General features: G+C 51.5%; 2 protein-coding genes and 2 long non-coding RNA genes across 5 annotated transcripts in view; all 4 read right to left on the reverse strand.

Annotated features, from left to right (window-relative positions):
• Window positions 1-242: 242 nt before the first annotated feature.
• On the reverse strand, window positions 243-38,828 carry LOC123346116 (tripartite motif-containing protein 10-like). 2 transcript variants are annotated; one of them, XM_044983341.1, is made up of 5 exons: window positions 37,807-38,827; window positions 32,847-32,942; window positions 32,052-32,282; window positions 31,730-31,752; window positions 243-578 (listed from the first exon to the last, which is right to left on the reverse strand). In XM_044983341.1, exons 1-5 carry the CDS (start codon window positions 38,221-38,223, stop codon window positions 455-457), a joined length of 891 nt encoding a protein of 296 aa, XP_044839276.1. In that variant the 5' UTR covers window positions 38,224-38,827; the 3' UTR covers window positions 243-454. The 2 variants fall into 2 exon arrangements, with proteins under 2 accessions (XP_044839276.1, XP_044839277.1); XM_044983342.1 differs by lacking the exon at window positions 243-578 and adding an exon at window positions 29,893-30,838 and having other exon boundaries at window positions 37,807-38,828.
• On the reverse strand, window positions 3,721-6,536 carry LOC123346129. Its single transcript, XR_006572933.1, has 2 exons — window positions 6,413-6,536; window positions 3,721-3,816 (listed from the first exon to the last, which is right to left on the reverse strand). It is a non-coding gene; the product is annotated as an uncharacterized LOC123346129 (long non-coding RNA).
• Window positions 38,829-63,840: 25,012 nt separating the features above from the next.
• LOC123346128 lies at window positions 63,841-67,221 on the reverse strand. Its single transcript, XR_006572932.1, has 3 exons — window positions 67,088-67,221; window positions 64,871-64,966; window positions 63,841-64,317 (listed from the first exon to the last, which is right to left on the reverse strand). It is a non-coding gene; the product is annotated as an uncharacterized LOC123346128 (long non-coding RNA).
• Window positions 67,222-69,247: 2,026 nt separating this feature from the next.
• LOC123346662 (tripartite motif-containing protein 15-like) overlaps window positions 69,248-70,338 on the reverse strand; it is a 13,481-nt gene continuing 12,390 nt past the window's right edge. Inside the window, exon 6 of the mRNA XM_044984137.1 lies at window positions 69,248-69,251. Coding sequence (XP_044840072.1) covers window positions 69,248-69,251 — 4 coding nt within the window. The remainder of the gene's footprint in view (window positions 69,252-70,338) is intronic.

Consider the following 70,338-nt stretch of genomic DNA (forward strand, 5'->3'; position numbering starts at 1 on the left):
CCTGGGAGGGGAGACCCAGAGTGTGGGGGTACTGCTGTGGGCAGAACCCCAAGGTAAGGGGCACTGGGGTCCAGGAGGGACATGGAGGGGCTTGAGGCAGGAGAGACACTGGCCAGCAGGGGGCGCTCTGGAGCAGGAAAGCTAATTCCCTGATTGACCAGCAGGAGACGCCGCACTGCTGAGTGCTCAACCAGTTACACTTGAAATTTTAAAATCATGATTGGAGGACTTAAGTAACTTGGCCAGAGGTTAGGGGTCAATTGCAGGAGTGGGTGGGTGAGATTCTGTGGCCTGCAGTGTGCAGGAGGTCAGACTGGATGATCATGATGGTCCCTTCTGGCCTTAAAGTCTTTGAGTCATTTCTTAATTTAACAGCATCATCCAAGTGTGAACCAATTGATCAGCACCATTCTCTTCTCAGAGGCTCATCCCAATTTCCATTCCTAGATCCCTTCTAAGTACCTTTGAACTTCCCCAGAATCTCCATTAGCACAATCGTTTTCTGGGAGAAACCACTGACTCGCTCTTCCAGTTCAGGAGAAATCTCCTCTGGCTGCTGGAACTTCCCCTTCTCACACCTGGAGGGAAACAATTTCACGTCATTATATTTTACTGTGTGACTCATTATAAGTTCTGGCTAGCGAGTCGCTGCTCTAATGGGCCTGGAGTTAGAATTCCTCGACTTCTCCCAGCCTCAGAGCAGATGCAACACAGCCCAGGGCCAAGCAACCTTCCCTTCAAAGGTCATTAATATTCTTCAACTCTGGTCTGGAGAGACCAGCTCTGGGGACAAAAGGGGAATTGAGTCTCCAGGGCCAATTCACTCCTTGGCCTCCATGCTCTGAGGGACAGGAGGTTCCCAGGTGAAGTGCTGTAGAAATCTGCCCTCTAGGAACTAGACTGAGACACCAACTACTCCTTCCCCAGCTCATTTCTCACAGGTCTCCAAACAGCCCTCAGATGGGGAAAGGCTCTTGAAAACTACTGCCCTGGGCTGAATAGTGACCAGTTCACTGCAGTGACACGCCCATATTCCATCCCCAAAATCCTGAGGCAGCCAGTCCCCCAGGGATGTGACATCTCTGGGAAATACTTGAGGTCAGTCTTTCCCACTGAATGGAGAATTCCAGAGTCTTCTGTGCAAGGGTGAGAACCTCTGGCTGAAGTTGATCAGAGAGATTCGTATCCAACATGTGACCTTCCCCGCACATTTTGCTGTAGAGCCCCGGGGAGATGCAGTGCTAACATCACCACCAAGCTCTTTCCCAGCATTGTGGAGTGCGACGGAGCCACATACCTGCTCAAGGTGGTTCTGACATCCTAGAGGAGAGAGAGACAAAAGAATTTCAGTCCTCTCTGACACACACACAGGGGATTCCAGGGAAGGGATTTAGGAAGTATGGAGGAAGACACCCTGCCCTGGTCCCAGGGCCATTGATTCCCTGAGCTAATGGGGCTTTTCCATCTTTCATATCTCTGTGACTCTGCTACGAATAGTACTCACTTAGATGTCAGCAATGCACATGCCGAGTTACACTGAGATCTCCGACTGCTGGACTCCAGTGCTTATGATTCAGCAGCCCACTCCTCCCTCTGTGGGGGTCTGGCATGTTTCTAATGATGAGTGCTGGTTTTCAATTGTCCCTCGGGGTGGCTCAACCCCATGCCCCACCTCCACTCCAAACCTTTCCCCAATGCCACACCCCAGCCCAACTCTTCCCATTCCCACTCAACCTCCACACTGTCTCTTCCTCGCCTCCTCTTGTGAGCTGCCATAAATATAAAGGAAAGAGTCACATAAAATACCTCCTTGCAGCTGTACTGAATCGCTTTACCTCTAAGGGGTTAAGAAGCTCAGATAACTTGGGTTGCTCCTGACCAGAAGGACCGATAAGGAAAGTAGATACTTTCAAATCTGGTGGGTTGGGGGAGGTTTTGTTTGGGCTCTGTTTGTTTGTTTCCTCTCCTGATCGAGAGATAGACCAAGCAGGGACAACATCTCCTGAAAACCTACCTGAAATGATCCATCTAAGATTACAAAAATTCTAACGAAGGCAAGGAAATGTGTTAGGTTATTTTTTTGTTTTAGCTTGTGAATTTTCCCTATGCTAAGAGGTAGTTTTATTCCTGTTTTTGTAACTGTGAAGCTGAGTCCAGAGGGGAGTCCTCTATGTTTTAAATCTTTTTATTACCCTGTAAAGTTAACTTCTATCAATGATTTTGCAGGTGTGATTCTTGTATTTTTTCTTTATAATAAATTTCTTCTTTTAAGGACGTGATTGATTTTAGTGTCCTAAAGATAAGGATCTGGTCTGTACTTACATTAAAGGCAATTGGTTGGTATATTATTCTCAAGTCTCCTCAGGAAAGGGTGTGAACGGGCGTGGGGGGATATTTTGGGGGAATAGGGATTCCAAGTGACCCATCTCTGAATTTTTGTTTAAAATCAGTTGGTGGTGGTGGCAGCAATAGCGTCCAAGGACAAGGAAAGGAATTTGTGCCTTGGGGAAGTTTTTAACCTAAGATGATGGAATATAAGATTAGGGGGTCTTTCATGTGGGTCCCCACATCTGTACCCCACAGTTCAAAGTGGGGAGGGAATCCTAACATGAGCACACTCCCTCCCCGCTCCTCCCCCTCCCTCCCAGCATCTTCTGCACACAGTGGAACAGCTGATTGCAGCAGGCAGATGGTGCTGGAAGAAGAGGGAGGAGTTGATTGGCAGGGCTGAAGGTGGGTAGCACTGACGGGGAGAGCTGGCTGTCCTGGAGCACCCACCTATGTTTCTCAATCAGTCGCACCTGTAGGAATTCACTCGCTGGCTTCTGACACTTCCCCTCCATCTCACTGATCAGCTCACTCAGACGGGAAATCTGCTTGGAGAGTTTACTGACATTTTCATTCTGGATCCTCACAATCTCCTCATCCAGCTTCTCCAGCTGGGCCAGCAGGAGTCGCTCTTGTTCCTCCAGGAACTGCTGCAGTTGCTGAAATTGAGACACAATCTTCTGCCTCTCGATTTGTGTTTGTTTCTGTATGAAAATAGGGCAAGGGCTGGTCAGGGACATGGATGGAGCCCAGGGTCCTTTCATGGAGAGCTGAGTGTGCAGGAGGGTGATTTTCTGTGAAAATCCTACAATTTCTGACATTTGACTCTACCCTTTGGGTACTAGGCAGGGGATTCTCTCACACCTTCCCCTTTGGCCCCGGTAAATTTCTCTGTTGACTCATATTTCTGACATTTGACTCTACACTGTGTGTACTAAGCAGAGGATTCTCTCACACCTTCCCCTTTGGCCCCTGTATCCCTCTGAAATGGATGTTTCCATGCCTGTCATGGTCAGCATCTTCTGTTATTTATGGTCTGTGGAAATTCAGACCCAGAACAGCAGGAGGCAGGACTCAGCACTACACTAACAGAGACATCAGGGGTGTTAAAAGAAACAAACGTTTTAAAAATGCACAAAATGTCTAGACCCAGTGGGCAGCACTTCACAGGGACATTCAGTTCACTTGTGGGGATTTCTGGGTAAGCCACAAAGGCTACTCATCAATTGAAAGGGAAGCTTAGGGCTTGTCTACACGTGAATCAAACCCAACAATCCATGGTCATGGAGAAACACACACATAAGCCCATGTTCACCAAGGCCACACAGGAGTTTGCCTCCAAACAGACCTCCCACTACCAATCTCTGCTGGTTCATAACAACAGGCACCTACCAGATACTCCTGGCTATTCCCCTCTCCAGTCGCTTTCAATCCCAGGAGCTTTTCTCTCTCTTCCCTCAGAGTCTTCAAATGGGCCTGGATTCTTTCCTGAAGAAACAGAAATGATTTGGGCAGTTTCATCTGGATAGTTGAGAGGTGCTAGGAAGTGGGTGTTTTTCCACCCAAAACCCAAGATGACTGTTGTTCTAATCGCTTTGTGACATCAGGGCCACCAAGGAGATCAAACCTCACTAATAGAGATTGGGAGCGTGTCACATTCAGACTCATTACCAATTCCGGTTCAGTGTTTTTAGTAATTAGGGATTTCAATTATACCCAAGCTTTACTGGTCTTTGTGAACTGATTAGTGGTACAGAGCATAACAGGGCACTGGAGTTACATGGGGGTGAATCAATAAACCTGTTTTGTAGAAGGTTTAAAGAACCAAGTGATACAAATCCTTGAAGCCACCCGGGTTTCACCCTTGAAGCCCTGGGGACTGCACTGGTTGGGCAGAGCTGGTTTAAGCACCAGGGCAAACCCCATGAGACGTCGGGAGGCCATTTGTCTGGTTTGGAGCTGCGCAATCCCAGTTTTGTGGAGCACTGTCCCTGTCCGGTAGGGACCCGCCACTGAACATGGCTTTGTCTGGTGCAAAAGGGAGAGGAGGAGACGGAGGATGCAGGAGGACACCTATGAGGATGGGAGTGGCACCTTCATGCAGAATGATGCAGGCAGGTGGCACAGTGAAAAAAGCGGTGGTGGGGCCCACACAGGGTGAGTGATACTAGTGAGGACAGGCCCATGCAGGCAGGCATGGGTATATCCGATGTTCTGGAGATGCCTCAGTGACCTCCCTAATTAGACATGATGAAGATTTCTGTAAAGAATGGCTTTGGGTTTGCCCTACGACTGTCCTAAAGCCTTTCCGTGGCGATGCCCCCTGGGCAGATGCCCCACTATCCCATTCCCTGGTAAAGATCCTGGAAGCAGTGCATTCTGGGAGATTTCAAAAGGCTGCCTGGTGGGACTCATGCAGGGGTTTCAAACTCAAATGACCACGAGGGCCACATGAGGACTAGTACATTGGCCTGAGGGCCGCATTACTGACACCTCCCCACGTCGCCCTCGGCCCCGCCCTCACTCCACCCCTTCCCTGCTCCCATTCCAACCCCTTCCCCGAAATCCCCACCCCAACTCCGCCCCCTCCCTGCCCCCAGGGGGTGCAGGAGGGGTGTGGGGTGAGGCAGGGGCTCAGGGCAGGGAGTTGGGGTGTGGGGTGCAGGAGGGATGAAGGGTGCAGCAGGGGGTCAGGGCAGGGAGTTAGGGTGCAGGAGGGTTGTGGCAGGGGGCTCAGGGCAATGGGTTGGGGTGCAAGGTGCAGCAGGGGGTTCAGGGCAGGAGGTCGGGTGCAGAGTGTGGCAGGCAGCTCAGGGAAGGGGGTTGGGGTGCAGGAGGGGTGCAGCAAGGGGCTCAGGGCAGGGGGCCAGGGTACGGCAGGGGGTCAGGGTGCAGCAGGAGGTTCAGGGCAGTGAGTTGAGGTGCAGGAGGGGTGTGGCAGGGGGTCAGGGTGCAGGAGGGATGCGGCAGGGGGCTCAGGGCAATGGGTTGGGGTGTGGGGTGCAGCAGGGGCTCAGGGCAGGGAGTTGGGGTGCAGGAGGGGTGTGGCAGGGGGTCGGGGTGCAGGATGTGGCAAGGGGCTCAGGGCAGGAGGTTCGACTGCAGGAGCAGTTCGGGGGGCAGGCTCTGTCCCAGCGTGCACCGGGGGAAGGGCAGGCTCTGCCTGCCCTGCCCCTGCGCCACTCCGGGAAGCCACTGGAACGTGCGGGAGCAGGGGCATGGGGTGTGTGTGTCTCTGTTGCTTCAGGCACTGCCCCCAACATCTCCCATTGGCTGGAAACGGGGAACCGCAGCCAATGGGATCTGCTGGGGGCGGTGCCTGAACCAACAGCAACACACACACCCCTGCGCCTCTGCTCCCCCAGGTTCCATCCGCTTCCCGGAGCGGCGCGAGGGCGGAGCTGGCCGACAGGAAGGGAACCTGCCCTGCCCCTGGTGCGTGTGGGGCCGGAGCCGCTCTAGATAAACGCTACGGGTAGGCCGTGAGGAGCTCGCGGGCCACAGAAAATAACCTCGCAGGCGCGTGTTTGAGACCCTGGACTAATGGAACCACTTTGGCTGGTCCTTGCCCACGTACACAACAGAACAGGTCAGACTGACACCGGTCAGCTCCAGCCTGGGGTTGGTTTTGCTACAACCCACCCAGTGTAATCCCAGTGGTACATGGCATGGACCTGAGCTGTCTGGAGCCCTTTTGTGTGCGGACTGAAGGTGCTCGGGGTCCCACACACTCTTTAGCCCAGTGATCTCCTCTAGTGCAGGCCGGCAGCATCTGAGTTAAATCCCCCGTGGAGCAGCACAGGAGTTCAGAATCCCAGTGAGAAACCTCCTCTCCCTGGTGGGCCTGGGACCTTTATCAAGGCGTCTCTCCCTCCTAACGGAGACACTTCATAACTGGGTAGGGCTGATGCTAAGATGGCAGCATGGCAAAGTGGTTTGGGCCTTGGCCAGGTTCTAAGGACATCTGGGTTCTATGCTAAGCTCTGTCACTGACATGCTGGATGATTGTGTGCAACTCACTGCCCCAGTTTGTGCCTCAGTTTCCCTTCCCACCTTTTGTCTAGCTAGACCAGTGGTAACCTACCAGTCAATTGCAATTGACTAGTAGATCCTGGAGATTCTCCCAGTCGATCACGATCTCCGGCAGCGCAGGCAGGCTCCCTGCCTGCCCCAGCCGTTCCGCACTCCCAGAAGGGGCCAGCATGTCCCCACAGCCTGGGGTGAGGGCAGCGTTCTCTTCACGTGGCTCTCGCCTGCAAGGACCATCCCCACAGCTCCCATTGGCCAGAAATGGGGAACTGTGGCCAATGGGAGCTGCGGGAGTGGCTCCTGCAGAGAGGGGCAGCGTGTGTAGCCACATGCTCCCCTCCAGGGGCCACAGGGGGCACATTGGCCCCTTCCAGGAGTGGCACAGGGCTGAGACAGGCAGGGAGCCTGCGTTAGCCCAGCTGCTCTACTGACCGGGAGCAACGGGAGGTAAGTCAGTGCTGCCCAGCTGGAGCCAGCTTCCCATACCCCCTCCTGCACCCCAACCCCCTACTCCAGCCCTGACCTTCCTCCCAGAGCCAGCACCCTGTGCCCTCACCTGCACCCCAACCCCAGCCTGGAGCCCCCTCCTGCACCCCAACCCCTGCCCCAGGCTCAGCCCAGAGCCCCCTCCCAGACTGCAAACCCCTCGGCCCCAGCCCAGAGCCCGCACCCCCACCTGAATCCCAACCTCCTGCCACAGACTGGTGACCATGAGTGAGGGTGGGGGAGAGCAAGCAATGGAGGCTGGGGTATGGAGTGAGCGATGCTTCTGAAGGGGGGTGGGGTGTAGATCCTGTTTTCAAGATTTGATATTTTGCCTCTGTTGCTATAACAAAATTAATGGTCAGGCAGTGTGGCATCTCCCCACATAATGAAGACTTTACAGGCTGAATGATGAGTCACACCCGTGACAGGGAACTCTCAGTGAAATTAGCCTGTCATTAAACCCCCAAAGTTAACCCATTAAATTTCACAGCAGTTCCCTACCTTGTACTCCTGGGCAGCCTCCTCGATGGGGACCACCCTGTGAGCGCGGTGAGCCCGGGACTCTCTGCAGATCACACAGATGGGAGTTTGATCCTCTTCACAGAACAGTTTCAGAGCCTCCTGGTGCCTCTCACACACCCCGTCCCCTCCTGCTCCTTTTGCTGCCTGTAAGCTCAACCGCTTGACGAGTTCTAGGATATTTGCCAGCTGCCTGTTGGGCCTGAGGTTTCCCTGTTGCACAGTTTCTCTGCACTGAGGGCAGGAGGCGGCTGTAGCGGATCCCTCCCAGCACTGGCTGATGCAGGCTCTGCAGAAATTGTGCCCACACTCCAGAGTGACAGGTTCTGTGAAATACTCCAGACAGACGGGACATGTCGCTTCCTCCTGGAGACTTTCCATGGTGTTCTCTGCAGCCATGGCTCCCTCTGGACAGTTTGTAACAGTCTTTGTTTCAAATTCCTGAATTCAAACTATGCCCCGCCTGCAGCAGCAAGGGGGTGTTTCCTTGCCTGAAAATGACTCAGGCTGTTTGCAGAGCAGGAAGGACCCAAACAATTTCACCCCTGGAGGCTTTAGTGTAAAAATGTACAATCACACCAGTGACAGGTAACTTTCAGTGAAATCAGCCTGTAATTAAAACCCCAAAGGGCTCTCGGCCTGCAATCAGCCCCTGAGCTGGTGGGGAGGGTCACTGGGGCATCCCCCTGTGAGGCTGAACCTGGAGGAGCAGGATCTGGGTGTCTAAGGAGTGATATAATATCTCATTGAAAGGTGACACAGGGCCAGAAAGAGTTAATTAACTCAAAAAAAACAGGAGTACATGCTACAATAAATTTGTTAGTCTTTAAGGTGCCACAAGTACTCCTGTTTTTTTTGCGGATACAGACTAACACGGCTGCTACTCTGAAACCTTAATTAACTCACAGACTGACCTGACCTGTGGCTGAACTTTAAAGACTGGTTAGGAAGATATGTAAATGAATAGAGCTTTGCAATGCAAGCCTGCATTGATAGAAGAGTAGATGTTTGTTCAGGTCTTGTGACGTAAGCAAACATGTCTATAGCTATAGCTTTGATTCAAAGATCAAAAAGGGAGTATTTAGGAGAAGGAAAATTAAGCCTATTGTTTTCTCAGGCCAAAAGTCTGCTGGAAATGTATAAAAACCTTGGGACGTGATCCTTCTTCATTTCAGATCTGCTTTGGGTTTCAAGTGGGGGAAACCTTAAGCTACAAGGATTGAGATCCCCAGTCATTGACTGAAGCCACACTGAACATGGACATTGGACTATAACCTAAGGACTATTTCTAAAAGGACTTTTGGCAATTGAATTCAAGTCTGTATGTATATTGATCTTTTAACCAACACTTTCTCTTTTTTAATAAAATTTAGTTTAGTTAACAAGAATTGACTATAATCGTTTATTTTGGGTAAAATCTAAGTTATAATTGGACCTCTCTGTGTGGCTGGTCCTTTGGGATCAGAAGAACTTTTCCTTTTATATGATGAGATAAGATTTTCAGTAATCATCATATTTGACGTGTGTCTCTGGATGGAGGCCTTAGGCTGGGCACTTTAAGGGAACTGCATTGTTTGGACTTCTGGGTAAGCAGAGAGGTAATACAGAAGCTGTTTTGTGCTGGCATGGTAAATCTAAGTATTGGAATATCCACCAGTTCTGTCTGCAGTTCACCTTAATAGAGTAACCTCAGCTGGCTCCCACAGGCAGCATCATCACAAACTTTAACTCTGGATTTCTGAGTTTTCTCATATTTGCTTAGTAGTTACCTTTGACTGTTTGTTTCAATAACTGAGGGCTCAGTGAAACTACCCACTGCAACTGTAAAGTTAACTGTGAAGGAGACAGCTTTCTTAAGAGTTAGTCCAAGGCTGTTGGTTGAACTTCTGCCATTCTGAGAACCAAGAAAGTAATAATTATTAATAACAAAAAAATATTATTTTGTCTTTCAAGTGCAAGCTGCGTGGCTTGGACCTGTCTCTGCTAATAACCATACAATGCAGAGGAATAATTAATTTAAAAAGAAATATCCCTGAGTAATTTTTCCTCTGGTAAGTGGGGAATAAAGTAGAAATGTACCACACATACAGATAGTAGCCGTGGCACTCAACGCGGGGCCTTTCTTCTATGTAGCAGTCTGTATTAGGATAGAGAGTCTGCACTAAAATAAATTTTGAGAGATCATTTCATGACAAACCCTACATTTTGTTTATTAGAACATTTTTAATATCAACTTTTGGTGTTCAGTTCCTGGGGTTTAGTCCTGTACGCAACTTTTTTTAAAAGTTAATTGAAAACTCAAAACAAGAACAAAACCAAACCAAACCTCTCCTTTAATAGGCTCCAACTTCATACAAAAGTTTTCTATTCAGAAATGGGATAATGAAACTGACCAATATCCATATCTCACTCGCCTAAAAAATAAATAAATAAATAAACCATAGTATTAGATGCTTCCCATTCTCAGATACTATTTCGCTGTATTATGAATACAAATATTAAGACTGAGAGATTATTTTTATCCACACCTCTTTTAACTATTGTTTATCAGCTGGTGAAATGTATCCAAATTAGTCTTATCCCACGTATTTTAAAGTTAGAGTAACCTCCCCTTGCTGCTAAAAAAAGAGGGAAAACTACAATTGTGTCAGCGTATTTGTGAAAGTGGGGGAAAGTGAAATTTACCCAGGTCTGCAGTAAGTTTCTCAAAAACATTTACACAGATAAATATTAATGATTATTCACAGCTGCTTTCTCCATCAGTTTCCAGTTAAATTATTGTATTCTTTTCGGCCAGGGAAAATGCGGATTTATTTTAAAATGCTTTTGAAGTGAGTTGTGAATTGAACAGGGTGGGACATGAGGCCATGTTACAGTGTCTCCATTGCTGACAGCGAAGACCTTGGATCCATTCACCCATATGGCCAGTGAGGACAATAGAAATTATGTGCTCCAGTGTCTTTCCAAGTATCAAAGTTTAGGCTGACTGGTCTATAATTCCCTGAGTCCCCTTTTTAAGAATGGTTCTACAAGAGATCAAAATGCATGAGCTGAACCCTCCCAAAAATCATGAGATTGGCCCAATAAATCATTACATTTAAAAAAATTTTTAGGTCAGTCTCTTGATGTTTGATGGACTCCTCCGCCCCAGCCCATCTTCAGAGTGTGACAATTGTTAATTTTTTTGGAATTGGATAGGATTGCATTTGGGCAAGTTGCGAAACTTTTCTTCAAATTCATCATTTTGAAATTCCAAGTAACATTCCACGAGATGCTGATCATCATGCCTTCCCTACTCGTCTGCTGACAAAATCTTTTTATTATGGCGAGGGACCTCAAAAGCTGGAAGTGGCCCGGGCCTCTCTGGACCTCCTCTCCCTGCGTCGCATGCACATACATAATTGAAAAAAAAATCACAATTGGGTCAAAAAAGAAGTGATTGACTTAAAATCAATATTTAAAAAAATACATTTTGAGTTTCTATTTTTTTGCCATTTGGTTTCTGACCCCTGAGTGTGCACTCGGGTCAGAATCTTAAACTCTCCCCTGCAACCATAAAAGCTAGAAATTTATTTTTACTTTAAATGAAATCTGAGATTCTCACAAACTCATAACTAGAGCATTAGGGCTTACAGAAAATTACGGAATACTGTGAGACTTAAAATAAAACCCACAATAACTTATGAGAGTTGACAACAATGCAGCTGGTCAAAAATGTTTAAACAAAAATGATTTTTTCAATAGAAAATGGTTTTTAGACATTTTTTGGAAAAAATGATTTTTTCCTATTTTAATGTTTCTAATTTTTCAATGAAATGATGCTAAATGAAAAAAACATTTCAAATTGATTCAAAATGAGAACCCTTAATCAAATGGAATCAAAACATTTTATTCGCCCATCTCTTATCCTGTCTCAAAGGAGAAAAGGGAGCAAAAATGAAAACTGAAAGAAAAACTAAAATCTCATTGTTTGTTCAATAATGTAATTAAAATGTGAAAAATAAGCAAATTGTTGTATACAAAACAAAAAAACAATTCCACAACACTACTGCCATTTTTAAATAGCTGCACTCTGATTGGTTTCCTCATGATATTGCCCCTTAAATGGCTTTTCACACAGGAGGAGATAATCTGTTACACAATGTATAAATTTCCTTTTTTAGTATGGCCTGAAGTCCCTACTCAATGACACTCTTGAACACAGGATCAACTTCAGGCACATGCTTAATTCCCACTGAGGTCAGAAGGAGAAAAGGAGGCAGGTTTCTGTTTCAATTGATTCTAGCATAATTTTATTTTTTTTACAAGAAAAAAGGGGTTCACCACCCCCCCCACACACACACACAGATGAAAAACTGCAATAACAGCACAGACAGAAAATTACACTGGTTGCTGGGTTTGGTGCAGTAAATGTCCTGTATTGACAATATAGGAAGTTATTTGCTACAAATCTCCCCCAAGAGGAGTATTGGGCCCACTGTTCTTGAATAAAATTCAGCAAAACAAAGAGATGACTAATTCCAGAAGCTGTAAAAGTCTCATGTTACATTGCTATGAAAACAATCTGTGATGTATTTGACGGCAAATCACTTTGAATGTAGATATACTGTAAAGTTTCCATAAAGACAGAAACAAATATCACAGGATTATTTACTCCTTGTGTTTTTAATAATCTGTCCAAGCAATAAGTATAGTGTATTAGATGTAATAAACAGTCCTTCCAAAACATCAGGTTCATCAGAAGTGATTGGCTGTGTTGTTGCAGCCATGTTGGCCCCGGTATATTACAGAGACAAGGTGGATGATGTGAGATCTTTTATTGGATCAACTTCTTTTGGGGACAGTGATGAGCTTTCCAGTAACACACAGCCCTAAAGAAGAGCTTGGTGCAGCTCCAAAGCTCGTCTCTCTCAACAACAGGAGTTAGAATCTTTTATGTGACCATCTCCCCCACCTGGTTTAAGTTCCTCAAAACTCAAACTTCTGAAAACCAAGAAATACAGAGTTAAGGTACTGGCCAGTGCAACGTTAACCCTGCCTTCATGGGGCTGTCACTAGTCACTGGGAAATTATCTGTATGCACCTCAGCTGTATTCCTGGTGTGAGGTGTAGCTAGACCAGGGGTCGGCAACCTATGGCACGTGTGCCACCTTTGGCACGCGAGCCTATTTTTCCTGGCACATGGCTGCCAGCCAGGGATCTGGCCACCGGCCCCACTCATCACACAGCTGGCTGAGTTAACGGCACCCCAGGCCGGCAGAGGCTGAGCGGGGCCAGCGGACGGGACCCCAGACTGGCGGCAGGCACACCCCCTGGCTCCTCCCTCACCACACTCAGGTTCTGCGGTTCCCAGGAGCGTGAGTTGCCAGGGCGCAGGGCACTGAGCCTGCTGCGGGAGGGGCGGGGGCAGCGACTCACATTCCCGGGAGCTTCAGAGCCCGAACACGGTGAAGGGTGAGCCAGGGGGCGCGCGGGGCCCACCGCCCGCATGCATCTGCTGCAGGAGCCCCCCGGGGGGGCACCAGGCCACAGTCCAGGCAGACGACCCCCAGGCCAGTGGTGAGCTGGAGCTGGTTCCCACCGGTTCACAAGAACCAGTTGTTAAATTTAGAAGCCGGTGTAGAACCAGCTGTTAAAGGGGCGGGCAAACAACTCCAGTCCGTAGGCCACATCCGGCCCGCAGGAACGTCCTGTCTCCGGCCCGCCTGAGCTCCCAGCTGAGGAGGCTCCCCTGGCCCCTCCCCCGCTTCCTGTCCCACTGCAGAGCCGCAGCGTGTCGACCCCGCTGGCACCAGCGCTCTGGGAAGCTCTGCAGCTCTTGCCGCTTTGAGTGGCATGGTAAGGAGGGGAGGGCTGCGAGCTCTAGCGGGCCGCACGGCATCGTTACACGCTGCCCTGAGCAGCATGGTGAGGGAGTTGGCCGGGGCTGGGACTCGGAGGAGGGTTGGATAAGGCAGGGGCCAGGCAAGGAGCGGTTGGAGGGGGCGGTCAGGGGACGGGGAACAGGGGGTCGGGTAGACATGAGTTCCGGGGATCTGTTGGGGTGGTGGTTCTGGGGATCTGTCGGGGGATCTGATGGGGTTGGGGGAGTCAGGGGACAGGGAGTGGGGCGAGTTGGGTAGGGAGTGGGGAGGGGTTCTGGGGGGCAGTTAGGGAGGGGGTCTCAGAGGGGGTAGTCAGGGAACAAGGAGCAGGGGGGATTGATGGGTTGCTTGTGGCCCTTGCGGGTTCTGAGGGGGGCAGTCGGGGGCAGGACATAGGTGGGGGTCAGAGGAGGGGGACAGGCTGTTTTGGGAGGCACAGCCTTCCCTACCCGGCCCCCAATACAATTTTGCAACCCCGATGTGCAGGGCCGACTTTAGGAAGTGCAAGGCCCGATTCGAACAGTTTTGACAGGGTCCCGGCAGGGATAAGTAAAAACAACACATGGGGCTTCTTCTCACCGGGCAGCGCTCAGAGTCTTTGGCAGCACTTTGGCGGTGGGTCCTTCACTCGCTCCGGATCTTCAGCGGCACTGAAGGACCCGCCGACGAAGTGCCACCAAAGACCCAGTAGGGAACCGGTTGTTAAGATTTTGGCAGCTTATCACTGCCCCCGGCTCCCCGCGCTCAGGTTCTGCGGCTCCTGGAAGTGTGAGCTGCCGCCGCCACCCCTCCCACAGCTCCCTGCTCCTGCTGCCTCAGCACGCCACGTGGAGCCAGTGTCTGACCGGCAGGGCCTGGTAAGGGGAGTCCCGGGGGTCTGTCTGGGAGCAGGGGTGTGGATAAGTGTTGGGGCACTCAGAGGACAAGGAGCGGGGGTGGGGGTTGGGGGTTCTGACCGGGGCAATCGGGGTGGGAAGTGGGAGGGAATGGATGGGGGTGGGGCTAGGGCAGGGCTCTCCCCTCTTTTTTTGATTGTTGAAATATGGTAACCCTAGGAGAGGGGGGAGCCGGGGAGCTGGTGCCCACATACATCAACTGCAGCCTGCAGGAGCCCCCAGGGGGGCACCAGGCCGCAGCCTGGGTAGGAGGGGCAGGGGGGCACAGCTGCTCCCCGCTAGCAGCACCGCCACCTTTGCAGAGCTGCTGCCCCCCTGCACCGCGCTGGCTCCTCCATGGCTGGGGCTCGGTGCTGCTGCAAGCGGGACGCTCTGGCTCCCCGGTGCCTCCGGAAGGCGGCTCATCCCTGCCAAGCTGCTGCAGCGGCTCAAGCCTGGCAAAGCCAGTGAGTGGACTCGGGGCGGGAGCCACTGGGATGGGACAGGGAGGCATCATGGGGGGGCTGTGCACCCTCCAGGGGTGTTCAGGGGGCAGGGAGGGGGGAACCTGGTCTGGGGAGCAGCCCCTGGGCAGGCTGGCCCCTGGGGTCTATAAAGGCTCACTGGGATTTGCCCCTCAATGAACCAATGTGTGGGATGGGGGTGCGGCGCAAGGTGGAAGTTTCGCCTAGGGCGCAAAATATTCTTGCACCGGCCCTGCCCCAGGGTGTGCGCGCACCCCAGGTTAAGAACCACTGCACTAAACTGATAAGATCTGCATTTTAATTTAAATTTAAATTAAGCTTTTCAAACATTTTAAAAAACTTGTTTACTTTACATACAACTATAGCTGATAGATTTATAGAGAGAGACCTTCTAAAAACGTTAAAATGTATCACCAGCACGCGAAACCTTTAATTAGAGTGAATAAATGAAGACTTGGCCCACCACTTCTGAAAGGTTGCTGACCCCTGAGCTAGACCAAATGGTGGAGGAATTAGTTGGAGCAGCGTGGGAGAGCTGTGACTCCAAGATGAGGAAATAGGGGATTAATTTGAGGGTTTCATGCTGTCACATGGGGACTGCATCTTGCCAGAGCCCATGGCCCTCCCACAGCCCCCCAGCCACTCCTGGCTCACCAAGGCACCATTTCAGATTTCTTTTGAGGGGGAGGGTGACAACTTTAACCGTGATTCCAGGCAGGGGTGAAAGTAAGTAGAGGGACTTACCAGTACGCTGGGTCCCTTCTGGGTAAGCTGGAGGGTGGCTCTGGCCCCCCGAAGGGGCAGGGCCTTGGGTGGAAGGGGTGGGGTTGGGGACCAGACTCCCACAGCCAGCCTTTTATGGCCACCACTGCCACAGCGACTGGGAGCCCTGAGCCCTTTTAAATTGCTGGGGCCTCCCCAGGGCAGCTGCCCTTTTGCTTCCCCCTGTCGGTGGCCCTGCCTGTAGCATCCGGAAGCTGCTGGACTCTACCGGCAGCACCGCCAATGGGGGCAAGCACAACGGGCAGTGATGTTAAAAGCCCCGGAATTAAATAATTAAATAAAGCTCAAAGAATTAAATTTAAGCATAAGAGAGAAATAAAATTATGAAATGCACAGACCAGTCAAAAAAACCCCTAAAATAACAGCACTGCAATCCTTAACCAACTTCGAAAGAATAAAATGACAGAGAACATAGGCACCTTGCTCATTTCAACAGGAAGTAACAACAACAATATAAGTGTGTGTTAGGGGGAGAGTGTGTGTATTGGAGGAGTGAGAGACAGTGCATGTGTGTGCAGCTGGAACATTAAAGGGGAACAAACAAGAATTGTTTGTAATGTTTTATTTACACTAAGTAACTAAAGGTGGTAAGTAAATGGAGCTGAGAAGGAGCCTTAATAATCACAGCATGACAAGGAGATCCCCAGCTACTGAGAACAGTTTTCTTTTGGCGCTAAAATAGCACCAATGGCCAGGGATTAATATAGGGAATTAATGAGTTACAGTCTCACTTTCAGTAACATGTATTAAATCTCTGTCCCACTCGCGTTCCCTTTCCTTTCACACTGTCCTTTTGTATTTTCTAACCCTCACTTCTGATCCCTGTTTATTGTCCTGTCTCTCTCCCACTCTCCTCCCCTCCCTGTCACAGATCATCCCCCATGGCTGCTCCTTTCCTCCCCCCTCACTCCCCCGTAATTTTATCCCTTCCCCTCTTGCTGCCCCCAGGCTGGTTCCCCTGGCAGGGATATTTTCCTGTCACTCTTCTCATTCCTGTTTTCCACCATTTCTCCTGGACTCTCCCTTTATTCTTGTTTTATTTTCATTCACATTTTCCTTCTTGCTTCTTCTAATTCCCTCTGGTTAAACCCGCCCTGTCCCTGCCTCCCCCAGTGCTGCCAACCTCAGGAGTTGGAAAAAAAAATCATGAGACTGACCCAATGATGATTTTTTTAAGGTTGTATAATGGTTTTCCATCAACTGCTCCCCTTACCCATCTCCCCCCACCGCCCGTTGTGTGTGTGACCATTACAGTGTTACCAGTTGTCCTGAAGTGACTGTGGCTGGGAGACCCCAGTGAGATCTAATCCCACCGATCTGTACAAACCCCTCCCTGCTGCTGCTTCTCCCCAACCCCCCTGTGTCCCTGCCACCCCCACCTCCGCCTGTGCCGAGCCCGGCTGTTAGTTCTGCCCCCTCCCCAGCCCCAACCTCTGCTCCTCTGCCCCTCCTGCAGCTTCCAGGGACCATAGAGATGAGGAGCCAGGGGCTGGGTAGTTGGGAGTCCTCCAAGGTTATAGAGACTGGGGTATGTGAGGCTAGAGAGGCTGATTTCCGGTTCCCCCCCCCCGCCCTCATGTGTCTCAGGGACACAGTCTGAGCCGGGATCCCATCCCCACCCAGAGCCAGGGTCGGATTCTCTCTCCAGGGACGGAGCCCGGCGGGAAAGTGAAGATCGGGGCCTCGTCACCAGCATCGATAAATGTCACCTGCCCCCGGTCACAGTCCAGACAAACCTGGATCCTGCTGGGGGCCCGGCTCAGGGGGTCCCAGGGGAGGTGAGAGCTTTGAACTGACCCCCGCGCTGCCTCATAGCCCAGATCCCCCCCTCAGAGCTACGGATGATCCCTCCCTTCCTCCCAACAGATGCTTTTGCCACCCCCACAGCCCAGCATCCCCCACCCCACACCTCCACCTCCCAGCAATATCTCCCCGAGGTGACTCCCTCACAGCCCAGCACAGAGGCTTAGTGACAAATCTCTCAGGGGTCCTGTTGGGATCCAGGAAGTAGGCAGGCAGAGCCCGCCCACTGCTAAAGGACCTCCCCTCAGCCTAAGGGGAGGATCCACTGGGCCTGGAAACAAAATGATTACGGGGGACAACTAATAAAAGAATAGGGACAGGAGTGTGGACAAAGGGTCAAAGGAAGGGAACGTAACTGGGACACCGAGCAGAGAACCCTGGACAGCGCCCACTGCTCCTCAAAGACAAGGGAGCCAGTGAGAATTCTGCCCAGATGCATGAATGGACGGAGGATAGGAAATAGGCCCCACAGTCACAGAAGACCCCCATCGGCCAACCTCCTCTCCCTGGTTTTACAGATGGCCATTTTAGCCAGGGCCAGGAGAAGGCTGACTAGGAGGTCTGTGACTTTGTGGGGCCATGGATAGGGAGTGGGTAAATAAGAAGGTGAGGGGAAAAGTGCAACCAAAAGCATTAACAGGATGTCTAAGAGGAGCTGGAATAGGGCTGCAACCTGGCACACTGCAGGTAAATATGTGCCAGGGTCTCCCTCACACCACAGAAAGGGCAGGTGTCTGGGATGAGGGTAAACCGTGCAAAGTACACGCCCGTGTGCACGGCCCTGGAGAGGAGCTGCCAACTGATATCCCCGGCAGGTCTCAGGACCAGGGTAGAGCATAGGCTGGCCCACCGGGGTGCCTCACCCTCAAAAGGTGGCAGGGGGTCCTGCCACTTCATGACAGGGCAGGATCCAATGGTGAGGAACTTAAGGGTATGGAGCACAAGTGTGTATAGATGTTCTCTTGGTGCGGTCTGGAAATGAACCGTCTGCAAGTCGTGTAGCCTGATCATGGCGAAGGGGTTTCAGGGGAGGTGAGAGCCTGGAACTGATTCCCCCCCACTTATCCACAGCCCAGATCCCACCTCAGGGCTACAGGTGATTGGTCCCTTCCTCCCAACAGACTCTCTGGCCACCCCCACAGCCCAGCGTCCCCCACACTCCATCTCCCAGCAACGTCTCCCCAAGGTGAATCCCTCACAGCCCAGCACACAGGGCTCAGTGTCAAATCTCTCAGGGTTGTCGGGCAGATCCTGCTGTCTCTCTCCCCATCTCACACTTTTCTGATCCTCAGGCAGGACGAGTTGGGAATGAGCCATGTCTGGATCCAGAGTCACATTCGCTGGGGAGAGAGAATGAGAGCATTAGGGGCAGAGCTCAGCCCTGGGGGAGGGTTTGATGGTGTCAGTGACAGAATCTGCCCCAGCTGGAGAGTAAATCAGGTAAATCCTGGAGGAAAGAGATTCCCTGTCAGCTCTGAGATCTCAGCACAGTGCTGGGGAGAGCCCCAGGCCCTTTAAACTGCCACCAGTGCCCCACTTCTGGAGCCCACTTCTGGGGCTCCTGTTGCTTCTACCACCGCAGCCCTTTAATTAAATAGCCACTGGAGCCCCACCACTTCCCCAGGGCTCCTGTGGCTACTTAAAGGGCCAGGGCGGTAGAAGCAACAGGAGCCCCGGACTTTTTAAATAGCCCCCAGAACCCTGGGGTAGCAGGGGGCTCCAGGGGCTATTTAAAGGGCCAGGGCTCCAGCTGCCTCTGCCGCCCCAGCCCTTTAAATAGCCATGAGAGCCTCGCTGCTTCCCCAGGGCTAAGGCAGCTATTTAAAGGGCCGGGATGGTAGAAGCAAGGGAGCCTCTGCCCTGCCCCAGCCAACCCCTGCTGCACCCCCTGCCCGCAGCTAACCCCACATGCACTGCCCACAGCCAGCCCCACACCCACTGCCCTGCCTGCAGCTGGCCCCTGCCCGCAGCCAGCCCGTCTCCAGCCAGCCCTGCACCCCCTGTCCGCAGCCAGCCCCTGTTGCAGCCTATGCCTTGCCTCCAGCCCCACACCCCCTGCCCTGCCCACAGCCAGCCCCAGAGCCCTGACCCTGCCTCCAGCCAGACCTTACCTCCAGCAAGCCCCTGCCCTGCCTCCAGCCAGCAATGTACATAATATATAATTTTATTATTTATATAGTTATGGAAAGTAAATTATACGTGGAAGAAATGAATAGGTTTTTTACTTTTTTATTTTAAGTCACCCCTGCCAGGGCCCCTCCGAAAATGTTTGAATTAGGCCCCGTCCTTCCTAAAGCCGGCCCTGACTGTAACTGCCAGGCGAGCAGGGCAAAGGCAGGTAAATCAACGCTGCAGCTACTGCTATTCTCCTCCCCCCCCCCAACCCCTGCAACCAACAACCCCCCGCAGGGAGCCAGGCGCAGCCACGTGGGGGTGTTGGGTGCAGGAGGGGGGCAGGGGGCAGTTGATAGTTTCCCCCCCACGAGCAAGTCAAGGTTCCTGCACTCGAGCCGGGCGCCCGTAGCAGCCACGTGTCGCCGCAGGAGGAACGGGGCCAGCAGCAGCATGAGGACGGCGAAAGCAAAACCAAAACCAAAAATCGCGCAGGTGCAGTAACGAGCCTTTAGAGCTTTTTTTAAGCCGATTGGGTAACCGGGAGTCAATCAGGCTCTCGGAGGGAAATTAAAAACCAACCAACAGAAAAGGCGGAAGCCCCGCCCCCAGGGGCAGCCCCAGAACCGGCAACATTCGCTGCAGGAGAGAAGCCGCGCGAGACCAGCCGGGCTCTGCCTTGGCAGCTCCTGCAGCAGCCGCCGGGTGTTTCCCTTCCTGGGACTGACTCGGCTGCTGCTGGGCGGGGAGGAGCCCCCGGGAACATTGCAGCCTGCAGGCGTTTGTGTGACATGTGCCCCAGGGCCCTGTGGCTGGGGGGCATCCCCCTATCGCGGTGCCCCTGAAGGAGCAGAGTGTGTGTGTGTGTGTCTAAGGAGGGATTGTCAGAATTCACTGATCTCAGTGTCTATCACGGCCAGTTTTAAGCATTTTTTCCAATATTTATTGAGTTAATTTTTCACAATTTCACTGGTACCACCCCACACACCCTAGGTGCTGAGTTTTGGTTTTCCGGTGGGTGCCCCATCCCGGCTCTGCCCCCTTCCAAGGCCAAGCCCCCACTTTGCCACACTCCACCTCTTCCTGCCCCTGCTCTGCCCCCCTCCCCCTAGGTCCCTGCCCCCCCAAGTGCCTCCCGCCTACTGCTCACTCCTTTATGCCCCCTCCTTCCTCAAGGGTGAAATGTGTGTGCGGGGGGGGGGGGGGGCTCAGCATCCCCCCAAAACTGACAATTTTCAGCATATTTATACACTTCGTTCATATTGTAGCTATTGAATGTGTGTATATCATTGGTATCCTAACAATGTCGTCATTAAAATAGTAGACCTACATCATTACATTACCATGAATTACAGTGTATTACAATAATTACGCTCCGATACAAGCTGCCTTCACTAACACCCAGTGGTGAGCTGGAGCCAGTTCACACTGGTTTGCTGGAACCGGTTGTTAAATTTAGAAGCCCTTTTAGAACTGGTTGTCCTGCGCGGGATAACTGGTTCTAAAAGGGCTTTTAAATTTAACGACCAGTAAAGCTCCGGCAGTTCCCCGCCCAGCCCCAGCTCACCTCTGCTCTGCCTCCTCCCCTGAACGCTCTGCCCCACTTCTCCCTCCTCTCAGCCCACTTTCTGCAAATCAGCTGTTCGCGTGGGAAGCCTGGGAGGGCCGAGAAGCAAGCGGTGGCTTCACGCTCAGGTCCAGGGAGATGGAGCGGAGGTGAGCTGCTGCGGCGGACGTGAGGAGGGCCACAGGCCATGGCAGGTAACCCTCTGCTCCCCCACAGCTACACTACCCCACCCCTAGGAGCCAGAGGGACCTGCCAGATTCTTCCCGGGAGCCGCTCCAGGTAAGCACTGCCGGGACTCCCCACCTCATCCCCGCAGGTCCCTCTGGCTCTTTGGGGCGGGGCTGGGTGGGCACCCACTACGGTGGCCCACGAGACCCTCCTGCCCGGCCCCTGAACTCCCGGCCAGGGAGGCTAGTCCCCGGCTGTTCCCCATCCCCTGCAACTTCAGCTCGCCCCGCCGCTGGCGCATGCTCTGGGCGACGAGCTGCAAGCTCAGCCTGACCCGGTGCTCCAGGTGCTGCAAGGTGGCAGCGTGGCCCGACTGGAGCCAGGTGCTGCATGGCCTGGATCCAGCCGAGCGACGTGACTCAGCTCCAGGCGCTGCAAGGTGGCGGCCCGGCCCAGCTTCAGGTGCGCAGCCCAGCCTGGCCCGGCCCAGCTCCTGCGGTGTGGCCCGGCTCTGCCCAGCTCCAGCCATGCAGCCTGGCCTGGCTCCAGCCGAGCGGCGTGGCTGTAGCTCCACCAGCCACCTCCAGGCAGCGCAGTAAGGGGGCAGGGATCAGGGAGGGGGTGTTGGATAGAGGGCAGGGGAGTTCGGGGTGGTGGGGGGTGTGGATAGGGGTCAGGGCGGTCAGAGGACAGGGAACAGGGGGATTGAATGAGTACAAGGGTCCCAGGGGGACAGTCAGGAAGGAGCAGGGGTTGGATGGGGCAGTGGGAGGCAGTCAGGGGCAGAGGTTCCAGGGGCAGTCAGGGGTGGTTGGATGGGGCAGGGGTCCCGGGGGGCCATCAGGAATGAGAGGAGGGGTTGGATGGGGTGGCGGGGAGCAGTCAGGGGACAGGGAAGGGGGGTGGATGGTGCAAGGGTCCTGGGGGGGGGCGTCAAGGAATGCGGGGGGTTGGATGGAGCAGGAGTCCCAGGGGCAGGCCCGACCCCCTCGTGGGGTGAGGAGGGAACCGGTTGTTAAGATTTTGGCAGCTCATCACCGCTGACACCCCTGTGTAAAGACACTGTGTTCACTCTGTGCTTTACTCCTGCTTAGTGCCTGTTTGGGAGCTGAGGACCACTGATGGCTGTGGGAAGAAGGTGAATGGGACAAGCAGTGGGGAGTCTTTCCCCCGCTCCTTCCTCTTTTCTCCTCTCCTTTCCTATCGCTCTCCCTGCCCTTTCCCTCCCTCTTGTTTCTTCTCTAAGTCCTTGCTCCCCTTCCTGATGTTTGCCCCTTCTTGCTTCCCACCCGTGTCCTTTTACCCATCTCTCTCTGCTCCCCACCTCCTGGGGGCTCTGTCTAGTGCCTGCTCCCAACAACACACTCAAAGTGGCAGAGGAGATTCCCTTTCCTTGGGGAGGAAGGGTGGCCCAGTGATTCAGGAAGAGGCCTGGGGCTCAGGTGTGCTGGGTTTGCTTCTCTGCTCTGCCACTGACTCACTGCTTAGCCTTGGGAAAGTTACTTCACCTCTGTGTACCCTAGATCCCACCTGCCACATGGAGCTAATGCTGACCCTGCCTCCTAGGTTAAATCTGTTCATAGCTGTGTGGTGATGAGGGAAATAATGATACCAAGGTAAGTAGATTTGGGCTGAATTACTCCACAGCCTGACAGTGACAGCCAGCTCCGTGCAGGGGTCACGGGAAAGGAAGGGGCTCAAGCCAGCTCTGCACAGAGGGAGGTCAGGACTTCAGCTCCACATCTGCTGGGGTCATGGGCTTCTTCTCACCGCCCACCTCATCCAGTGTGGCTCCTGCTGGGGTCCGGGGCTTCTCCTTCCCCTAATCTGCCACTGCACCCATCCAGCGCGTGCACCTAGGAGCCCTGCAGCCTGCTGGGGCGATTTCAAAGGGCCTGGGGCTCCCAGCTGCTGCCACCACTACCAGGCACTGGCAGTCGCTGCGACTGGAGGCCCCGGACGTCAGGTGGTGGGTTCCTGTTTGTGGATTGCGAAGCAGAGACACACACCCCTGTGCAGCCCAGATTTAGGCACCTATCTGTGAGAGGGGTGTGGCTTAGGACACCCATTCCCCTCTTGTTGGCATCTCCCATTGGCCAGCTGACAGGGCTCCCCGCCTACTGAGGGGGGCTTTCATGTAACGCATTGTAAGGTGCCTGTGTTGCCCATAGATTGTCTAGGGAGTTTACACACCTGACTCAGCTCTGAGGGTCATAGCGCTGCTGTTCCTGTGATTTTCTAGCTGCCTAAAAATTAGGCCCTGTAACACTCAGCATTGCAACACCCGAGTCCCTTCATGGATTACACCCTGTGCAACCAGTCACCGCTCCGCAGAGCACAGCTGAGCAATTCCTGATTGACAGGGGTGTGCACAGGACAGGGACAGAGCACAGGCTGGAGAGTGACACATCACAATAGGCACCAACTTTCACGGCGCTGGTGAGTGCCTGCACCCCACCAACAACTTTCCCCGCCCCGGCCCCCCTGACTCCACCGCATCCCTGGCCCTGCCCCCTATCCAATCCCATCCCCAAAGTCCCTGCTCTAACTCCGCCCCCTCCCTGCACCTATTGGATCCCTTCCCCAAATCCCCGCCCCGGCCTCGCCTCTTCCCCCAGCGCACCACGTTCCCACTCCCTCCCTGCCCCGTGAATCAGCTGTGTCACAGCACAAGCACTGGGAGGGAGGGGGAGAAGCAGGACGTGGTGACGCGCTCGCAGAGGAGACGAAGGTAAGCTGGAGTAGGGGGGTGGGGCCATGGGGAGCTGCCGGTGGGTGCTGAGCACCCACCAATTTTTTTCCGTGGGTGCTCCAGGCCCGGAGCACACACGGAGTCAGTGCTTATGCACATCACAGCAAAACCCAAACTCTCCTTCTAGAGGTTCAATATTCCCTGCAGGGCCGGCTTTAGGCTGATTCAGCCAATTCCCCTGAATCAGGCCCTGCGCCTAAGAGGGCCCCACACCCTTGCCACCGCTGGTACGCCATAACGGGGCAGTCCGGCTTCCCCAGGGGGCAATTTAATGGGCCTGGGACTCCCAGCAGAGGCTGGAGCCCCAGACTCTTTAAATTGCCACCAGAGCCCCACTGCTGGAGCCCTGGGGTAGGGCTGTGGGGCTCTGGGGGCTATTTAAAATGTCCGGGGCTCCCGTTGCTTCTCCCCCACCCCACCCCACCCCCAGCCCTTTAAATAGCCGCTGGAGCCCCGCCACTTCTCCAGGGCTCCCTCAGCTATTTAAAGGGCCGGGGCGATAGAAGGAGAGGAGCCCGGGACCCTTTAAATAGCTGCCGGAGCCCTGGGGTAGTGGGGGGCTCTGAGGGCTATTTAAAGGGCTGAGGCTCCAGCTGCCTCTGCCGTTCTGGTCCTTTAAATAGCCATGAGAGCTCCGCTGCTTCCCCAGGGCTCTGGCAGCTATTTAAAGGGCCGGGATGGTAGAAGCAGGGGAATCCCTGCCCTGCCCACAGCCAACCCTTGCTGCACCCTCTGCCCGCATCAGCCCCGCACTCCGCACCCTCTGCCCTGCCCGCAGCCAGCCCGTCTCCAGCCAGCCCTGCACCCCCTGCCCACATCAGACCCTGCTGCACCCCCTGCCTTGCCTCCAGCCCCGCACCCCCTGCTCTGCCCGCAGCCAGCCCCATACCCCTTGCCCTGCCTCCAGCCAGACCCTACCTCCAGTCAGCCCCTGCCCTGCCTCCAGCCAGCAATGTACGTAATATATCATTTTATTATTATTTATATAGTTATGGAAAGTAAATAATACATGGAGGAAATGAAAAGGTTTTTTAAATGTGATTTTGTTTTTAGTCACCCCTGCCGGGGCCCTGCCGAAAATGTTCAAATTGGGCCCCGCACTTCCTAAAGCCGGCCCTGATTCCCTGTGGGTGCTGGGGGGACACAACCAAGTCGGGAAGCAAATCCCATGATGCTGCCCCCAGCACCTGCAGCTGGGACAGTAAAGTGGAACAAAGAAGAAGAATTGTTTGTAGTGTTTTATTTACAGTAAGTAGCTGGAAAGTAGCAAAGTAAAAGGAGCTGAGAAGGAGCCTTAATAACTGCAGCACGGCCAGGAGATCCCCAGCTACTGAGAACAGTTTTCTTTATGGCACTAAAATTGCACCAATGGCCAGGAATTAATATAGGGAATTAATGAGTTACAGTCTCACTTTCAGTAACATGTAATAAATCTCCCCGTCCCGCTCACATTTCCTTTCCTTTCGTACTGTCCTTTTCTAGTCATCATTGTTCTAGCCCCACTTTCCATCCCTCTTTATTTCCCTGTCTCTCTCCTCCCTATCACAGATCATCACCCTCGGCTGCTCTCTTCTTTCCCTGATCTTACCCCTTCCCCTCGTGCTGATCCTGGGCAGGGCCAGCTCCAGGCACCAGCCTACCAAGCACGTGCCTGGGGCGGCACTTCGGGAGGGGGTGGCAATCGGGGTTTGTTTTTGTTGTTTGTGGTTTGGCCAGGCGGCGCTGGTGGGGGGTGGGGACTTGGGCGTCCCGACGCGATGCTCGGGGGGGGGGGGCGGGGATTTGGGTGGCCCGACGTGGCGCTGGGGGCTGCGGGGACTCGGGCGGTATGACGCTCAGGGAGAGGTCGGGCGGTGCTATTTTTTTTTTGCTTGGGGCGGCAAAAATGTTAGAGCCGGCCCTGATCCTAGTGAGATCTAATCCCACAGATCTGTACAAAACGCTCCCCCCTGCTGCTGCTTCTCCCCAACCCCCCGAACCCTGATTGATTCATGCTCTGTCCCTCCCACCCCCATCCCAGCTGTTAGTTTTGCCCTCTACCCAGCCCCCCATCTCTGCCCAACCTGCAGCCCCAGAGGGGGAGGGGGAGGATCTTGCAGGGGACATAGATGAGGTGCTGAGGGCTGGGTAGATGGGAGTCCTCCAAGGTCATAGAGACTGGGGTCCCTCAGGCTAGAGAGGCTGATTTCCGGTTCCTGCCTCTGCTGTGTGTCTCAGGGACACAGGCTGAGCCGGGATCCCCGCCCCACCCAGAGCCAGGGTCGGATTCTCTCCCCAGGGACGGAGCCCGGCGGGAAAGTGAAGATCGGGGCCCCGTCACCAGCATCGATAAATGTCACCTGCCCCCGGTCACAGTCCAGACAAACCCGGATCCTGCTGGAGGCCCAGATCAGGGGCAGGCGGGTGCGAGGGGAGGTGAAAGCCTGCAACCGACCCCAGCACTGCTCCACAGCCCAGATCCCCCCCTTAGGGCTAGGGCTGATCCATCCCTTCCTCCCCACAGACTCTCTGGCCACCCCCACAGCCCAGAACTCCTCATCCCCCACTTCCACCTCCCAGCAATGTCTCCCCGAGGTGAATCCCTCACAGCCCAGCACACAGAACACAGTGTCAAATCTCTCAGGGTTGTCAGGCAGTCGCTGCCGTCTGTCTCTCCGTCTCACACTTTTCCGATCCTCAGACAGGACGAGGATGGGATGAGCCGTGTCTGGATCCAGAGTCACATGCACTGGGGAGACAGAATCAGAGCATTAGGGGCAGGGCTCAGCCCTGGGGGAGGCTGGGACCATTTTTCACACCCCCCAGCAGCCCTGTCCTGGCTGGGACAGGCCTGGATCCCAGGGAGCTGCCTCTGTCCTGGGTACCTGAGACTGAGCAGAGATGTCACTGCAGTTCCTCAGTCTATGTAATACAACCAACTTCATTAGTTTCTCTTTTGCCTGCAAAAGCTTCAGCTCCCTGCTCCCCCTCTTGGGACTGCTCCATTCCCAGTGGCAGAGGCATAGCCAGGAAGGTGTCGGAAGCTTTTATGGAGGAGTTAAAAAACTGAGCGAGAAACTCCCTCCCCTAATGCAGCCTCCACTCCCAGGCCAGGGAACATAGAGGAAGGTGCAGTGTTGCGTAAGTGCCACTTATCACCAGAGAGGAGGAGGAAGGATTGGTTGGGGTAACCCCATCCCCTGCCCAGAGAGAAGGGAGGAGCTGCCAACATCACAGGAAGAGCATCTCCCCAATCCAGGAAGCAGTGAGCAGCTCCAATGGGAGAGCCCAGCCCCGCCCAAAGGAAAGGCAGGATGTTGGAGAAGAGCAATGGGGGAGACCCCCTGCACCAGGTGAAGCTGAGGGATGTGGCAGAGAGCTCTGTTCAGGGGCGACTCTGTTAAGAATGTTTCTGGTCATCAGAATGGGCATGAACTCAGCATTAAGGGTGGTGTCAGGACTGTTTGTGTGTCCCCGCCCCCTCCATGGCCCGGACCGAGGCCGTGTCCCCTGGACAGGCTGGGAGACTTGCCCACTATGGAGAGCCCCTGACACTCCACCTGCCCTGGACATGGGTACGGGGGGCTGTGAGAGCAGCCTCCGGCCCATGTGCCCGCTCTCCAGGATGTGGCATCCTGGGGAGGTGGAGGATACAGGGCCCCCCAATGCAGCCTGGCCTACCTGGGTGGTGGCCCCGGTTCTGGCTTCAGGCCTGGCCAGGGGGCAGGGCCTCTGGGAAAGAGGAGCAGGGGTGGGGCCTTTGAGAGGGGCCAGGACTGGAAAGAGGCTGGCGCCGCGGGCAGGGGCTGCGCTACACAGGGAGGAGCTGATCAGTTGCCCTGCCCAAAGCACAGACACTGTTCATGACACTCCATGCCTGCCCGGGGCTTGCAGTGCAGTGCAGGGGGAAGGGGAACGTGGCACCCTGCCCTCAAACTATGCCCATGTCAAAAAGTGTCCTGAACATCCCACTTTTAAAAGTGTGTGTGTGGCTGGGAGTGGGGGGGTGGGGGGGACATGGGCTCCTGGATCCACTGAATCTGTTATTTTTAGGGCTGTGTGTGTCGTGATCGCTGTCAGTTTGGTTGGTAACTTTAGCTACAATCTCATGAAGATGTTTTCTCTGGAATTTTCTCATAATTTAAAGACAATCTCCACCTGCAAACTCACCCAGTCTGGGGGCTCCTAGGGGTTCCCTGCTTTTTCTCTCCGGTGCAGACGGCAGAGTGTCTGGAGGGGGAAAGGATAAGAGAGGTGAGATTTCAGACTTTCATACTTATAACAGCGTCCCCACTCTGTAACTTTTATAATTATGACAGAGAAACAGACAGAGACATTCAGTTATTTAATATAGAAAGGTCTGAAACCGTCTCTTTCCTCTCTCATTCAGGCATCTCCCAGCAATGGAACCAACATCCTTGCAGCCTCACAACCATCCCAGGACAGACAATCTGCAACTGAGATTTACTTTTCCCCTCCTCATCCCCTCCCACCCTTCAGACTCCAGTTGGTTTGTCTCATTCACTCACTGCCTTTTGTCATAACCTAGACTCAGATCATACAAAGACTTTGGCATAAAAATAACTTTACCCACTTGAGTCCCTTTGACACTACAGAGAGCAACATGAAGGGGCCCCCACCCTCCACAGGCAGATATAGGAATAATAATAAAATCATTTCATAAATGTGGAAACTGAGGCAGGGGAAGGTTGACTCTATGGGCCAGATTCACCCCAATGCTGGCAAAAGGAGAGAGGGGAGGGGCCATTTGTGACTCTGCTATTCAGTGGCTGCAGGGGCTGGTGCAGACCTTGGCACAGGCAGAGGAAGTTCTGAACCAGCCAGAGCTACATCCCTGTGACAATGGCCCCCGTGTGTCTTGCCCAGCGTGCAGAGTGTCAGAGGCCCAGCTTTACACGGCCCATGGCCCTCTGTCCCTCATCCACCTGCTCCTTCTTCCACCCGCCCTCACCACCCCCACCCCATTCCCAGCCCTCTCAGGAACACGCCTTGTGCCTGCAGCTGCTGGGGAGGAAGCACAAGGGGCTCCTTTGCTGGAGACATGGCAGGTGGGTGAATGGCTGGTTTGGGGAGGCCAGTCGTCCCCCCCGCAAGTCCTGTCCTTTCTACTGAAGCTACTTCCATGCCCACTGGAGCCCACCCAGACCCATTGTAGCCGCTAGCTCCTGCCCAGCACACTCAGCCCATGGAGTGTCGGCCAGCTCCAGCCTTCCCAGTCACAGAGCACCAGGGGGCTGGGAAGCAGGGGCCGCGCTGCCAGACCCGACCCCGGCCACTCCTCCCTCTGCAGCCGCCAGGCTCAGTGAGGGGCGAAGAGCAGCCTGCTGCACATAGCTAGGAGGGGGCCTGAGCTGGGGTGCAGTGTGTGCGGGGCCACCCATGTCTTTTTGGGGAAGCGATGCCTTCCCTTGCGTTCGATACCTGCCACCCATGGCTGGAGGATTCCTCACTGTGTGGGAGGAGCTTTCTCCTTCCCCAAAGCCCATTGGCTCAGCAAAGCTGCCATCCAGTACCAGAGCAGAGTGATGGGCTGGATCCAGCTTTAACAGACGGCCTCTCATTTCTGGTCTATATCTTGGATGGCGACTTTTAGGCCCTAGGGCCTGGTTCTCAGAGGAGTGGGGCACCTGCATTGACTCCACCTGCAGCTCTCTAGATGGGGCAGAGAAACGTAGCTGCCCCAAATTAGTCCATTTTGCTAAATTGGGGCCCGAATGTTCTGACTTTCAATAAATCATGAATTCATGTGAGCCATCCCGACTCCTGGGCCCCTGCTACATCTGCTCCATTTGTCTGCTTTCCACTGTTTGTTATGCTAAGTATTGAGAATGCTAAAAGGGTAATTTCTTATGCAGCAGTTTGGACAGACCACGATTGTGTGTTTGCACTGACTGACTCGGCTTTGGCCTGGTGAGCAGTTTTCTGGATGTAAGGGAAGTGTTGCCTTAAGTGACCTTGTTATGAAGCGATGTGTTCATAAGTTGCTCTGTAGGACAAAGATGTTTTGATCACACAAAGAGGTTAAAGACAACACCCCCAAAATGTACTGTCCAGGAGCAGTTAGCAAAGTCCAAAAACTGCGATATGGAGACAAGCTTGAAAGTGACCTGGGCATAATCAGTGGTAAGAAATAAGGATTATTATGTCATGGAGATCAGCAGGGAGCCTTGCAGCTCTCAGCTGCTGCTGGCAGCGGGCCCTCAGCAGTTCCCAGCTGCAGCAGATGCCTCGGAGCTCCCAACTGCTGTGGGGGGTGGGGAGGGGTAGGGGACCCCAGAGTCCCCAGTCACTGTGGGTGCTGGACCCTCCTTCTTCCCTATTTTGTCAGGGATATTTTTAGTAAAAATCACGGACAGGTCACAGGCTTCCGTGAAGTTTTGTTTATTGTTCGGGACCTTTCTGTGATTTTTACTAAAAAAATCTGAGCTGAAATCTGAATCTTAATAATATTTCAATCAGAAAAGAGAACAACAACATGAACATAGCTTGGACATCCAAAGACCTGCCAATTAGGAAGTTCATGTATGTGTATTGTATGAGCTATATACGCTATTTAATATTGATAACACTCAAAGATGATTGGAAAAGAACTAATACATACATCATTTGGACACGTATAATATGTCAGACATTGTAAGGGGTTCTCGGAGCTTCATAGGAGAAATTCACTGTGACCTGCCTATGGCCCAGGAGAAGATAATTGGCTAGTTCTTCTTTCTGTATGTCTGTCATTTCTTACTTTAAGAGTAACTGTAATGGCAAGGCAGGCTTTTGGTAGAAACAAAGGTTTGAATCAATCAATCAGGGTGACTTGGACCCCAAGTGTGTGACATTCTCACCCAAGAATTAAAGAGAAGCATCATCTAACTATGAACCAATTGCCAAGAGCCATTCTCCTCCCACAGCCACAAAAGCTTTTCCCAATTTCCACTCTAGATCCCTTCTAGGTACCTTTGAACTTCCTCAGAGGCTCCATGAGAGCAAGAGTTTTCTGGGACAAATCGCTGAGTCTCTTTTCCAGTTCAGGAGAAATCTCCTCTGGCTGCTGGAACTTCACCTTCTCACACCTGGAGAGAAACAGTTTCACATGGTTACATTTTACTTAGTGACACTTTATAATTTGTTGTCAGTGAAAGTTGCTGCTCTAATGGGCCTGGAGTTAGAATTCCTCTGCTTCTCCCAGCCTCAGAGCAGGTGTAGTTCACGCTCTGCCAGTCAAACCTTCACTCTGAAGATCCCATTTAACTCTGGCCTGGAGAGACCAGCTCTGGGGATAAAAGGGGAATTGAGTCTCCATGGCCAATTCGCTCCTTGGCCTCCATGCTCTGAGGGACAGGAGGTTCCCAGGTGAAGTGCTGTAGAAATCTGCCTCTAGGAACTAGACTGAGACACCAACTACCCCTTCCCCAGCTCATTCCACACAGGTCTCCAAACAGCCCTGAGATGGGGAAAGGCTCTTGAAAACTACTGCCCTGGGCTGAATAGTGACCAGGACCCAGCAGTGACAGGCCCATATTCCATCCCCACAATCCTGATGCAGCCAGTCCCCCAGGGACGTGACATCTCAAGGAAATACTTGAGGTCAGTCCTTCCCACTGAATGGAGAATTCCAGAGTCTTCTATAAAAGGGTGAAAACATCAGGATAAAGTTCATTTGAGAATTTTGTGTCCAACACATGACCTTCCCCACACATTTTGGCAGGGATGGTGTCCCTGGCCTGTTTGCCAGAAGCTGGGAATAAGCAACAGGGGATGGATCACTTGGTGATTCCCTGTTCTGTTCATTCCCTCTGGGACACCTGACACTGAGCACCATCAGAAGACAGGCTGCTGGGCTACGTGGACCTTTGATCTGACCCAGTATGGCCATTCTTATGCTGTAGATTCCTGTGGAGATGTGGTGCAAGCTCTTTCCCAGCATTGTGAAGTGTAAGGGGGAGTGAGAAAGAGACACATACCTGGACAAGGTGCTTCTGATGTCCTGGAGAGAAAGAGAGAGAATTTCAGGCCCACCTGACACACACTTCAAATTCCAGAGAAGGGATTTTGCAAGTATGGGGAAGAGAGGCTCTGTCCTGGTCCCAGAGCCAAGGTAATGAGTCTTTTCTATTTCTAGTGTCAATGTGTCTGCGACTTTACAATGAACAATAGTCATTCACATTTCAATAATGCACACATGGAGTTACTCTGTGATCTCTGACTGCTGGACACTTGTACCCATGTTTTAGGAGCTCTCCTGTCCCTGTGTTGGGATCTGGAGTATTTCTAACTCAGTCTCACCTGCAGGAATTCACTTGCTGGCTTCTGACACTTCCCCTCCAGCTCACTGATCAGGTTACTGAGATGGGAAATTTCCTCAGAGACTTTGGTGATATTTTCATCCTGTATCTTCGTTATCTCCTCCTCCAGCTTTTCCAGCTGGGCCAGCAGGAGCTGCTCTTGTTCCTCCAGGAATTGGTGCAGTTGCTGAAAATCAGCTACAATTTGCTGCCTCTTCTTTTCTATCTGTTTCTGTAAAGCAACAGGGAAAGGGCTGGTCAGGGACATGGAGGCAGCCTGGAGGGGGGATGGGATCCTTTCATTGAGTGCTGAGTGTGCAGGAGGGAAAACTTCTTTGTAACCCTTAAGGTTTCTGACACTTGACTCCATCCTGTGGTTACCAGGAAAAAGTTTCCCTCACACCTTTTTCCATTTCTCCCCGTGTCTCTAAAAAGGAATGTTTTCACATCTGACCTGGTTAAAACTTTGCATTATCAATGAACCCTGAGCATGAAGATCCTGAGCAGCAGGAGTCAGGAATCAGCATTACACTGATAGAAGTTCCCAGGGGGTGGGGGAGGAAAATCAAATGATTTAATAATGCAAGAAATGACACAGACACAGGCAAAGCCGCTAGAAATTAATTCATTCACTGGAATGGAAGGAAGTCTAGATTCTGCACATGAATCTAACAGAGAAAAATCCATGATCAGGGAGAAACAGACATGCCCACATTCACCAATGCCACAGAGGAATCTGCCTACAAACAGACCTCTCACCACAAGTCTTTGCACATCAGTAACAAGAGGCACCTACCAGATACTTTGGGCTTTTCTCCTCTCTAGTCACTTTAGATCCCAGCAGCTTTTCTCTCTCCTCCCTCAGAGTCTTCAAATGAGCCTGGATTTTTTCCTGTAGAAACAGAGATGATTTGGGACGTTTTATTTCGAGTTTGAGAGGGGTGCGTAGGGGGATATATTCCCACACAAATCCAATGTAACTGTTGGTCCTAACAGGTTCATGACATTAGAGTCACCAAGGAAAAGAAATCTAAGAATGAAGACTGGGGATGTGTCATATTCTGGCTTGTTACCAATTCAGGTTCAGTCTTTTTAGTAACTGGAGAAAGACCTGAATTATCCAAGCTTGCCTGGTATTTATTAATTCATTCGTATTACAGAACAGAACAGGAAAATGGGAACAAATGGTGGTGAATCACTACATTTAATTTTGAAAGATCAAACTACCAAAGAGATAAACCTCAGAAACCTCGTCTCCCTGCTTGGCCTGGGAGTTTTATCAGGGCGTCTGTCCCTTTTAATGGCCTCACTTCATCATTACTCAGGGCTGCTGCTGGAGTGGCAACATGGCCTAGTGGTGTGGTTGCTCAACTTGGGAGACCTAAGTTCTATTCCCAACTCCGGAACTCCACCACCGCGAACGGCGATGGTGGAGTCGACGGGGGAGCCGCGGACGTCGATCCCGCGCCGTGAGGACGGGTAAGTACTTCGAACTAAGGTACTTCGACTTCAGCTACGCTATTTGCGTAGCTGAAGTTGCGTACCTTAGATCGAAACACCCCCCCCCCCCGAGTGTAGACCAGGCCTTGGAGTTGGTATGGCAACCTCCACCTTTTCATGTTCTCTTTGTGTGCGTATATGTATATACAATCATATATATACAATCTTCCTACTGTATGTTCCACTCGATGCATCTGATGAAGTGTGCGTATATGTATATACAATCATATATATACAATCTTCCTACTGTATGTTCCACTCGATGCATCTTCCTACTGTATGTTCCACTCGATGCATCTAGCCCCTGAAAGCTTATGCCCAAATAAATGTGTTAGTCTCTAAGGCCTACACCAGGGGGAGGAGTTGATGTGAGATATGCAACTTCAGCTACGGGAATAGCTTAGCTGAAGTCAAAGTATCTTATTTTGATTTACCTCCCATCCTCACAGCGCGGGATCGATGGCCGTGGTTCCCCCTGTGGACTCTGCTACCGCCACTCGCCCTGGTGGAGTTCCGGAGTTGAAAGGAGCGCGTTCAGGGATCGATATATCGCGTCTAGATGAGACGCGATATATCAATCCCCGATAAACCGATCGCTACCCGCTGATCCGGTGGGTAGTGTAGACATCTCTAAGGTGCCACAAGTACTCCACGTTCTTTTTTTGAATACAGACTAACACGGCTACTACTCTGAAACATGTGAGCTCTGTCTCAAACCAGGCATGAAGAAGTTTGATCCTCTTCACTAGGGTGACCAGATCACCCAGGTCAAATATCGGGACGCGGGGGGGGGGAGAGGGGGACAGAGGTGGAAAAATGGCGGCAGAGCAAAAAAAAAAATCCCCCACCCCGATTCCTCCTCCCTTCGCAAGCGCTGGAGGGAGGCCCAGGAGACTCAGGGGACCGCGGGGCTGGGGTGAGTGTGAGTCCGGCCTGGCCCTGAGCAGGCAGGACTCGGGCGCGGTACAGGTAGGGGGTGGCCTGCCGCGGAGGGAGGAAGCGGCCGCTGGCCAGGCTCGGCGGCTGCAGCTCTGGCGCCCACGAACCCCCCGAGTCTGGGCCTGCTGCGGGGACCCAGCCCCTGGCCAGTCGCGTCTGGGCTGGCTGCCCAGCTGGTGCAATCCCGCGGGCGGCCCCGGAATAGGGGCAGCAGGCCCCAGCCCCCCCAGGGGAACGAACGGGGCTGGGCTGCCGATGCCTCCGCCGCGGGATTGCACCAGCTGGGCAGCCAGCCCAGACGCGACTGGCCAGGGGCTGGGCGCAGCGTGCGCGCTGCTGGGTCCCCGCAGCAGGCCCAGGTTCGGGCCCGGGCGCCACGTGCTTGGTCACGTCCTCCCCCCGCGGCAGTGGGAGCTGCAGCAGTGGCTGCTCCCGAGTCCCGCTGTTCAGGTAGGGAGAAGGGCCGCCCCCCTACTCTCCCTCCAGGTGCCAGGCCGGACTCACACTCACCCCGACCCCGTGTTCCCCTGCGTCTCCTGGGCATGGCGTGCTTGGCAAGAGGCAGGGATTTGGGGAGGGAGTCAATGGGGCAGTGAGGGGGCGGGGATTTGGGGAGGGATCCAATGGGGGAAGGAGGGTGCGGAGTCGGGCCCGGCAGGGGAGGGCGCGAGCCCTTTCGGGCTCCGGAGCCTTTGCTTGTTTGTCCAGTGTCCCGACCTAACATTGGTCGGGACGCGGGACAAACAAGCAAATATCGGGACAGTCCCGATAAAATTGGGACGTCTGGTCACCCTACTCTTCACAGAAGGTTTGCAGAGGCTCCTGGTGTTCCCCACACACCCGCCGCCTTCCTGCTCCCTTCGCTGCCTCTAATCCCAGCTGTTTCTATCTCCTTCACCAGCTGCCTGTTTGGCCTGAGGTTTCTATGTTGCACCATTTCTCTTTACTAAGGGCCAGTGGCAGATTAACACACAGGGCCACTGAGTCCCGGCCAATCTTGGGCCCAAGGGCAGGGCTGTCTGTACCCACATGCAAAGGACGCAGCTGTGTAGGGCACCAGGAAATTTGGGGCACCACATTTCCTGGTGCCCAACACGGCTGCGTGGTGCTCCAGCCCCTGCCCAGCCTATTTAGCATGGCCCTGCCACAGCGCCTCCTCTTCCCACCCCTGCTCTGCTCTAGCGCCGCCCCACTCCACCCATTCCCCAAAGCCCCCACCCCTGCTCTGCCTCTTCCTGCCCCAGCTCCCCTGAGGACTGCAGCAGGGGGCGGCCTGCACTCACCCAGCGGCAGGAAGTGGAGCACCCCGGCCCCAACCCGCTCCACTGGCCGTGCTGGGGGGTGTTTCCCCCTTGACCCCCCCCCAAAGCCAGCCCCTCCCACGGAGGCCTGGGGCCCACACAGCCCCCCCCCCCACCCAGGAAGACTGCGTAGGGAACCAAAATGGCTGGGGACAGCCCTGCCCGGGAGTGTTGGAACTTGTGTAGAAGGTGGGAGGGCAACAAGCACCAGATCTGTGGCCCTGTCCCCTGCTCTTCCTTTTCTCCCAAGGGCCCTCCCCCCAGCCAGGCTGGAAATGAGAGCCAGGCCACAGTGAGAGCCCCTCAGGGAGCCCAGGCAACTGTGGGGAGCCTCGGACCCTTCATTTGCCCTGGGTGGGAGACTGGAGGGCCTGAGAGCAGCCTCTGGCCCATGTGCTGCCCAGGGCATCTGGAGGGCCTGGTCTCCCTGGGTAGCTCTTAGGTGCCTTCTTGGAGGGGGAGGGGGAGTGGGCAGAGGAGGATCGGGGGCAGGGTCCCATGGTGATGGAGGGACTAAGGCCCACCTCAGTCCCTCCCCCACCAGGAGAAGGCACTGATGTCACAGCCCCTGCTGCTCCGTGTCTACCCAAAGCTAAAGAGGCAACATGTGGTGGAGGCATGTGCCCCCAGATGTATTGGGATGCCTGTGGCAGGGACACCCAACAGCAAGGAGGCAGCATTTCCCCTGGCAGTAGCACTGCCCCTGTCGGTCGTGGAGGGAGGAAGAAAACAGCAGAGTGGCTCACTGCCAGCTGAGCCCTTTCCCCACCACATGGGGCAAGGTGGCCGAGGACCCCAGAACAGTAGTTCTTGGAGTGACCACCCTATTGAGATCCGTGGGGCAGTTACCTCTTCCCAGAGCTATTGGCTCAGGCTCTCTGCAGACTCAGGCACACGGCACTCTGTCAGTGAGGCTTGAAAGTTATAACTCACTCAAACTTTTCTTTTCAATCCTATGGGCTAGAAAATTACTTTTTGTTGTGGATTTTTTTATTATGAAACCTGAAGTTCTGTTTTAATCATGTGACTCCAGAGGTGGGTCCCTAGGGAAGAACCCATAGTACCAGTGCTTAAACCCACTCCTGTAGACATGTTCCATCAGGGGTGAAAGATTCTTCCTAAAATTGGAGGTGCCATGAGGCCCTGCCCCCTCTGTGGCCCTGCCCTGCCTGCCTCTTCCCCAAAGGCCCTGTACCCGGCCAACCCAGAAGCTGGAGCTGAGTTGTGCAGCCCAGGTCCCTCCATCTGCCCAGGGTTGGGGGGATCCGAGAGCAGCCCCCAGCCCATGTCCCTGACCCCCAGGCTCCCTGCCCTGGACAAGTGGAGGGTCTGTGGCTCCCTGCAGCTGCGCACAGCTCTTACCATGGCCTGGCTGTGGCTCTTTGGCTCCTGAGTCCCAACCCCCGCCCGGGCCAAGCTGGAAGCTGGAGCTGGGTCAGAAGAAGAGCTGCACTGGCACCTGTGGGGAGCCATGGACCCTCAGCCTGCCCTGGGCAGGTAAAGAGTCTGCGGCTCCCCACAGATGCCTGGGCTCCCTGGGCTTACTCAGGCCGAGCTCCAGCTTCCAACCTGGGTGGGGCCTTAGGGGGAAGAGGAGAGGCAGGGAGCCGGGCTGTGGGGAAAAGTGGGAGAGCCATGACCCCTTGGCCCTCTCTGTTCCAGAGCCCGTCTGTTCCATGCAGCCGAGTGGGGGCTGATTTGTTCATGACTCATGTGAATGCCCTGCTGGCAGTGCCTCCCTGCATCTTGCTTCAGTCCTGTGTGCGAGGAAAGTGCCTCACACAGAGCTCTAGTGCCCACCTCTCCCTAATGAACAATGTGGGGTTGACAGGCTGGGTGCCATCTGTGGCCAGGGCTCCCTGCACCTGCCCAGAGGAAGGAGCCTGCAGGGCAGAGATTTAGGTGGAGCCAGAGAACAGGGGAGAAAATCTGGGAAGCTGGGAGATTCTGTGGCTCTGAGTGACTGAGTCTGAAAAGGGAAGGATTGAATTAACCTGGATCCAGAGTGTGTCCTACCTTGTATTTCTCGGCATCATCATCCATGAGCAGCACCGTGTGAGATCTGTGCTGGGGGGATCTCTCACAAACCACACACACGGCTTCCCCGTCCTCTTCACAGAACAGATCCAGGGCTTTGCCGTGTCTCTCACACAGAGTCTCTTTTCCTGGTTTGAAATCCAGTTGTTTGATTTTTTCCACTCTATTTCCTAGCTCATAGTTATTCCGGAGAGACCCTTTCCGGATTTGGACTCTGCAGCTGGGGCAGCACAAAGGGTCAGAGCCCAGCTCTGTCCATGTCTCACAGCGCTGAGTGATGCAGCCTCGGCAGAAGTTGTGCCCGCACTCTGTGATCACTGGGTCCGTCAGATATTCCAGGCAGATGGGAGAGTAGGTTTCCTCTTGGATTTCCCGTACCGGAGTTGCTGAGGCCATGGCTGCTGGGATCTCTGGGCTTCTGTTCTCTCTGCAGCAGAAATGGTTTTGCTGATCATGGGCAGACCCTGTCCCACCTCTTATCAGCTGCACCGGTGCAGAATGAGGTGAAGAGAAAGGAGAGGCCGGGAGGTGGAGCAGGAGAAAGATAAGGAAAGAAGGAAGCAGGAACTACACAGGCCAGGAGAGGGGTGTAAAGGAGCAGGAAGGGAAGGGAAGGGAAGGGAAGGAAAAGGTGGGACGGATACAAACAAGATCACAAAAACTCAAACTCAGGGTCTTTCTACACAGCACGTGTCCAGGCGGGGGTCAGGCAGGACTGTCCTGGTGCAGCTGCCCCCAGGGCAGGTGTAAGGACAGAAACATGAACCGCTCCAGATTCGCTACTTTGGCTGCACTGAGCATGGGCACCCGAACTGAGCATGCCCAGTAACCTTCGCTGTCGCCGCTGCACTGAGCATGCGCACCCGAACTGAGCATGCCCAGTAATCTTCGCTGTCGCCGCTGCCCTCTCTCTGCCCTCACTTCTACTTAGGATTTGCTGCCTCCTCTTTGGGGGGGTTTAAAAGGCTCAAGGGGGCAAATCGCAGCGGGGGGGCTGCCAGGGTCTGAGCGGGGGACAGAAATTTACTGGCCAGAGGGGTTCAAGCTGCTGTCGGCAGCGGCAGGAGAGAGGCTGAAGGGGAAAAATGGGGGGGGGGAGCCGCGGTTAAGCCGGCGGGGGGGGGAGACGCTGCCAGACCCTGTGCGGGGACAAAACCCCCGTTTAGGGAGGGGGTGGGGGGCACAGTGGCCCCTCGGGATGAGCCACCTGTTGTGCTCGCAGATCTGGGGGTGTCGGGGCTGGGTGGGGCCAGAGGCTGTTTTCAGTTCTGCCGCGTGTCAGCCCCGGAGCAGGGGGCAGGTTCCTGGGGCTGGGTCTTAAAGGCACAGGCAGCCCAATTCCCAGACTGTCAAAGCTCAGACACCGCAGCTCCTCTCGATCCTATACAAGTGCTGCGGGGCTGTTACTGCTCCTGCCAGGAGACTGAATGCGGGGAAATATTGTACAGACGCCCCCTCCCTTCCTCCAACTCTGCCTCTCACATTTTGACTATGGAAAAGTGTCTTCTGTCAGTTTCTATGTCTATATGAAATCACTGCAGCTCCTTTCTCTTATACAACGTGCTGATTTGGTAACTCCCTCCCAGAGCCCAAATGTCTGTACCCCCTCCTGTACCCGAATCCCCTGCCCCAGGTCAGAGCCTGCACCCCTCACTCAAACTCCCCATAGTCTGCAACCCTCCTGCACCACCAACTCCATCCCAGAGCCTGCACCCCAAACAGGGCTGGATTAACCTTTTGTGGGCCCGGTGCTAAACATATTTGTGGGTTCCCATGGGGGAAATGGGGACATGGGGCAGGGGGGCAGAGTCCTCAGAGCGAGGGGCTGACTTGGGGCAATGGGAGATGAGTCATGGCACGGCAGGGACAGCCCCACTCCACCCAGCCCAGTACAAGGGCCCTGTTTACAAACCGGGAGCTGCCAGACCCACGCTGTCCAGCCCAGCCCTGCACTGCCATTGTGCTTCTTCCCCTTGTGGGTGGGCCCATGCTGCACCATGCTACCCCCTGCCCAGCACCCCCCTGGCTCCCTACACCCAGTGCCACACCACCCAGAGACCTCCACAAGCCCCCTGCCCAGCACCCCTCTGACTCGCTATGCCCAGTGCTGCACCATCCAGAGACCCCCACAAACTCCCCTGCCCAGTGCCCTCCCAGTTCACTCCCCCACCCACTCAGAACCCCCCCACAGATCCTCTCACTGACCAGTGCCCCCCAGCTGAAGACCCCCCACAGCCCTCCCACAACTGCACAGTGCCCCGCCCCTTTCCACCCAGAGCCCCCCTACAGATCCCCTCACTGCCCAGTGCCCCCCACCACAACTGCACAGTGCCCCGCACAGACCCCTCACACTTCCCAGCGCCCACACACACACACATCTTCCCCACTAACAGCCCCACAACACACAGATCTCCCCACCCCCAGTGCCCAGCACCTACCCAGACCCACTAGAGACCTACTCTCCTACACCCTAACCCCCAGTCAGGCTGCCAGGCTGAGGTGGCAGCGCAGCCAGAGCTGGTCCTGGGGCAGGATAACTCTGGCCTCTTGGGAGTGGTGGAAGCAGCCAGGCTGGAGCAGGAGCAGAGCCTACCCGGGCCAGGCTCTCTCAGGACCCAGCTGAGCCTCCCCCCTCCCCGACTGTTCCCTGTGAGTGGCTGAGACTGGCCCAGCCTCTGCACCAGTCCCAGGTGGCTCTTCCCCCAGGGAGGCAGGTGGGGCCACACAGGTCCCAGGCAGTGGAGACAGCTCAGAGCTGGAGCAGTGCTGGGGAGTGGGCAGATCCCTGAGACGTGACTCCCGAGATCCTACCCAGCCCACCCACATCCATTGGCCCCGTGGCCAGCAGCCTTGCAGAGCACACACCTCTCTCTCTCCCTGCTTTCCTATCACCAGTTCTGTTACTACAGGAATGAAATCGAGACATCTCGTAAAACAGCTAGTTCCACATTGTTCTTCAAACCTCAGATCATTGAAATGCAGCTTTGCATTTGAGATACTATATGACTGTAGTACACTTTGCACTGCCTGCATCTACACTGACATCAGGAGAGGAGAAGAGGACAAGACTGTCCCTAGCATATATGATTTTAAAGAAAGGTGAGACACACCCACCCACTATCAATACAACAAGAAGGGAGAACAGTAGCTGGTGCCAAGAGAGAAGATGCAATGAAACCCTTCTGTACCCACAACTGATGTCTGAAAAGCATCAGTCACTCTGCAGATCAAAGAAAGAAAGAGCAGCCAGTTTCAGACAGATAGGATCCTTATGACCTATATAGGAGAAGTGCACTTCCCTATAGCAGTTTCCCAACATAGTTTTCTTATGGATTTATTTATTAAGCAAAAATTAAGATTAGGAGTCTGATTTAAATTATGTACATTTTCAGTGTTAGTTAACTGTGGAACTATTGCAGCTACTTTTCTTTTACGCCTGCCTTCATAAAAAGCTACAGAGTTTTAACAGATAATTACAAAGACTAAAGTACATGCTTTAATATAATTAGGACCGGGCAACCCAAGATGAAAACTACACTGTAGAAGAGTCCTACAACCAGGTATTTGAGGCCAATCCCTTTATCAATGGAATCCTCACCAAAATATGAGGAAGGAGAAGAGTCACCCTCAAACTTTTGACAATAGCTCAAGGTCAGACACTAAGAAGACCAGCACCATTCATATTCTGGTTTTGGATAAAATACTTGATCTTGCCTACATTATAGAAACCTTCCTCTCTCCAAGTCTACACCCCACTACGCCCTTTAGCAATAAAGTAACCATTAAACAAGTTCTGAATCAGTCGTCTTTCTTCCCAGTTTAGTTTTAACAATAAAGCTGCAATGTAAGTAGCTATGGGAGAAGACAGTGCAACTACTAGGTATTGGTGGGGGAAAAGTGTGCTAGTAATATCCTGGATATACTGGCAGGGGTGGCTTTAGGCCAATTCAACCAATTCCCCTGAATCGGGCCCTGCCCCTAAGAGGGTCCCGTGCCCAAGCCCCGGTTCGGTGTATTGGCAAGAGTCGGTGCACTGTACCAGGGTGGCCCGGCTTCTCCAGGGGACAATTTAAAGGGCATGGGGGCCCTTTAAATTGCCACCACAGCCACACTGCTGGAGCCCTGGGGTAGGACTGTGGGGATCTGTGGGCTACTTACAAAGTCCGTGGTTCCCGTTGCTTCTATCGTCCCAGCCCTTTAAATAGCCACTGGAGCCCCGCCGCTTCCCCAAGGCTCCGGCAGCTATGTACATGGCCAGGGCCGTGGAAGTGGGGGAGCCCCAGGCGGCTGCTGCTACCCTGGTGGGGGAGGGAGGAGGAGGAGGGAGCACTTACCATACCGGGTGGTCTGTACCCCCTGTACCTGCACCCCCTGCCCTATCTCCAGCCAACCCCTGCCGCACCCCCCTATGGCCCTGCTTGAAGCCAGCCAGCCCACCCCACCCTACCCCACACACACCTGTCTCCAGCCATTGCTGCACCCCTTGCCCTGCCTGCAGCCAGCCCCATGTCCACTGCTGCCCTGCAATTCCCTGGGCAGTAACCCTGCATACCTGCTTCAATGATGGGAGAAGAGAGCAGCTGGTACCCACACATGTGCACACCCTAGGGTGACCAGACAGCAAGTGTGAAAAATCGGGATGGGGTGTAGCCCTTCTGCCCCTCTGAGTTGGCAGCAACAAGGGCCGGGTTCAGTATCCAGGGGTTCCGTTTCAATAACACAATGCAAAACCGGCTCGAGCCCCCACCCAGTGACCTTGGACAATTACATACCACCCCCCCGGGCGCCTCTAGGAGGCAATACTTCCCCACTCGCAAGCAAGGAGTCCGAGTGTAGCAAAATCCTTTTAATAAAGGAGGGAGTAGAGGTTAATAGGATCCTATATAAGAAAAAGACCTCTAAATTGGGACTGTCTCTATAAAATCGGGACATGTGGTCACCCTAGCACACTCCCTGGGAGTGGTGGGGACCTACACATGTGAAATGGAGTTCATTTCTAGTTCAGTCCCATCTTTTTAAAAAATAACTGTAGGTAGGGTTAACATACAGCCGCATTTTCCCAGACATGTCAGACTTTTTGGTTCTTAAAGTGCTGTCCGGGAGGAATTTTTAAATATGGACATATGGTAACCCTATTGGTACCAAAAATACATACTCTGGCACATCCCTTAAATCAGAACTTTTTATAGGGAACCGGTTGCTAAGAAAGGAAAGGCTTTTTTTTTAACCTTTTTTTTCTTTTTTTAAAAGTCATCCCTGCTGGGGCCCTGCTGAAAATTTTTGAATTGGGTGGGCCCCAAACTTCCTAAAGCCAACCCTAACTAGTCTGTTAAGTGTTATAGCTTTTAATATGCTAATGCAAACACTGTAATAGAGCATTAATGTCCCAATGTACTGGTGCTTGTTTTATCTTACCGTAATACTAGAAGTGGTGCATGTGAACGTTGCCGTAACGAGGGCAAGGCGAGTGAGGCACTTGCCTCGGGCACGGAAAGTGAGGGGCTCAGACAGTCTCTCCTTCAATGGCAATTCGGCAGCAAGTCCTTCCCTCTGAGAGGGACTGGGGGACCTGTTGCCGAATTGCCGCTGGTTGTCAGCAATGGAGAGGGGCGGCTCTTTTGCAGAAATTCGTTGGTGGATCCTTCCTTCCAATAGGGAAGAGCCGGACATGCTGCCTCTGTTCCTTGCCTTGTGTGCAAAAATCCCTATTTACGGCTCTGCATGTGAAGCTCTCTTAAAAGCTGACACTACAGTAGTGATATTCCCAAGCCAGCATGCGTAGGGCTGGGAGTGGGGAAGGGGAGTGCATTTAGGTACAAGTAACATCTCTCACACCAAACAGGAACTTTTCCGAAAGTTCATTATTATACCTTGTCTTACAAACACCAAAAACTATTACATATGCACAAAGGTCAATAATCACCCCCTCCCCATATATACAGAGTTGTGCTTCTGCATATAGTATCTATCTCAGATGAATATTGAGCTACCAGCTGTTCAGGAATCAGTAAAGAGTCAGCTGACAAGCCACATGTTGAATCCTATTGCAAACAGTATGGGTGACCCATGAGGCATTCTGAAGCAAGAGATTACTGTAAAACTTTAAATAAGACGCAGAAAGAATAAACTTTTCCTAGGTTTTGTGTCCATATATATAATGCAAATTATAAAATTATAAAAATAAATTTAAAAAAAGAAAGTGGTCTCATCCTGGGCGTTCTCCATACTCCCAAACCTTACCTCCCTTTTCACGTATTCACACACAAACAAGGGAAAGCGCGCGCCTCACTCATCTAATAGGTCAATTTGGCACATTAGCCAGGAGGAAGCAGATTGTGAGCATTTTTGACCGCAAACCCCATCCCTCCAGATTTGCAACCATCCCTGGACCAGTGACAGGTGCATAGGGAGCCAAGTCAATGGAAATAAACAAGGAGGAAGCCAGTGGAAAAAATGAATGGGGCCACTATGGTTACCACCTTGGGGTCAGGGGAGTGCTCTGTACCCCCAAACCTTACCTCCCCTTTTCACATATTCACACACAAAAAAGTGAAAGAGCACACCTCAATCATCCAATAGGTCAATTTGGCACATTAGCCAGGAGGAAGCAAATCATGAGCGTTTTCGACCGCAAACCCCATCCATCAAGATTTGCAACCATCCCTGGACCAGTGACAGGGGCACAACCATCCCTGGACCAGTGACAGGGGCACAACCATCCCCAGACCAGTGACAGGTGCATAGGCAGCCAAGTCATTGGAAATAATCAAGGAGCAAGCCAGTGGAGAAAATGAATGGGGCCACTCTGGTTATCACCTTGGGTAAGGGGTGTGCTCTGTACCCCCAAACCTTACCTCCCTTTTCACGTATTCACACACAAAAAAGTGAAAGCGCGCACCTCAAGCACCCAAAAGATCAGGGTTTGGCAACCTTTCAGAAGAGCTGTGCCGAGTCTTCATTTAGTCTCTCTGATTTAAGGTTTCGCATGCCAGTAATACATTTTAATATTTTTAGAAGGTCTCTTTTTTGGGCTATAATATATAACTAAACTATTGTTGTATATAAAGAAAATAAGGTTTTTAAAATGCTTAAGAAGATTCATTTATAATTAAATTAAAACGCAGAACCCCCCCAGACCCCTGCAATAGGTCAATTTGGCACATTAGCCAAGAGGAAGCAGAATGTGAGTGTTTTCAACCACAAACCCTGATTCGCAACCCCATGGATCAGACGGCAGCAAGTCCTGAGCAGGAGCCCAGATGGTCACGTTGTGCGGCAGAAACTGCTACTAGTAGCAAAATGCGAGGGTTTCGCAATGTGCCGTCACACCGGCTCTAACATTTCTGCCACCCCAAGCAAAAAAAAAGAGCGCCGCCCTGCCCCCGCAAGCACCACGTCACAGCGCCCAAGAGCCCGCCCCCCATCGCCGCGTCGCAGCGCCCAAGACCCCGCCCCCCGAGCGTCGCGTCGCGTCGCACCGCCCAAATCCCCGCCCCCCCGAGCGTCACGCCACACCGTCCAAGTCCCTGCCCTTCGAGCCGCCTAAGTCCCCACCCCCCCAGAGCCACGTCGCACCGCCCAAGTCCCCCCCCCCAGCGTCGCATCGCTCCACCCAAGTCCCCGCCCCCCCGACCGGCGCATCGCACCGCCCAAGTCCCCGCCCCCGTGAGCGTCGTGCCGCCCAAGTCCCCGCCCCCTCCCCAGCACCGCCTAAGTCCCCGCCCCCCGAGCGCCGCGTCGCCCCTCCCTCCGCAGTGCCGCCAGCCCAAACCAAAAACAACCATACCAAACCCCGATCGCCGCCCCCTCCCAAGGTGCTGCCCCAAGCACATGCTTGGTAGGCTGGTGCCTGGAGCCGGCCCTGCCTGCCCCACCTCTTATCAGCTGCACCGGTTCAGAATGAGGTGAAGAGAAAGGAGAGGCCGGGAGGTGGAGCAGGAGAAAGATAAGGAAAGAAAGAAGCAGGAACTACATAGGCAAGGAATAGGGGGTAAAGGAGCAGAAAGGGAAGGAAAGGAAAAGGTGGGACGGATACAAACAAGATCACAAAAACTTAAACTCAGGGTCTTTCTACACAGCACGTGTCCAGGCCGGGGTCAGGCAGGACTGTCCTCGTGCAGCTAAACCAAGCCACCCCCTTGGCACTGTGGCCACATTGCTCTTGGTAGTGTGGTTGAACCAGCAGTCAGCATGTGTACGTGTACCCAAGCTGGGACTCACACCTCCCAGGTGCTGTGTAGACGTGCCCTCAGTCGAACCAGGCCATTCTTAATTCACAGTGAGGGTGTCCACGGTCACTCACAGACTTGCACTGGAACAACACAAGATGGGAACTGAACCCCCTTGAGTGAGTTCAGAGACAATGTGTGTGCAGAGGAGCCTTGGCGTGGCTGTGTCCTGCTGAACATCTAACCACCCGCCTGGGACCAGCCGCGCTACAGGGGCTCCCTGGGTTAAGGGCAGAGGCAGCTGGTGTGTGCTAGTGACAAGGCAGGAAACCGTAAACAGCTCATTAATCTGGAGGAGCAACCCTTGAGCTGAAGGGTGATTTTATGGCTAATATTTCAGCTTTATGACTGTGCAGTCTAAAGGTCACAGCCCAGCCCCTTCAAAACGCCAGCTAAGAGCTGGAAAGAAGATTTACAGGTTTAAAATCTGTAACAATCCTGCCCACTCCCCTCCCCCCAACTCCAGCTGCCCCAGGCTCTTCCTGTCCTTTTTTCTCCTTGGGCCAATACTGAGCCCATCATCACTGTCTGTCTGGGCTGGTTCTGCTGGGGGGAAATACGAGCCAGGGATCCTCGTTTGGGTTTTGTCTGACTGTGGGCAGAGGAGTGTCAGGCCGGAGAGAAGGGACAATGGGGACTGCTCGGCACACAAAGCCGGACATGCTCAAGTCCACAGTTAGCAGCAATTGCTCCTCTGCACAGGCTCTTTGCTGCTGGATCTCCCCGCAAATGTTTCCCACCAAGGCATTCGCCACCATAGATCTAGATTGTAACTCAGGTTGTACCACTGATCCTTTGACCTGAGCAGTTAGCCAGTGTTTGGGGCATTCTAGGTTCCTCCATTGGCAGGAGAAATGGATTATTTCTTTGGTGCAGTCTTTATTATTTACAAACAACGTCCACACATTCCTGTGCCCTGAACATGGTAGAAACAAACAACTGCCAGCAATTTCCTTACTCAGAAATGCTCTTTCCCGGCATTGTCAAGTGTGAGGGGGACTGATAGAGAGCCACACACCTGGTCAAGGTGCTTCTGACATCCTAGAGGAAAGAGAGAGGAGAGAGAGATTTTAAAAAATCTCAGGACCACCCGACACCCACTTGGGATTCCAGGGTCATGGTTTCATTGAGCTAATGGGTCTTTTCCATCTCTAATATCAATGTGTCTGTGAGTCTGCAAAGAACAATCGTCATTCACATTTCAGCAACACACACACTGAGTTACACTGTGATCTGTGACTCCTGCACCCCTGTCCCTGTGTTGGCATCTGGGATGTTTCTAGCTCAGGCTCACTTGCAGCTCCCATTGTCCGGGAATGGCAAACCGCCAAACCTGCAGACGCTCAGGCTTTCCCTGAACAAGCTGGGGGCAAGGCCCAAGGTTAAGAACCCCTGGTTTACATCGCAAGACCTGAGCAAACACCTGCCATTCTACTGCTCTACCAATGCAGGTTTGCATTTCAAAGTACTATTCTAAGGGATTGGGAGAGCCCAACTCTTATTTACCCAGCTTCCTAGCAAGCCTTTAAAGGTGGACCATGGGTCATGTCAGCCTATGGGTTAGTTAAACCTTTGTGGCCATGTGGCATATTTTCATGAGATATAATCATATAATGTCACAGCAGGCTCGGCAGATACTGTGATCACAGTCTAGAGGCACCAGATCTTTAAAATACTCCAGACAGATGGGACAGGTCAGTTCATCCTGGAGCATTTTTGCTGGATTCGCAGCAGCCATGGCGTCTAGTGCAGGAAAGAGACAAGAGAGGAGTTTAGTTTCACTTCCTTCTGCTCAGAAATGGGCTCATTGAACTTTGTACCATTAGCTGATTCCTTTCTGGGTGCAGTCTTGTGATTTCTTTTCTGTGGACTGTAAAGAACCTTTCAATGAAATGTGATAAATCTAAATTGACATTAACTCCTCTAAAACATGTGCCAGGCCCCAAACTTTGGACTAGTCACGTAGGTCAAAAAGGGTAACTATGGACTTGGGGGTTTCACTGCCTGACATAAGGATCTGATGGGGCAGCCTGGGAAGGTGGGTGAGAATCACAGCTGCTTACTCCTACTGCCTGTTCCCTACCCTGGCCTTCAGCCTCCTTAAGACCCATGTCTCTCTGGTGCTTGTGTAACCCACTGGGGTGTGTGTGGAGCTGGTACAGTGACAAAGGGTTGAATATTTAGCATGAGCTGGGGCAGCCTGTGCTTTTAGCTCTAGGGGTCCCTGGTTCAGTGCTGGGTGCGCTGGCCAAGAGAGCAGCCGTCACCCCTGTTCTTAGCCTGGCGGCTCCTGCTTCTGTTTCCCTGCACAGTCTCCCCAGCTCTCAGGGACTCCTGGCTCTCTGTAGATGGCAGCGGGTGTGAGGGGAGCTGGCGCTGGGGCTCCTGCGCTGTACAGGGGATGGGCTAACCAGAGATCTCCTGTCCCCAAGGCTCTCAGGCCACTTGTCCAGCCTGGCTGCAGGAGGGGATCTGGAGACAGACAGAGGGGGTCTGGGAGTGTCTGGGGAGCTGCCACATGGGACCAGAAATGGAAATCAGCTGTGGTGAGAAAGGAGAGCTTCCAGGGATGTGGCTGGTTAAATGGGCTACTGTACAGCTGGATACAATTTTGCAGCTAGTTAATGTTACTGTTCTGTATGGGAAACGGCTCACATGGTTGTAAACTTGCTTCTGACAAGACTTGCTGCTTCTTTGCAGCCATAGTCTGTCAAGTACGGTAGATGGGCTCAGGCAGAGGATCTCACTGTTGCTGGGTTTTTCACTGGTGAACGGATTGCCTGGGAATTGCAGGCATTAGTCAGACACATGTGACATGCAGTTATTTTTGGCCCACAGAAGTGGCCACCAGGAGTTTTGAGGTGGCGGCTGGAGAGATGGATCCCTCAGCCCATGTCACGTGCAGCTGGCTGTGCCCATGAGAATCCCCAGACTGCTTAGTGGACACTCCAATAACAATGTCCAGAGGCGCCAGCTTTCGAATTTCCCTTGGGGTGCTCAACCCCCACTCTGCCCCCACTCCACCCCTTCCCCTAAGGCCTCACTCTGGCCCCAACTCTTCACACCCCACTGAAATCCAGAAAACCTCTGCCTGGCAGCCTCTAACTCTGCAGACGCCTGAGCTCACTCAGCGTCAACATTTCTATGGTTAAATTTCCCAAGGTTCCTAAATTTTTCTGTTGCTGAGTGTGAGCACTGCTGCTGCCTAACTGTAGGTGTCCAAACACCTACCTCATGTGTAAACCCCAGAAGGATCCTCAAAGGAGAAGGCAGACAGAGGAAAGCCTCTCTTGCCTGTGGGGCCCAATCTTGTAGGAGCAGTACTGGATGTATAATGGCATTGGGCCCACACACAGCAAGGGCCCCCTTGGCCAGCGCTCCACTTCTGCTGCCTCCCAGCCTTTCCAGCCCCTTCCCTGACAACTGGGACCCTGGGCTTCTCCTCCTCCCCCCCACCCCACCCACAGCTGCTCCTCCTTTCAGCTGGCCAGCTGAGCAGGGGCGGCTCCAGGCCCCAGCACGCCAAGTGCGTGCTTGGGGTGGCAAGCCACGGGGGGCGCTCTGCCGGTCACCATGAGGGCAGCAGGCAGGCTGCCTTCGGTGGCTTGCCTGCGGAGGGTCTGCTGGTCCTGCGGCTGGTCCCACGCTGGCAGGAGGTCTGCCGAAGCCGCGAGACTAGCGGACCCTCTGCAGGCAAGCCGCTGAAGGCAGCCTGCCTGCCGTGCTTGGGGCGGCAAAATGCCTAAAGCCGCCCCTGCAGCTGAGGGCTTCTTTCATCTCCCATCTCGCCCTGTCACTGGGAAGTAGCCTGGGGGAGGAGGGGCAGAGAGGAGCCCTCAGCTACTGCTGTGCTTCTCCTCCAGGCTGTGGGTGATGGATGGTGCCGCTTTGGGATCCCCTGGGGTTGGGAAGCCCGAAGCCAGGGACTGTCAACCAGCCACAAGGAGTGGAGTGGAGGGGACAGAGTCCCTGCCTGCTGCTCAGCTGCTCTGCAGCAGAGGAAGGGGGGTCTGGGACCAGGGAGAAGGGAGACCTGCTCTATATGGGCAGCGGGGATCCTGTTTACCCCCTCCCCAGCCCTGCTGTGTTTGCAGTTTACCCCTGGCACCTCCCTCTCTCCAGGGACCAATCCAAGGTCCTGCCCACTGTGCTTTTGCCCCCATCCTCTGTCTTGCTCCAGGCAGCAGGGACTAATCCTCCACCCCATGCCCCACTGTGCTCATCTTGCCCCTGGCCCCTGCCTCGCTCCAGCTGGGGATCAATTCTTCCCTCCCACCATGCCCTGCTGTCAGGGTGGATAAAAATCAATTATTAAAAAAAATTAAAAATTTGATTTTCTTTTATTTAAATTGGATTTTTTTGATAAAATGCTTTTTGAGGACAAAATCTATCTAGAGATAGTTTTAATTAAGATACATTATAGCTCAAAGGTATCTTATCATGGAACAGGGATTATAAATTTTAATTCTATAGTATGACACAATATATTCATGTAACGTTTAAGAAAAGTTTTGTTAATGAGTTCCAATAGTTCATGGATTAGAGACTCAATATTATGGGGATCCACAGGCTTCTGTATAGATTATTTAGGTTAATGTTTCTATCTACTCACTGGGACTCAGTGCTCAGTCTAGAAGGTACCATCAGAGCTGCTTAGTTTTGCAGTTCTCAAACTGTGACTTTGTCTCCCCAGAGGTAACATGCTTGTTAACAGCAAAAATATTTTAAATAAATTAATTAATACATAGAGGTGAGAAATAACAGACCTTGCCTCTACTGTCCCGCTGCAAATTTGTGTACATAGAGTCAATCCCTTTGTACCTCTATCTAAAAGTGCAAAGTTTCAAAAAGTTCAATGAATAAAAGATTGTTGAGGGCGGAATAGATCTGGACAAAGAGGAGTCTGGAGATAAATGTGAGAAGTGAGGGACATATGCTTTTTTTGTTAAAATATTATATGTTTGCTGTTGAAGAAAAAATCCAGAATACTTAATGTTGTTTTTAATTAAATAAAGCAATGTAAATGTCTGTTTGGTGATGTTTTCCTCCTAATACAGCCTGGCAAGAAAATCCTCCAAATATTAATGATTAACCTGTTGAATTGGCGATAGTTCACCTCCCAGTGACTTCATAAATATCTGCTTCAATTACCTTTGGTAAATGAAATAACCAAACAATCATTCGTTTTCTGATACAGCTGTAAAACTCATATGAAAAGTTTTCAAAATAAATCACTGTTAAAAACAGTGATTTATAGTGTGTACCTTCCAAAAATGAAACCTACACTCTCTCTGCATTGTGAAGAAATGTATTAAGGTTATAACAACGAACAAGAATGCACTTTTATGTAGAAAATCATGATTAAATCGAGTCTTCCTGATGAGTGATTTAAATCAAATCCACCCTGCCTGCTGTGCTCTTTCCCCGGCCCCTTCATTCCCCAGGGGACCCCATAAATATGTTGAGCGCCGGGTCCACAAAAAGTTAATTTGGCCCTGTCTAATACAGTCATAATCATAGAATTCAAGATCAGAAGGGACCATTATGATCATCTAGTCTGACCTCCTGCAAGATGCAGGCCACATAAGCCGATCCACTCCTTTAGCAAGCGACCCCTGCCCCATGCTTCGGAGGAAGGCGAAAAACCTCCAAGGAAGGCAAAAAACCTCCAGGAAGGCGAAAAACCATTATATTTTTCATCTCATGCTCCAAATGGAAACTCCCCTTTTAATTACTTCAGTAATAAACAGCCTTTGTCCTGCTCCACTGGAGTTTATGGTGAAGTGAGTGTCTTTATTGCTGTAAGGTTGAAGGTTAAAGCCCAACTCATCTGTTTCAGGTACAAATCAAACAGGGACCAAACCACGTTAGTTATTAGTTCTAAGTTCTGATTGGTCAGCAGACACAGTGCTCTCCTTGTGACAGGATCCCCGGGGTACAAACTGGATCCGGGGTGCCACTATGGCCCCTTACGTCTCCAGCCTGGGCTGTCTCTCACAATACTTTGAAGCAGTAAATCCCATTGAGAGCTGTTATCACTCAGCACAGCAGTAGGTGGAGCCCCACACCCAGCTGGATTCCCTGAATGCTCCCAGAGCCACTCACAAATCACACAGAGAAAAGCGCCAGGAAATATCCCCCAGCTCCCCAGCCTTGCACCCCAATGTACGTTTATTGCCCAGTCTGCCCCTCCCTCAGTGTGGAGAGGACGTGCACCAGCCTTTGTACCTGAGCTGAGATTTCCCGAGCACTTCAACCAAAGCACACGGTTGTAGGTAAAATATAAAACAAAAAGGTTTATTAACTGCAGAAAGATAGACTTGAACTGATTAGAAGTGGTCGGCATAAAAGGTCAGAGACAGTTAGCAAGGAAAAGAAAAGATAAACATATGATCTAAATCCTACACCTCACTACACTAGGCAATATTTAGCTCAAGCAATTTTCTCACCCCACTGGATGTTACAGGTCTCAATACACAGGCTTCACCCTTAAGCCTGGACCAGTCTCCTCAGTTGAAGTTTTTGTCTTATCAGCATTTTTGTTGCTTCCAGCATAGATGGGGGAGGAGAAAGGCAAAAGCATGATGCCACCATCCCCCGTTTTATAGCCTTAGCCCATGTGCCTATAACACACTTGCTCAGACATGTCCTGGTGGCTTCGCTGAGTCGCAGAGTTGAGCAATCCCCCTGCTGTGGTTTTCTGCAACTGAGTCCCTAGGCTGATCAGTGCCTATTGTGTTGGAGCACTGGGGCTCCTGCGCTGTACAGGGGATGAGCTAACCAGAGATCTCCTGTCCCCAAGGCTCTTAGGCCACTTCTCCAGTCTGGCTGCAGGAGGGGATCTGGAGACAGAGAGAGGGGGCATGGGAGAGTCTGGGGATCAGCCACTTGGGACCAGAAATGGAAATACAGCTGTGGTAAGAAAGGAGTGTTTGCCAGGGATGTGGCTTGTTACAGGGGCTGCCATAAAGCTGGATACAATGTTGCAGCTATTTAATGCATTATACTGTGGAATTTGTATGTTCTTGCAGCTGGATGGTGTGAGCTGAAATTATTTTCCTTAAGGGCAAGGCTGGCACTGCTCCTTGTTTTGCTGGAGAACGCATGGCTGGAGATCTGTAGCCATCAGTCACACGCCTTCATTCTGCTGCTGTTTCCTGTGGCTGGGCACTGCAGCCAGGACTCTGTTGTGGCAGAGTGGATCTGAGACCAGATTCAATAGAGAATCTGGGGAGTGGCCTTCTGGAACTAGAAAAGAAGCTGCAACTGAGATGGGAAAGACATACTGGAGGGAGATGCTGCTGGGAAAGCAGCTGGTCACTTCAAGAGCAACCAGATACAATATTGTTACAGATCCTGACTCCCATGGTGATGAGACACATTTTTGTTACCCTTATGCAAGACAAACTGGTTACTTGCTGCTTCATGGTGTCCAGATGCTGTCAGCTCTGGTTCAGGGGCTCAGGCAGAGGATCTCACTGCTGCTGGGTTTTCTTGCTGGTGAACATATTGCCTGGGAATTGCAGTCATCAGTCAGACACATGCAACATGCAGTTATGTTTGGCCAACAGAAGTGGCCTCCAGGGTCTGAGGTGGAGGCTGGAGACATGAATCCCTCATCCTGTTGAGTCTGAACTCTTTATGCACTGAAACTTAACTCAGACTACATGTCTCTGTCTGAAACTTTTAATCAAAAGTTTTGACCTGCGAACTACTCATGACCCTTCCCCTCCCAATAGGTAGCCATAAGTAGCCATCTCCTCCTTTGTCTTCTCCAATTTGCATTTTAACCTGTTTTATCCCGTAGAATCTTGATTGATTATGCATGACCATTATGATCTGTTAATCACTTTGTTTACTTCTGTGTATAAACACTGATGCTCACCCCTAATAAACTTGCCACACTTACTCCAAAGCTCTGCTTTTAAGCTAAGGATGGTGTGAGCCCGTTGATCAACGAATTGTTGTCTGGTCTCTGACAGATTTCTGAGCCCTATACCAACTCCGCACAAACTCGGGTGCTGGAGAGGTGAGTAGGACTTGCTTTTTACCTAACAATCCCACGTCACTTGCAGCTGACTGTGCCAATGAGACAGTTCCCAAATGGGAGAGTGGGGATGCTCTCCAACAACAAGGACAAAAACAAGGGCTGGGGAAGAAAGAAAAGCTAGAGGCCATGTGTACAAATCATCTCACTTCTACTGTGTGTTGTTTGTGTGTGCAGGCACCTCCCAGCCCTTATGACTGACCATGACTTCGTATTCCCAGCCCTAGAAGGTAACCTCATATTGGACGCCTTTGCAGCCCATTTTGCTAATAAGTTAACAGAAGTTGCACAAAGTCACTGAAATCAAAATGGGGAATAGAATCAGGGTCTCCCAATGGATTCCCCAGGTATCTGTTCATTGGTTCTCCTGTTGTTAACAGTTACACCACATCAGAGCCAGCAACAGGAGACCAGAGTCCTGATTGCAAATGTTCTACTGATGACTGGCAACTACTTGTGTAAACCATTAGCACGGCATGTGTCATGTTCCCTCCAGCAGCTGGCCCAGACACAGCCCAACAATTATTCCCAGAGCTGAAGTGGTGTGGTGGGGTTCTGAAGAGACATGATTTAAATCAGTGGTTTTCAAGTCTGGGTCGTGACTCCGCAGGTTTCACCCCTGGCCTGGAAGGTGGCCACTTCTTTATTTGCATCCCGCAAAGTTTCATCTATGTTTAATGGGTTATTTCGTTGCAAAGAAATATACAATGAAACATAATTACAGAGGTATATGCAATCTAAACGTAAGATAACAAACAACCCTTTATTAGTTTTCATAAAGTTTCCACATCAGACATCATCTCATCTTAACACTAATAAACACTTCAATTTAGAGTTATCTAATTGCCAGGGCCTACAGAAAGGAACAGTAATGTAATAATAAACAACAAGATTTAGACAAGCAAAACCAATACACTTAACATCTCTGGTTTGGTCTCTATCTGCACAAGTGAATTGGCCTGAACACATATTGACACCCTTAACCCTTTGGTATTCAGACAAGTGAATTGTTGCTCTGATCTGAGCTGGTCTGTCAGTGCCACATGGGCAACGTATTTCACACACTATAACTGCCTTTGAATACAAGTTCCCAGCTGGCAAGGAAGAAGATCAGCACCATGTGGGCAGCAGAGCTCCTAAGTTACTGGATTAGTGGAAAATTCACTATTTCCCCTGATTTCTGTTGCTTCTTCTCTGTTGCTTCAAAAGCAGACAGTCATTCACAGATACACACGGGACTCTTCTGCCAGCAGGGCTGGCTCCAGACCCCAGCGCGCCAAGCGTGTGCTTGGGGCAGCGTCCTGCGGGAAGGCGGCAGGCGGCCCTGGTGGACCTCCCGCAGGCATGCCTGCGGGAGGTCCACCGGAGCCGCAGACCGGCGACTGCCAAAGCACCCCTGCAGCGCGCCGGCGCAAATCCTAGAGCCGTCCCTGCTGGCAGCCGCGGGGAGCCCAGAGCCTTTTAAATCTCAGCCGCAGCCGGGAATCAGAGGGCTCTGGGCTGCCGGCAGCTGCGGGGAGCCCAGAGCCCTTTAAATCCCAGCTGCGGCCAGGAATCAGAGGGCTCTGGGCTGCCGGCAGCCACGGGGAGCCCACAGCCCTTTAAATTCCAGCTGCGGCCGAGAATCAGAGGGCTCTGGGCTGCCGGCAGCCGCGGGAGCCCAGAGCCTTTTAAATCCCAGCCGCGGCCGGGAGTCAGAGGGCTCTGGGCTGCCGGCAGCCGCGGGAGCCCAGAGCCTTTTAAATCCCAGCCGCGGCCGGGAGTCAGAGGGCTCTGCGCTGACCGCAGGGGCAGGGAGCCCAGAGCCCTCTGAATCCCAGCCCCTGGCCGCTGATTGCCCCCTCCCCAGACTCCCGCCCCCTATCTAAGCACCACTGGTCCTTGTCCCCCGATTACCCCCTCCTGAGACCCCTGCTCCTAACTGCCCCTTGGGACCCCAGCACCTATCTAAGCCTCCCTTCTCCTTGTCCCCAACTGCCCCCTCCTGAGACCCCACCCAACTTCCCCCCAGGACCCCACCCCCTACCTGTCCCCTTGTTGCCGGCTCAAAGAGCCCAAGGCGGAGCAACAGCAGGGTTCGTTGCCCGGTGTGCGTCGCACTAATTATTACACCAGGGTGGAGAAGCAAAACCAGGTTTATTTGAGCCCAAATAAGTGCCAGGGAGAAAAGCATTCTCAGATCCTGCACACCCGCGCGCAGGCGGGGTCCCAGCATTTATACCCCACTTGTTTGTGTAAGCCTTTTGTTCGGTTTTTCCCCTCACCCCTCCCTTCCCAGCAGCAGCTACATTAGGCATTACATTTTAGCGTGTTAGAAAAGGTTTTCATGCACAAGCTTATTTATGGCCTTTACAGAACAAACGCATACAGATTTTCCTTCCCCCTCTCCCCGCCGCTTCTGCTGTTTTAAACTTCTACATTTGCAAGCGGAGATTGCTGACAGCTACACATTTTGCTTGCAGTCTGTTAGCATTTTAGGCTGGTTAAAGTTTACAGCATGGAAGACCTCTGGTTTACTCAGGCCTGCAGTCACAACTTTGGTTTACTCAGGTCTAGTGGCACCAACAATTCCCCCCTTTGAGAATACTCAACAAACTTTTGGCGAGTTTTTTCAAACTTTAAAAACAAAAAACAATGAAGCTTTACAGATATATGTACAACTGCTCTTTTGAGCTTAGTTACCCCCAACCCAGGAATGAATGCATGGACAAAGGAGTGGAATGTTTATTTAACAACTAAGGGATTGGGACACTGACTATAAATCAGGTAGGTATACCAAGTGGTTTAATTTTCCAGATGTCTTGGTGAATAATTTAGTTCCATATGCATGCTTTTCATGGACCCAGCAGGATTCGGTATGTGGGAACCACACCCACCCTAACCGGTTTATATGCTTGGAAGGAGCACTGTGAATGTCCCCACTTTCATTTAGAAAGTGTCCAAGTATGTTTTCATGACCACAGATCAGATGGTACTCCTGATGCATTTGTAAGGGCAGTGGGCCAAGTCTGGTCTAGATTCCACTGCAATACCTTTTCAGCCTTAGTGATATTCAATACCATTTCTGTTAGTAACTTTTGGGTTATAGAACTAAGGGCTGAAATGACATGTAACTTCAGCCTGTACTTAAAATAGCTGAGTTTTAAAAATAAGGCTAGTAGCCTTTTTTAGTTGGCCCAATTTTTTATCATGTTTTTGGCTTTTAAGATATTGGCCCTAGCCCACAGGGATTTGCTCAATTTTCTTTTTTTCCAGAGGAAATAACCCAGGCCTTTTGTTGTGCTAATTTAATGGCAGCCCCTTGTGAGCAATTTGGGTATGTAGAAGTGATTTGAAAACTTGATAAGGGCAATGTCATTTAAAATTTAATTAGGAGGGCAATACATACTGAAGGATTTATCCAAAACACAGGGCACAGCCTGTAGATTAAACCCCAAAAGTTAATTAATACCACATTTTCAATTATGGGTCCCATAAATTTTTTTCTTGCCAGTGTACAATTTTTTGTTTTTTTACCAGGGTCAGTTTTTAATGTCCTTTTAGTCAGGAATTTCTGGACTTTGGCAATGTCAGTGGAGTGAGTGTTTCTTCTTCTTTCCCAAAACAATTGTGGTTTAGCATTCTACAGGGGAGAGGTTTTCAGCACATATTACCCTGTAATGGCTTTGCTTTTTTTAGAAAAGTCTAAAGGCACAGTTGGTTTGTCAGTGGACAAGGGAGAGGTTGTCCAGAAGCTGTTCAGAAGCACAGTAGAACTAGAAGAAAGAATAGGCTAATCATTAATAGGAAAATTTTTTTGATGTGGAGGGGTCTTTTGCAGTGAGAATTCTGGGTCCAAGCAGTCAGTTTTTGGCACTTCACAGCAGTGTTGGTAGACAGCAGGACTTGGAAAGGGCCTTTCCAGCGTGGAGCCAAGGCAGTCTTTTGTTGATGGATCTTTATGTAGACCCAGTCTTTTGGTTCCTAGGAGTGGTAGGGCTGCTAGGATCTTTGGGTTGTTTTTTTTTTACCTGTGAGAAAAAAACCTAACACATTGCATTAGTGTCTTTGCAGATTTTACAAATTTTATAGTTGCATGGGCAAATTTAAGTTCCCCCTTTTTTTGGTTTTTAGCCAAGTAATGGTTTTTATACTTATTAGTGCCAAAGGAAGGGCATCTGGCCACTTTAAGTTTGTCTCAGCACAAATTTTGGCCAGTTTATTTTTAGCATGTTAACTATTTTTTTTTTTTTTTTTAGTTAACGCATTTTTTTTTTCCCATTTTTTCTTTAACCTATAAAGGAAACTTTTACTTATACGCCTTTTGTTAACAATAAACACATACACAGTACATTAGTTTTATTTAATGTATGCCACATATACCCTTTCACTAAAATAACCTTATTACAGAGCTTTAGAACAACAGGCCAGGACAAGCACACCCACTTTGATGAGTTCACTTAATACAACCTTTAGTCCAATAGCTTTTCGCCATTCCCAGCCCTCTGGCTAGAAGTCTGAGGTAGCCAGAAGGATCCCATGTACAATATGGGGAGTGGGTTAACTTTTCATGTTCTTGCTTTTAAAGACTGTTAGTATGAAAATTTTAATAACAATTCTCAATTAAAAGATTTGGCTAATAAAGTTTTTTTCTCTTACTTAGGAAAATGTATTAGACTTTAGTATATCACATTTTTCTGATATATTCAAACACTTTGTATTCTAAATTGAACAAAACAAGTATTTGCATTTTAATTTAACACTGCCCCTTGATTTTAAATTAGACCATTCCATAAAAATATTAAACACAACAATTCTGGCCACTTGAGACAGACACCACAAGACAGAACATAGAACACAAAACATAATTGTTACTTTGTTAGTAAATGCATGATATGTTGAATGCTGTTCAGCTGGCATTAGTTTTCTTTGATTATTTGAAAGACAAAGCAAAAGTCTACCCCTTCTGGGCAGTTAATTATTACTTAAAATATACGAATACTTTTGTTAATTCAGGGGAATTACCCCATATTTTTTTTGCCTGAATTTATTTACAAACATTTTAAAGACACCAAAAACTTTTTTTTTTAGCATTTTTACAAAGTTCAACTGCTGTTTCCTCCAGCAACTAAAGAGTTAACTTTTCACTTTTCCTTAAAAATCACATGCTCTTCCCTTAAATCACTTGCTTTTTCCTTTAGCAGCCACTTACCATTTCAAATATCCTTTTGAGTATTTGAAATTTCCATGCTTATACTCACTTACTTCTTTTTTTACTACACCCTTAAAAGTTTTCAACCTGTTTTTCCATCTCTGTTGCCTGCCTCGCCTGGGCCCGATCCTGCTTTTCTCGCTGAATCGTCCCTATCCTGGACACAAACTTATTTCATTACCAGTTTAGCTAGGAGGGTGGGCTTTACAACTAGACCCCACCCTTTTGGTTTTTTCCCTAAAACATTTTACTCCCAAAACTACTCAAGTCCTCCCTAGTAAGGCTTGCCACCTGGCAAAAATACACGGCCATTGGGTAAAGGCCATTTACTTAACACACAATTCAAACTCCTAAAGGGGGTCTACCCAGAGACCCACCCATTTGTCTGCTGACACTTAAACAGAAAAGAAAATTACACAGAGAGCAGAGAAAATTACAGTTAAAGCCAGATTTTTTCACTTTTATTACATTGTCCGTCACAGGGGACGGGACAGAATTATTTTAATACAACCTTAGAGCTTTATTGCACACATGGCTTTCACCCTGAGGAATTACGAACGAGAAGTTCAGTTTCGCCCACACACCCAACGCCCAAATGAACAGAGCAGAAAAACCAACAGTAACCGGTTAAACAGAACAGAGCTAAAACTAGATAGTGCACCAAAACCAGATAGTGTTTTCTTATTTTATTAGGGCTCACCTTTAATTATACAATTCTTATTATATAATACCAAACAATACCAAACAAAGCAAACATAAAATAACAAGGGTAAAACAGATGGTGTAAATTTTACAGGGCTCCCCAATTCTCTATTGCTTACCAAACTGTGACAAATTTCTGTTACCAATTATCCCTTATGTCAGGTGATCAAACTGACATTGCAGGACTGAGGGGGTAGATAGAGAAATTACACCATATATTCAAATTTTAAAGCTTCATTAAAAATAATAAAACAACAATGGAAAGTATTGGGAACACTCCCACATCACTCAGGAAAAAATATGAATGCTCCAAGCCTTAAGCCACTTTAATACTTACACATATCCAGACTGGCATGTCTGTGTATAATGTTTAGAGAAGGGAAATAGGTGGACGGGAGATTATTTTGTATACAGCTTGTCCAGCATTTCCAACATGCTTTCACTTTTGGGATGGCTGTTTTTTTACACCCTGGAATCTCCTGCGGCGTCTCTTTCAGAGATTTCAGTTCAGGTCAGCTGCCTGTCCGGCTTCAGGGTTGCAAAAACTGTTGGATTTTACTGAACCGTTAAGCTTTGCAAATGCAATCTCAGTTCTGTAATTTATACTGTTTTTTTGGTTTGCTTTTGTCTCTGTTTTTCACAACCAGCTGGGGCTGAAAGCATAGTTACTTAGCATAGTTTGTACAGGCTCTTGACCTTGTAGGCAGAGCAGCTCTCTCTTTATCTCTGGGGTTAGCCGAGTTTTAAATTAACCCGTTTCTAGACAAATTGCTTACACTGTGTCAGAGGCTTTTCTTTGTGATTAAAAGCTCCTCTGAGATATATGATCTTATCTAGATTGAAGATACCTTCTAATGGGCACTGTTTAGATGGATTTTTACACATGTGAAGATTCCAATTCTCTAAATACCTGCAGGTTTTAGGACCATAATGTACGTACATGTACTATGCTGGGGTACCCTTAGGGGGTGAGGTAGAATTTTTAGACTGTCCCTTTACCCACTTTCCACTTGCACACACAGAGAGGGTACCCTGTCCGCACTAGCGGCTCATAAACTAAGAATTTTTTCCTACAGAACATTTACACAGGGGAGACTAACAAGGATGACTGACTCTCCTACATCCCCTTTCAGCAAAGAGCGTCGGCTAGTCTCTGGGAGACACAGCGCCGTATACTTTAATTGCATCCAATGAGATGATTAGACTGTCAGTAGCCCACACGGAAAGGAGGGGGGGGGGGGGGAGGGAAGATGGGTTCACACATTCCTAGACCCAGGCAGCTTCCTCGCCGGACGATGCCAGGCTGAGTCAGCCCACCGTGGGTCGGATTTCCTAAAGATCCACTAGTTACTGGGCTTGCGTTAGACTACTCCTGATCATTAGCAATCGCTTCACAGGGCAATTTGGGCGTCTTCCAGCAACGAACACTTACACAGGTATACACACACACACACACACACACCAAGGCCATTGTTTTCTATTACCACGATGCATTTTATCTTGCTGCACAGTCAATAAATTCAAATGGCATGAGCCCAGCAGAAACAGACATTTTCACGGACAGTTTTCCTCCCAGTGCAGCTCTGGGGCATATGATGAGGGATTTTTACAAGAGCTCTACATACAAACAGCTTCAGAAGCTACCCATTCGCTGACAAAACAGAAATAATTGAAGGATCATGCTGTAATTAAGTGATCCTTCTGGTGGCCACCTTTCCTGGCTCTCTAACTGATACTGAGGCCAGTCTACTGTATAAAATCTTTTCAGTTCACTTTTAGTCATTGGATCTGATTCAAACACTTTCCAATTTATCAGAATGCATTCTAAGGGTGTACACCATACCCTGCCTGTACTTTGTTCCTGCCCCATACCACGGGCTTGCCCTTGACCCACTATAGGACGCTCTCTTGTCTAGTGGGAATTACAACGGCTGGGCGTCCCCAGCCTCAGGCAAAAGTCCACACTACTGGACTGTTCCTACCTTTTCCACAGGACCGGTTCCTCACCGTCGCCCGCAGCTGCTTTTCCACTATCTGAGTGCGTTGCACCGTTGTGTCCTACAAGGTCAGCCTGACGCGTCTCTGCCGAGGCCCCCGGTAAAGGCACCGGTGCGCGCTGGGCATTGGCTGTGACCTTTGTCCACTGGCCATTGGAGGAGTCCGGGCAAGGCACAATTTTGCCTCTAGCCCACCCAGGGACGCCAAAACTGTTGCCGGCTCAAAGAGCCCAAGGCGGAGCAACAGCAGGGTTCGTTGCCCGGTGTGCGTCGCACTAATTATTACACCAGGGTGGAGAAGCAAAACCAGGTTTATTTGAGCCCAAATAAGTGCCAGGGAGAAAAGCATTCTCAGATCCTGCACACCCGCGCGCAGGCGGGGTCCCAGCATTTATACCCCCCTTGTTTGTGTAAGCCTTTTGTTCGGTTTTTCCCCTCACCCCTCCCTTCCCAGCAGCAGCTACATTAGGCATTACATTTTAGCGTGTTAGAAAAGGTTTTCATGCACAAGCTTATTTATGGCCTTTACAGAACAAACGCATACAGATTTTCCTTCCCCCTCTCCCCCTCCTCCCCGCCGCTTCTGCTGTTTTAAACTTCTACATTTGCAAGCGAAGATTGCTGACAGCTACACATTTTGCTTGCAGTCTGTTAGCATTTTAGGCTGGTTAAAGTTTACAGCATGGAAAACCTCTGGTTTACTCAGGCCTGCAGTCACAACTTTGGTTTACTCAGGTCTAGTGGCACCAACACCCTGATAAACCTCCTGGACTCCCATGCCTATCCAATTGCTGCCTGTCCCCTGACTGCCCCTCCGAACCTCTGCCCCATCCAACCCCCCCTGCTCCTTGTCCCTTGACTGCCCCCTGGAACCCCCTACCCCTTCTCCAACCCCCAAACCGCTTACTGTGCCACTCAGACCAGTGTGTCTGGCTCCGTACAGCTCCAGACAGTTCCTGCCATGCTCCCCCATGGAGCCCACAGCCCTCTCTCACCCCCAGCACCTGCCTTCCAGATTTGAACACCGCAAAACTCAGGAGTGCTCAAGCTTGGTTTGGGCAGTTTTTACTTCATTTCTCCCAAATCAAATATACTGATCCACTGTAACGTGCTGTAGAAAAAGTAGGATACAATTGAGCAAGAAATGCTTATTAGGACTGGAATTGCTATTTTCAACAGCCATTGCCTTTTTGTTTGTTTGAAAGGAAGACAGTGATATTGCATTGGCAAATTCCCCAGAGAAAGAAAGAGTGGAACAAAAGAATAATAAAGGCACCTCAACTTTTCCTCATTTATGGAGGACAGTCTTATAATATGCATCCAGATATCCTCCAATCACACAAGCTGAAAATTGTTCCACTTTACTGCAGCTCTGTAACCATATAGGAACCAATCCTGCCTGTGTTCTGTGCACGTCCAAATTTCCGGCTGAATGACCCGCCCTGGGAGCGAGTTACCAGTGATCCATGGCTGGGGCAGCAGGTGGTGTGGGGGGGGGGGGGGGGGGGGCGCTCTGGGGGGGGGGAGCCCAGGGCTGGGGCAGCAGCAGGGTGGAGGGAGGGCACTGGTGGGGAGGAAAGGGGGAAGCCCAGCACTGGGGTGGCAGGGGCTGTGTGTGGGTGGGGGGAGAGCCCAGGACTGGGGCAGCAGGAGGGTACGGGGGGAGCCCAGGGCTGGGAAGGGGGGCAGCCAAATTTTTTTTGCTTGGGGCAGCAAAAAACCTAGAGCCGGCCCTGTCTGCCAGCAAACATGCAGCAAAGCAAGCATTAGAAGCCATGGGGGAGGGGGGAGGAAGAGAATTTCAATCCCATTCACACACACACACACACACAAACATTCCAAGGAAGAGATTTTGCAAATATGAGGAAGAGAGGCCCTGCCCTGACCACATTGCTATAGTCACTGAGCTAATGGGGCTTTTGTCTCTCAATACCTATATGTCTGTGACTCTGCAATGAGCAATTGTCATTTACATTTCTGGAACGCACACACAGAGTTACACTGGGGTCTCTGACTGCAGGACTCCTGTGCCCATATTTTAGGAGCTGTCCTGTCGCTGTGTTGGACTTGGGATACTGGGTATTTCTAACTCCGTCTCACCTACAGGAATTCACCCAGTGGCTTCTGACACTTCCCCTCCAGCTCACTGATCAGCTCATTGAGATGGGAAATCTCCTTGGAGAGTTTGGTGACATTTTCATTCTGTATCTTCGTTATCTCCTTCTCCAGCTTTTCCAGCTGGGCCAGCAGGAGCCGCTCTTGTTCCTCCAGGAACTGCTGCAGATGCTGAAAATCAGCCACCATTTACTGCCTCTTCTTTTCTATCTGTTTATGTAAAGCAACAGGGAAAGGGCTGGTCAGGGACATGGAGGCAGCCTGGGGGATCCTTTCACTGAGTGCGCAGGAGGGAGCACTTCTTTGCAAACCCTAAGATTTCTGAAACTGGACTCTACCCTGTGGCTCTTGGGAGAGGATTCTCTCACCCCTTTCTCATTCCTCCCCAATGTCTCTGAACAGGGATGCTTCCATGACTGATGTGGTTATGACATTGCATTATCAATAGCCTCTGAGCACAGAGATCCTGAGCAGCAGGAGACAGGACTCAGCATTACACAGAGAGAAGTTCCATGGCAAGAAAAAAGGATCAAATAATTCAACAATGCAAGAAATGACACAGACACAGAGAAAGCCACAAGGGCTAGAATTTAACTCATTCACTGAAATGAAAGCTTAGATTCTGCTCATGAACCTAACCCAGAAAATCCATGATCATGGAGAAACACAGACATGCCCACATTCACCAAAACCACAGAGGAATCTGACTACAAACAGACCTCTCACCACAAGTCTCCACAGGTTAATAACAAGAGGCACCTACCAAATACTCCCGGCTTTTCCCCTCTCCAGTCTCTTTAAATCCCAGGAGCTTTTCTCTCTCTTCCCTCAGAGTCTTCAATTGGGCCTGGATTTTCTCCTGTAGAAAAAGAGATGATTGGGAGGTTTCATTCTGAGGGTTCAGAAGGGTGTGTAGGGGGATGTTTTTTCCTCCCAAACCCAAGGTGACTGTTGGTCCTAAATAGCTGATGACATGAGAGCCACCTGGGAAATGAAATCTGACACTGGCGACTGGGAGCGTATCATATTCTGAATTGTTACCAATTCAGGTTCAGTCTTTTTAGTAATTAAAGAGAGACCTCAATTATCCAAGGGTGATTGGTATTGATTAATTCATAACATGAAACTGGAGTCACGTGGTAGTAACTCAATTAATGTGGTTTTCAGAAGACTAAATTAACAAAGAGACAGAAATCCCAGAGACCACCCAGGCTCAAAATATGGGCTGGGATTCTCTCAGGAGCCAAGTCCCCATTGAATTCCTGCCCTGAAGCCCTGGGGCTTGCACTGGCTGGACAGACCTGGTCTGAGCATTAGGGCCAAGCCCCATGAGACAGGCTGATTTGTGGTAAGACCGATTGGGCTTTGCCCTAGTTCTGTTCTGAACACGCTCAGCAATGCTTTCTGGGTAGCTACCTACAGTCCCAGTCCCTGGAAAGATCACAGAACAGCGGATCCTGAGAGATGTGAAGAGGCTGCATTGTGGGACTCATGGAACCACTGTAGCTGATCTTTGCCCACGTACAACACGGAACAGGTCAGACTGACCCAGGTCAGCACCGCCCAGCAGTTAATTTTGCTACAATCCAGTGTAATCCCAGTGGTACTTGGCATGGACCTGAGCTGTCTAGAGCCCTTTTGTGTGTGGACTGAAGGTGCTCAGGATCAATGCAGCATTTAGCCCAGTGATCTGAAGGTGCTCAGGATCAATGCAGCATTTAGCCCAGTGATCTCCTCTAGTGCAGGCCTGCATCTGAGTTTAACCCTTCATGGACCAAAAAGGGAATTCAGAATCCCAATGAGAAACCTCATCACCCTGCTGGGCCTGGGGTGTTTATCAAGGAGTCTTTCCTTCCTAATGGCCGCATTTCATCACTGCTCAGTGCTGTTGTGGGCGTGGCAGCCTGGTTTAGTGGTTTGGGCATGGGACTGGGCCTTCAAATATCTTGGTTGTATTCCCAATTCTACTGACCTGCTGCATGACCTTGGACAAGTCACTGCCCTCTCTGTGCCTCAGTTTTCCTTCCCCACCCTTTGTTTTGTCTTGTCTACAACATTGTCCCTCATGTTTTATGCAGGGCCCAGATCTCGTTTGGGGGATGTGGGGACTGTGATCCAAATAAAACTAATAATAAGTTCTGTGATACAAATCAGTAACAGAGTTTTTGATTTCATAGAATATTGGGTTGGAAGGGACCTCAGGAAGTCATCTAGTCCAACCCCCTGCTCAAAGCAGGACCAATCCCCAGACAGATTTTTTCCCCCAGATCCCAAAGTGGCCACCTCAAGGACTGAACTCACAACTCTAGGTTTAAGCAGGTCAATGCTCAGACCACTGAGCTCTCCCTCCCTCCAATCAACAGCCTGTAACTTCCCCATCTCCAGCCTGAAGGCAGCACTCTCAGCTAGACCAGCCTGCAGCTCTTGTGATTCAAGCCTCACTGGTCATTTAACAGCTTCAGTTCTGTAAGAAGCACAGGTACCAACTTTCCAATGTGCCAGGGGCTAGACACCTGGCTCTGCCCCCACTCCACCCCTTCCCCCAAGGCCCCCCCCCCCCACTCTACTCATCCCATTCTGCCCCATCTCCCGCGGCACCACTCCTTACTTCTTCCCCACAGGTGAGCTCCACAGGCCTAGGGAGGCACAGGGAGGCACTGATCAGCAGGGCCTGCCAGCAGGACCCATGCGGTCAGCACCTATGGTAAAAAAGTTCCCTTATTTCACCAGTGGAAGCTGGTTTGACAAGGATTCAGCATCTCAGATAAAAGTCTCCCATGTCAGGTACCTTTCAAGACTATTTTTTGCCCTTCTTGCCACTGTGACAGATCATTTATTTTTCAATAGTATCTCCCCTTCAGTGAAGGCTCTGGAGAGCTGAATGATGCAGATGCACATGTAACAGGCAACTTCCAGTGAAATGAACCTTGTACCTAAAATCCAAAGTTATTACCCATTAAATTTGACAGCAATTCCCTACCTTGTACTCCTGGGTAGCTTCCTGTATAGGAACCACCGTGTGAGCTCTGTGTGCCTGGGATCTGTCACACACCAGACAGATGGAGGTTTTAATCCTCTTCACAGAGCAGTTTCAGAGTCTCCTGGTGCTCCCCACACACCCCGTCCCCTCCTGCTCCTTTTGCTGCCTGTAAACTCAGCCCTTTGGCTATTTCTAGATTTGCCAGCTGCCTGTTGGGCCTGAGGTTTCCCTGTTGCACACTTTCTCTGCACTGAGGGCAGGAGGCAGCTGTATCGGATCCCTCCCAGCACTGGCTGATGCAGGCTCGGCAGAAATTGTGCCCACACTCCAGAGTGACAGGTTCTGTGAAATACTCCAGACAGATGGGGCATGTAGCTTCCTCCTGGAGACTTTCCACGGGGTTCTCTGCAGCCATGGCTCCCTCTGGGCAGTGTAGCAGGGTAGTTTCACTTTCCTGATGTCAGGAATGTAGGGGCTGGTTAGTGGTGGGGGTGATGTACTAGCACTGATGGTGAAAAAAATCCAAATAAAAACCCAAAACAAAAGCCTTGTGCACCAACTGCCCCAGCCAGGGCCCCCACAATGCACCCCACACTGCCAGAGCCAGACCACCATGCCTCCATCCCACTCTGCCCCAGTCAGGGCCCCATGCAGCCCCACCATCCTGGACCAAGTCCCCCACCATAAATGCCCCACACGGCCAATGCCAGCACTCCCTCCTCATTCTGCATTCAAATACCTCCCCCCATACATTCTGGGGTTCCCCTCAAGCAACACCTTTCTAAGCTCCCAAAGTCAGCATCCACCTTGACTCTCTCAGCCCTCCCCCCGCCCCCGTCCAGTGTGCCCATCAGGACCCAACAACCAACACCAAGAGAAAGACAGACCAACATAAATAGCAGAACTTTTCTTTTTTTTTTTGAAGTGGGGGGGGCCAACTCGAGGTGCAGCCATTACACACCTGTAGCAGGCCCCACTAGACCCTACCCAAGGCTGGTGCACCGCAGATGACCAAAGACTGACCAAAAATTAGCATAGGACAGTGGGTGGCACTCCCCTCCCCCCAACCAGCCGTGCAGAGCCACCCCTCCCCCATCCCATCCCAGCCAATCCCCTGCAACACCCTCAAACTCTGCTGCAACCTTCGCCAGCCCCTCCCCCACACAGCGTGGGAGTTCCCCTCCCCGCAGCTGCCCCCCGACTGGCGCACAGCAGTTACCAGGCGAGCGGGCAAGGGCAGGTAAATCGATCCTTCCCCGTTGCAGCTACAACTATTCACATCTGCCCCCCCCAAACCAGAACCCCCTGTGTAGTGAGCCAGGCGCAGCCACGGGGTGGTGCGTGCAGCCAGCAGCCCCCTCACATACAGCAAGTAAAGGCCCCTGGGCCCTGCACCCGAGCCAGGCGCCAGCAGCAGCCACGTGGGCCAGCAGCAGTCGGGGAATCACGAAAGCGAAACCAAACCTCGCGCAGGCGCAGTAACGAGCCTTTAAAGCTTTTTTAAAGCCGATTGGGTAACTGGGAGCCAATCACGCTCTCGGGAGGGAAATTAAAAACAAACCAACCAACCAAACAGGGCAGAAGCCCCACCCCCAGGGGCAGCCCCAGAACAAGCAACATTCGCTGCACGAGAGAAGCCGCGTGAGGCCGGCCGGGCTCTGCCTTGGCAGCTCCTGCAGCAGCCGCCGGGTGTTTCCCTTCCTGGGACTGACTCGGCTGCTGCTGAGTGGGGAGGAGCCCACGGGAACATTGCAGCCTGCAGGCGTTTGTGTGACATGTGCCCCAGGGCCCTGTGGCCGGGGGGCATCCGCCTATCGCGGTGCCCTTGAAGGAGCAGAGTGTGTGTGTCTAAGGAAGAATAGTCAGGCTTGGCAGAATTCCTTATATATATATAATAGAGTATTGCAGCTAGTTTTTAATTTAATTATATGTCACTGCTAGTTTTAAGCATTTTTTCAATATTGAGTTAAATTTTCACAATTACACAAAACTCTGGGTTTAGCATTTCCTTCCAATTGTTCTCAATTTCAGTTTTCACAGTTACGGGAAATTAGGGGGGGGATACATCAATAGTGAGTCAGACCCCAATGATTTAATGTCACTAGACACGGAGATTCAAAAAGTTGAAGCTTTATAACCATGAAAACACAGATGGTCACATCACCTGTCAAAAGATGCAGAGTCAATCAAATGCGAATAAGTTCTCAAGCAGCCTTGTTCTTACTTTGCGTATCTCTAATTATTTATTATCAATTGAAATATTTTTCATTGGTCTGTGTGTAGACAGCAAAAGCTACGTTTGCCAGCATTTACGAATAAAAGATAAATTCTTCCAAGCCTTGTGGTGATAAACTTTCAGAGCTAAAAGCTGGGTTAAGCTGGAATCAGTGTTTTCAAGACCCGATTCTCATTTACACTAATGCTGCTTTGGCTCAGTGGAAAGGGGCTGCAGCATCACCAACTGTCATAATTTTATCATGAGTTTTGCAATATTTGGTGTGTTTGATGAAGCCCCAGCTCCTGGAAGCATGTGAGGAGGTGAGACTCTCAGCTTTTGTTTTCTAGCTATTGTTTTTGTACCTAGCTCTCTTTGTGGCAGAAAAAAACATAAAAATGTCACCCCAGTGCAGTCAGGGCTCAAGCATAATTTTTTTGGGCCCTGTACAAACTTGTAACTCAGGCCACCTCCCACACATCGTAATGGGGGTTGCAGCCTGGGCTGGGCCCCAGGGTCTCCGGCCTTGGTAAAGTGTATCCTTCTCTCCACACATACACCCCATGTGGGGGCCCTGAGTGCAGTCTAAAGCTCTGAGAAACCAAAAGGCAAATAAAATAATACTAATAGTTACTATTTATTATGATTAAATCTCATGATTTTGAGGGGCTGGCCTGATTTAAGATTTTCAAATGCCTGGGGTTGGCAGTGCTGTGCCAGTGAGAATTCAGACCATAAATCTCTCTCAGTTACCCAAGGGAATCCCCTAAATGAGTGTCATCATTGATCTAAACCAGCACAGTGAACAGAAAAGGAAACAGATAGAGAACAAGCTATGGGAATACACAGAACTGGGCTGTGGGCCCGAAACAGGACATGAGCACAGTCCCCCCCAGGCCTAACAACACCAATTCCGGGCCCCAGGGCAGAACAGTTAATGGGCCCCCACTGGTGCCCGCATGCACAAGCTGCGCCCACGTGGACCCGTCCGCCTGACATTTGGACGGTGCTGTGCCTGCGCTGGCTGGTGCCCAGT

This window comes from Mauremys mutica, chromosome 12 (assembly GCF_020497125.1).
Source record: "Mauremys mutica isolate MM-2020 ecotype Southern chromosome 12, ASM2049712v1, whole genome shotgun sequence".
NCBI classification, from domain to species: Eukaryota; Metazoa; Chordata; order Testudines; family Geoemydidae; genus Mauremys; species Mauremys mutica.

Coding starts and splice junctions, on each gene's coding strand:
- LOC123346116 (XM_044983341.1), bottom strand. CDS start 38,223: ATGGCCTCAGCAACTCCGGTACGGGAAATCCAAGAGGAAACCTACTCT. Junction 32,283..32,846: donor AGAAAAGCCCAAAGTATCTG/GTAGGTGCCTCT, acceptor GTTGCTTTACAG/AAACAGATAGAAAAGAAGAG. Junction 579..31,729: donor ATCAGAAGCACCTTGTCCAG/GTATGTGTCTCT, acceptor GTTTCCCTCCAG/GTGTGAGAAGGGGAAGTTCC.